This window comes from Vicia villosa, linkage group LG5, assembly GCF_029867415.1.
Source record: "Vicia villosa cultivar HV-30 ecotype Madison, WI linkage group LG5, Vvil1.0, whole genome shotgun sequence".
NCBI lineage: Eukaryota > Viridiplantae > Streptophyta > Magnoliopsida > Fabales > Fabaceae > Vicia > Vicia villosa.
In genome coordinates this window covers 165,157,967-165,230,055 of record NC_081184.1, presented here as the reverse complement: position 1 = coordinate 165,230,055, position 72,089 = coordinate 165,157,967, and the positions used below count along the sequence as shown (strand labels likewise).

At 32.2% G+C, this 72,089-nt stretch overlaps 4 protein-coding genes, 1 non-coding gene and 1 pseudogene across 5 annotated transcripts; 3 read left to right on the top strand and 3 right to left on the bottom strand.

Moving 5' to 3' along the window:
- Positions 1 to 6,895: 6,895 nt before the first annotated feature.
- LOC131603698 (COP1-interactive protein 1-like) lies at positions 6,896 to 13,479 on the bottom strand. The gene is made up of 5 exons (XM_058876114.1): positions 13,327 to 13,479; positions 13,167 to 13,233; positions 12,760 to 12,804; positions 11,549 to 11,723; positions 6,896 to 11,380 (listed from the first exon to the last, which is right to left on the bottom strand). The coding sequence occupies exons 4-5, from the start codon at positions 11,640 to 11,642 to the stop codon at positions 7,167 to 7,169; spliced, it is 4,308 nt and encodes a 1,435-aa protein (XP_058732097.1). The 5' UTR covers positions 11,643 to 11,723; positions 12,760 to 12,804; positions 13,167 to 13,233; positions 13,327 to 13,479; the 3' UTR covers positions 6,896 to 7,166.
- Positions 13,480 to 22,144: 8,665 nt separating this feature from the next.
- Positions 22,145 to 27,360, bottom strand: LOC131603697 (COP1-interactive protein 1-like). Its single transcript, XM_058876113.1, has 3 exons — positions 27,209 to 27,360; positions 25,516 to 25,695; positions 22,145 to 24,792 (listed from the first exon to the last, which is right to left on the bottom strand). Exons 2-3 carry the CDS (start codon positions 25,604 to 25,606, stop codon positions 22,184 to 22,186), a joined length of 2,700 nt encoding a protein of 899 aa, XP_058732096.1. The 5' UTR covers positions 25,607 to 25,695; positions 27,209 to 27,360; the 3' UTR covers positions 22,145 to 22,183.
- A 17,188-nt stretch (positions 27,361 to 44,548) lies between these two features.
- On the top strand, positions 44,549 to 45,478 carry LOC131603696 (arabinogalactan protein 41-like; annotated as a pseudogene).
- Positions 45,479 to 52,639: 7,161 nt separating this feature from the next.
- Positions 52,640 to 53,580, top strand: LOC131608089 (mavicyanin-like). The gene is made up of 2 exons (XM_058880025.1): positions 52,640 to 52,975; positions 53,112 to 53,580. Exons 1-2 carry the CDS (start codon positions 52,795 to 52,797, stop codon positions 53,342 to 53,344), a joined length of 414 nt encoding a protein of 137 aa, XP_058736008.1. The 5' UTR covers positions 52,640 to 52,794; the 3' UTR covers positions 53,345 to 53,580.
- Positions 53,581 to 58,095: 4,515 nt separating this feature from the next.
- On the bottom strand, positions 58,096 to 59,132 carry LOC131605943 (pathogenesis-related genes transcriptional activator PTI6-like). The gene has a single exon (XM_058878231.1). It carries the CDS (start codon positions 59,038 to 59,040, stop codon positions 58,096 to 58,098), a length of 945 nt encoding a protein of 314 aa, XP_058734214.1. The 5' UTR covers positions 59,041 to 59,132.
- A 1,518-nt stretch (positions 59,133 to 60,650) lies between these two features.
- TRNAV-UAC (transfer RNA valine (anticodon UAC)) lies at positions 60,651 to 60,723 on the top strand. Its single transcript has one exon. It is a non-coding gene; the product is annotated as a tRNA-Val (tRNA).
- Positions 60,724 to 72,089: the final 11,366 nt, after the last annotated feature.

Sequence of the window (72,089 nt, the reverse complement as noted above, 5' to 3'; positions counted from 1 at the left end):
ATGAATTTGTAATAGTATCTTGTAGTTTAGTGGATAACTCTTTTGTGTCTCGAGAATTCTATCATGCATGTGATGTAATAACGATATAACTTATTGGTCCACAACCGCGAAACTGGCCGCAACAAATCGGTTTTAGCAGATGTCGATACCATTATCACCGTTTCTCTGTTGAAAAACAAATTGTGATTAATTCACACCGAGACGGTCGCAATCAGTGTTGCAGTGCAGCACCTGTACCGACCGAAATCGCGAAAACCATTACGCGACTGAGATGAGACCGCGACCGTTTTTTAAAACCTTAGGTATAAGTGTCTTTGTCCTCCCTCTAGTCAGTGATACTTCTCATCAATTTGCTGTTGGAAATTATTAATACTTAATAATATTTAATCACAATGGGTGTGTTCCAAAATGACAAGAAATTTTTTAATGTGAAGTTTGTATTTTGAATATGAAAATAGGCAACACTTCGTGAAGTGTTGCAATAGTCTGTTTGTAGTTTGAATTAGAAATAGGTAACACTTCGTGAAGTGTTGCAGAATGAAAATATGCAACTCTTGATAAATGTTGCAAAAGGCCAAAGCATTATAACTTTTGGAAAAATGAATTGTTTCACCAAGGGTGACTACCTTATGAAATAATATTAAAGTGGCCTATAAAAACCTTATTGTGGATTCAGAAATTAATAATAAAATTGTATATCTAACAAGGCTATCATATTCACTAAATTCTAGACACTCTTTGCTACATCCGAGTTTTCGTTCGTCTTATGCAAACTCGATAAAAGTCTGAATTATCCTGGATATTCATGCGTTCCAACTCTAAGACATATTGATAGTGCTTGAAATACTTATAAAAAAATGATTTTGTTTACGATTCTAGCCTCGATCCATTTGACTTGAATTAATTTTTCTAACATTTGATGTTGCTTTTTATCTTATTTTTCTGTTTTATTGGTTGGTTTCTTTTATTTATTTTGGTTTTGTGCGAACAACAATGTACCTCTTGTACCTGGTTTGTCCACAAATGTATAGAAATTTGAGTTCACTTATTCTTTCACTCTATATTTTTCTGTATTTCTTTATTTTAATTGTTTTAGATATTTTATGTATTTCTTTTAGTTATATTTGATATTTTTTACTAATCAATTTAATATATAAAATATATAATAATAAATATTAATAATTAGATTATTTTCATGGTTCATAAATTCAAACATTCTCGATCAAATGCCTCTTTTAGGGTGTGTTTGGCATAGAAGAGAAGTTGTGAAGAGAGAAATAAATAAGAGAGAGGGTAAGAAGAGAGAAATATATGAGAAATAAAATAGATTTGAGGTATTGTTTGTTTTAAGAGAAAGAGAGAAGAAATGGAGAAGAGAGAAGTGTTGTATATTTTAAAAGTACTATATTGCCCTTATGATCAATAATATTTTAAAATATATATTTATAATTTAATGGACAAAATAGTCATTTCTTTCTATTAATTTGTCTTTTCTTACTTTCTCTTCATATTTGAAGAGAAATGCAAAAGTTGTGGGACCCACTCTTTTTTAATCTCTCTTTCCAATTTCTCTTCTTCCCAAACAAGAGAAGTTATCAATTTCTCTTCAACTTCTCTCTCACCTATTTCTCTCTTTCCTACTTCTACTCTACCAGTTTGGTTTGGTTTGTATTTTTTCGAGATTTTTGGTTTGTTACTTTCTTTTTGTTTTTCTGTTGCTTTTTTAAATCCTCCCTATAAGTTGTTAGCTCAACTTTTTTATTTATTTTTACAAATATTTATTTGTCATTCTTAAAAAAAATAGTTTAATAACAAACTTTTATTGGTTATAAATTTTTTTTCTTCATAAATTTACAATCATTTAAATTTGTGATGGATAGAGTAGCTCCACTAATATTATGAGCAGAGTTGATTATATTTTATTATGAATTTGAATTTACCGATGGTGTAATGTTAAGTTTATAAAAAAAATTGAATCCTAATCAAATATTTTATGATTGACTAGGTGAATGAACGCACACACTATTATGAAATACATATATCTTAGTATTGTTGAAAGTAATGTTTAAAATATCATAATGCAATGATTGATCGTATATTGGATCGAGTATGTTATGAATCGACCAAAACCAGTAAAATTGGATGAATCGACGGATTTGGAAACACCGATTTAAATGTTCTTTTAAAACAAAATGACGTCGTTTAGGTAATTTTAGAAAAAGTAAAATATATGTAGACTTTATTAAAAAATTACTTGGAACAAGTTCCTCTCATTTACAATACTTATTCAAAATTTATTTGAATTTGTAATTTATACTATTTTGTTGTGAGTGATGACTATGTTAAAATTTGAATTTAAAGGATGAACTTCTGAAATTATTATGTTTTGAAATTTTAAAATTTTATAAGTGTCGTGATATTTTTTAAAGACTAACTCATTTAGTTCGACCGATTCAATAAATATATAATTTTGTTATAATTTTTGAAATAAATAACTTTCGATGGTGACTCTGTTATATTTCGAGAGTTTCTTACACTGGGGTGTTTTTACCGCCGCAAAAGGAAGTACAACAAGATACTTCAATTGTAGTAGGGGTTTGAGGCACGGGACCCATTGTTCCTTTTCCTGTTCACGATAGTAGCGGAGGGGCTAGTAGGTCTAGTAAGGCAAGCTACAATATTTGGAGAATTTAGAGGTTTTAGAGTTAATGACGCCGTGTAACGTCATCTACTACAGTTTGCCGACAACCTTATTTTGTAGTGTAAAGCTCACGGTAAAATCTTTGGATCTTGAAGGCAATATTGAGAGGTTTTGGCATCAACACCAGTCAGCATTTTATGGAGGGTGCCTCTCATTTCCTAAGTTGTTGTATGGGCACAATACCATTTAACTTCTTAGGTATAGAAGCGGGCTCAAATCCTATAAGGATAGCATCTTGGAGTGGAATAGTAGACAAGATTAGAAGAAAATTATCCTCACGGGCACAATACCGGATCTGAGTTAAGTATCAGTCGGCTGCGCTCTCTGGCCTCCGAATCGAGTTACACTCTCCCTTTAGGAATTGAGTATTTTCCCGAATCTGAGTTAAGTCTCAGGCAACGGTGCTCTCCAATCCAACCCAAATCGAGTTACACTCTCCCTCCGCGGATCGAGTATTTTACTGGATCTGAGTTCAATCTCAGCCGACTACACTCTCCGGTCTCTGGATCAAGTTACACTCTCCCTCTGGGGATTGAATACATTCCCTCTTCGGAGACTAGGCAGTTTTCCTAGAATAAATACTTGATCCATTTCAACTTGATCAGGTCCGATCTAGCCGTGTTAGATAAACTTCTTGGAAGGAAGCTCCCAGCAGGGATAACTCTTGGTTAAATCATTTCACCCCGCTATGCATGCTTCTTGTTAGGGGGAATCATATATCATATAAGTCTGGTTGTATGCTTACAATAATTTTTTCCAAACCGCAAGGGGGGCTCGAAGCATATTATATAAAAATTTGTCGGGGGCACAAAACATGTTACATAAAAGCTCGTAAGGAGCTCAAAACATTGTACGTTGCCACAAGGTCTTAAAGGGGGTACAAAAATCATTACAAAATGCATCCACGTGGATGACTAACAAAAATCACAAAGGGTAATCACATGTCGGGCTAGCCCTCACAGGGCTGGATCTTTGCGGGGGCAATCTCTTATTGTTCCTTCTCGGCTCCGCCTTCAACTTTGGCCTCCGAGGTTTCGGCATCCATATCCACTAGTCAGTCATCCATCACGACCTTGAAGAAATCCATTTCAGTAACATTAAGGTCCGACTGGAGACACAAAGCTTGAGCTTTAGCCCTTTCAAAAGCTTTATCGCCAGCAGCTAGCAGGTCAACCTGGGCATCTTTTAAAGAACACTTCAGCTGTTTGTTGGACTCTCAAAGCTGCTTGACATCCTAGATCAACCCATTTATAGTGACCTCTACATCTTCTTTCTTTTTGGTCACCTTAGTCAACCTCTTTGTAGCCTCCTCCGTTATACGAGCTTGATCTTCAAGATCGCCTTTTAGCTTGGTTACCTCTTTGGATAGTTGAATCTCAGCTTTTTCGGACTCGTCTCCAACTTCAAAAAGAGTTTGGGTCATCACGGCGCATCTCATCAAGTAAGAACTCACATTGGTAGTCAACTATTGAGCCTCGATGGATATGCCCTTAGCAACATCTTCGTTGGAGTTCAGATGATCATAGAGGAATTTCAAGCCATCAAAGTTGTTGTCCCATAATTTGAATTCGGTGGAGGGTCTCGGCTGCTGACTACAGTCGTCGGCCTGAGTTTAGATTTCGAACAATTCCGACTTCAAGGCAGACTTGTCAGCTCACTTGGCTCTAGCCTCGGCCACCAACTTTCTTTGTTCTTTAATGTAGGTAGCCAACATCTTCATTGCAAATAGAAAAATAAATAAAAACATAAGAACGAGCACAAGATAAAGCTCATAAGATATGAGGCTCACAGAATCCTTACCTAGATATTCCAAGAGTATCTCTTGGTTCCCAGACATTTCCATTATGTCATTTACTTTCATCATGTGGAAGAAGTCTAGTAGGGAAAGCGCTTGAACTTTCTCCACTTTTAGCTTGTCATAATCAAAATCGAAAATAGGTGATGGATTCTCCGTCCAGTAAAAAAGGAAGTGTTAGCTCCCATATGCCACGTACAAAACTTTGAGGCATCTGTTTTTGCTTTTTACTCAAAGAAGCCGATCTTTGAAACCCTTGTAGTTGGAGGTGTAAGCGCGGAGGAAATTCCTTCCAGGAGACCCGTTAAGGGAGACCCAGCTGCCCCAATATAAAAGAAAAAAAATTCTTCACCCATGCCTTTAGGGCGAAAGAGACAAACCCTTTCACCATCCTCACAGGTCTCCAGGATAACATCCTCCTCATTCCTAGTGGATGAGAGGTTTCTGCTAGAGTGAAGTTTCCATATATCGTTGTAATCAATCGTGCTGCACTTGTAGCTCAGAACTTCTAAATCTACGAAGGAGTCGTCCGTCTCCGTTAGAACTTCTACAGAACATGATGATTTAGAATCCGAGTTAGAGTCGCTAAAGGATGCATAAAGGTCACCGTAAACTTCTTTAATGATCTGGTAAAGTTTGATTCGCCCCAAATGACCTTCACAAGATTTCACGCATTGCTCTCAAAGATATTTTCTCTCTTAGGTATTCCGGGGAATAAATGTATTCCTTGATTCATCGCACTCTCGAATGATCACCATTGTTGGAAAAATAAAAGCAAAGAAAAGTAAAGAAGAGAAATGTTACTTGAGCAGGAGAGAAGCAAGGGTGTAGGAGAGAAGAGTCTTTAAAACTTTAAAGCGTTACTTTTCGATAGTGTCAAGTGACAAGGAGTTTATAGTCTTTAAATAGCAAGCCTACGAACAGCTAGGATGAAAAGGCATGATGGAAACGTATTACCCATAAAAATCCATCATTACACGGTAAGGCGAAAAGATGCGAGGAAAGGCGCACCATAACTGCTCTTAAAAAGGCCACTGGCTCACGCTAAGGTCTTCCTGACCGTTAGATCACGTCGAAGTCGATCTCCCAAGTCGCCTCAAGAATTCCAAAGGTCTTCCTGGATGAACACTTCGTCCCTATGGGTCTCGAGATCGAGGGCTTATGTACATACCAAAAAGACTTAAACCGACTTATGAGCCCGGGACTAAGATTAGGGCTATATCATAGAGAGTCAACGTCATAGGTCGAGCTGGAATCTGAGATCAGAACTATAGCAAGGAGGCTGATATAGGTTGCGAAGTTGGATCAGCCTGGATGTCGCTCCTCCCCGGTGAATCCTGCAGTACGCCAGGTCGGATAAGCATGGAATCATAGCCGGCGTAGCGGTTACGAAAGCATGAAGAGTTGTTATAACATGAATTGTTTACAAGTCTTTGAATTATATCTAGTTTATTTCAAATCTTAACAAATGATAGGTGAACATTGTCAAATATTTCCACGTTTCATTTTTTGAAGAGTGGTTTTAGAGCCCTCAGCCCTTAGCTAAGCTAATACAAACATTGGATAACCAACCATTGCCTTTTTCCATTTCTCAGGAATTACAAATTTGTAAGTTTTACTGAGAGTTCATATCTTAAAAAATATTAAAGTGCCTAGGACAAATCATGGTATTATTATTACATGTCAATAGTAAGAAACAATAATTAGAGTGGTTTTTTGTTAAAATTGTGCATCTACGCTCTGCCAAGATTCCAAGCATAACTGGTTACAAACACTTCTATTACGTCTGTCTGTTACATAATCTCTACCTTTCTTTCCCATTATTCCAAGTATAAAAGCTACCATTAGTATATAGGTGAATCAGTTCATTATTATTAGTCTATTTTCTAAACTCATCAGAAGAAGTTTTGTTAAGAGTGCATATTCCATACTTTTCGTGTGTACCAAGTAATGCATTAAAATCATGAATGAAACTCCATGGGTCTGGATTAGTCTACTAAAGTGCGCTAAGCTCGTCCCATAATTGTTTCCTAATCTGCTAGCCACGTGTGACGTGCTTGCATAAATGGCTGCCATTTAGTGTTTCCTTTCTGCAACGGCTACAATTTACCATGTTTTCCGCAGGCCTCGGTTGAAGGAATTCCATGGTTCTATTTCTATTCCTTTTACTCCTCTTGCCTCATGAATTCAGTCTAAGTCCTCAATTACAAAATAATTCGCAATGGTTTAGTGGTTGTTCCACAAGTTCTCATCCATTGGAGTGGAATGGATCCGAACTATCCAAAATTTAAACCCACAAGAAGACATTAAAAAACAATGTGACTTAGAGCAGAATGCCAGCCAGCTTAAAGAGCTACATGTAACACAGGGAAAATGTAAAATTAAAAGCATCAAAGACGGCCAAGAACTGTGAAAATTTGATAGTGGGGCTTGTTAATCCAAATTTTTACACTGAACAGAACAAAAAGACCCCACTACTATTATTCAATTCAAATTCAGGAGAAGAACATAACTAACCCTGCCCCTGATACGAAAATCAAATTATACACACACTCATGTTTGTAAAACAAAAGAATCAATTCACAGGAAAAAAAATGAGCTAATTATATGTCAAATCAGGATAATACCTAACTGGACAAAGCTGCTTAAAAGAAAAATATATAGAAGAATCTACACTGCTGCTCTCTGGAACCTGCGAGTTTTTGATAGGATTTCCTTGAGATAGTCATTACGCTCCCTGTGATAATCAATCCACAAACAGAGCTGCCTAATGGCCTCCCTCTTTTCCTCTCCCAAACCTTCCTCTTTCTCTTTGATCAACTTCTCTAGATCTTCAACTGTCTTCTTAAGTTCAACAACAGTTGCGTTCACACTGATATTCTCTGATTCATCCTTTCTTGCCTTTGCCTCTAGCTTCCCAACCTTCTCCCTCAAAATTAATTCCTCTTCCTTTTTACCCTTCAACTCCTCCAACAGAGTTAATTCCTCTTCCTTTTTACCCTTCAACTCCTCCAACAAATGGTTTTTATCTTTCTCTAACTTCCCCTTAACCCTATTGATCTCGCAAACATATTCTTTTGCAACCTGAAGCTCGTGTGAGATGTTTGAGATGCTGTTCTCGTGATTTTTGCTTTCGTCCGAAAATTTTCTGCTCACAGTATCTATTCCAGATATCACACTGTTGACAGACTTTTTAATAGTTGTGATAGTTTCATGAAAAGCTTCATTGTTAGCTGTGATTGTTGCTGCCAATGTAGCAATCCTATCTTCAAGTGCACTCTGTTTTTGCTTAAACTTTTCTTCATTTTCATTTTGCAATTGTTCTGTGACCCGGAGCTTTTGGTTTGACATGCGAAGCTTTACCTCAAGATTCCTCACATTCTCAAGCAAATTGCTGATCTCATCTCCTTTTTCTTCCAAGTCTCTTTTCAGGTCTTCAACTTGGTGTTCCAAATCACCTACTATATGATCTTTTGACCCAATGCCCTCACGAAACTCTTCTGCCATTTCTTCCATCTTCCTCTCTGCAACTTCAAGTTTGGCCTTGCATTCATTAAACCAACTGTCAACCTTTTTATATTCTTCATTTAACTTCTGATATGCATCTTCACATTCTTCCAATGTTCTCTGAAGATCCATATTTTGGTTGGCTAATTTGGTCTTTTCATTCTCAACCACTGAGAGGGTTTCTGCATGTTCTTCTTTTATTTCTTTGCAGTAGAGCTCCAATTCTTCTTTTGTTTTCTGCGAGAAAAGCAAGTCTTTTTCCAGTTCGTTTTTCTGACCATGTAATGAGCTTATATCAGCCAGCAAATTGTTTATTTGAGATGTCAAATCTGATATTTTGGAAGATGATTCTTCCTCATTATCTTTGAGTTTCTTCATGAGAGCAGATAGCTCCTCTTCTCGTTCTTTGGACCTTATTTCTAGTTCAGAATATTGGTTTCGCAACCCTGCATGATGCTCTCCCAGCTCCCTTGCCTCTGTGGTTAAGTTTTCTCTGTGTTCCATAAGTTTCTCTTGTTCCAGGGTTTTTCTGTCAACCTCTTCTTTCAAACTTTGAACTTGAATCAAGCACTCGGAATTTTCTCGGCTTTTTTCCACAAGCTGAACTTCCAAGTCAGATTTCTGGTGTTGTAGAGACTCCACTTCCTTCTGCAATACATTTATCTCATCTGTTTTGCTCTCGATTCGAGTTGACGCTTCATTACTTCTAAAAACTATTTGTTCTTCCAGTTCATTTTTCTGAGCAAGTAATGAGCTTATATCAGCCTGCAAATTGTTTATCTGAGAAGTCAAATCTGATATTCTGGAAGATGATTCATCCTCATTATCTTTGAGTTTCTTCATTATAGCAGACAGTTCCTTTTCTCTTTCTTTGGACTTCGTCTCAAGTTCTGAAATTTGATTTTGCAACCCTAAATTGTGCTCTCCCAGTTCTTTTGCTTTTGTGGTTAAATTTTCTCTATCTTCCATAAGCCTCTCTTGCTCCAGAGATTTACTGCCAACCTCTTCTTTCAGACTTTGAACTTGAATCAAGCATTCTGAATTTTCTCGGCTTTTTTCCTCGAGCTGAACTTCCAAGTCAGATTTCTGGTGTTGTAGAGACTCCACTTCCTGCTGCAATACGTTCATCTCATTTGTTATGCTTTCGATTTGAGTTGATGCTTCATTACTTCTAAAAATTATTTGCTCTTCCTGTTCATTTTTCTGAGCATGTAGCGAGCTTATATCAGCCTGCAAATTGTTTATCTGAGATGTCAAATCTGATATTTTGGAAGATGATTCCTCCTCATTATCTTTGAGTTTCTTCATTATAGCAGATAGTTCCTCTTCTCTTTTTTTGGACTTCGTTTCAAGTTCCGAAATTTGGTTTTGCAACCGTAAAATCTGCTCTCCCAGTTCTTTTGCTTCTGTGGTTAAAGTTTCTCTGTCTTCCATAAGCCTCTCTTGTTCTAGAGTTTTTCTGTCAACCTCCTCTTTCAGACTTTGAACTTGAATCGCATACTCGGAATTTGCTCGGCTTTTTTCCTCGAGCTGAACTTCTATGTCAGATTTCTGGTGTTGTAGAGACTCCACTTCCTGCTGCAATACCTTCAACTCATTTGTAAGGCTTTCGATTCGAGTTGAAGCTTCATTACTTCTAAAAACTATTTGCTCGTCCTGTTCATTCTTCTGAGCGTGTAATGAGGTTATATCAGCCTGCAAATTGGTTATCTGAGATGTCAAATCTGATACTTTAGAAGATGATTCATTCTCATTATCTTTAAGTTTCTTCATTATAGCAGATAGTTCCTCTTCTCTTTCTTTGGACTTCGTTTCAAGTTCTGAAATTTGGTTTTGCAACCCTAAATTGTGATCTCCCAGTTCCCTTGCTTCTGTGGTAAAGCTCTCAAGTTTCTCCTCTATATCTCTTTTCTGGTTTCGCAGTGACTCTAGTTCCAGTCCCAGATTTGAGATTTGTGCTTCTAGTTCCTTGATTTGATTTGAGGACTCATTCTGATGCCCTTCATGCATTTGAGTGAGGGTTGAAACTTCTCTTTCTCTCTCATCAAGTTTCTCCTTTAACTGACTTGATTCAGTTAGAAATTTATCCTCTATATCTCTTTTCTGGTTTCGCAGTGACTCTAGCTCCAGCCCCAGATTTGAGATTTGTGCTTCTAGTTCCTTGATTTGATTTGAGGACTCATTCTGATGCCCTTCGTGCATTTGAGTGAGGGTTGAAACTTCTCTTTCTCTCTCATCAAGTTTCTCCTTTAACTGACTTGATTCAGCTAGAAATTGACCCTCTATATCTCTTTTCTGGTTTCGCAGTGACTCTAGTTCCAGCCCCAGATTTGAGATTTGTGCTTCTAGTTCATTGATTTGATTTGAGGACTCATTCTGATGCCCTTCATGCATTTGAGTAAGGGTTGAAACTTCTCTTTCTCTCTCATCAAGTTTCTCCTTTAACTGACTTGATTCAGCTAGAAATTCTTGTATTCTGCTTTGAGACAGCTGAACCTCATTTGAAGCCTGTGAAAGTTCGGCTTTTAGTGATTCATTTTCTTCTTTTGAGACCTCCAGATTTTTGCTTATAGCTGTTATTTGCTGTTCTGAGTGTTTCATTTCCTGCTTCAGAATAGAAAGTTCATCTGTTACTGTTTGTAATTCTTTCGCAACCACCAACTTATCATCTTTCAGCTCATCAATGAGGTTTCTCAGGTCAGCTGTAATCTTCTTTTCCTCGGCAATCTGTTGGAGAGCTGTCTCTTTCTCCTTGGCCAGGCTATTGTTTTCTGTCTTCATATCCTCCAATCTTTGACTCAGTTCAGCTTCTACTTTTCCAGCACTGTCCAATTGCTTATTCAGTTCAGTATTCTCCGCCAAGAGTTTTGATCTTTGAATCTCTAATGTATCAGCATCAGTTTTCAAACCCAAATTAATTTTGTCTGCTTCTTGTAATTTGTTCAGTGCTGCTTCGTGTTTTGAATTTATTTCCTCCTTCTCTTGATGTGTAATTGTCAACTTCTGATTTAACTCAGCTACTTCCTTGTGCACCACTTCAAGTTCTTGTTTTAATCCATCATTTATCTTTTGAAATTCATTTTGTAGTTGTCCATTTTTGCTGTCTCGGTTCTTTGAAGAATAATCTGAATCCGAGCCAGAGCTAGATGAAGAACTAGATGAAGAACTTCCCTTTTCTCGCTTGCCCTTGATTTTTTTCTTTAACTCGCCTGTCAGATGATCATACTTTGTATAAAGCGATTGGTATTGACCGTGGAAATCCTCAATCAGATCAGCAAGTTGTCCCCTCTTCAAATTATCAGCTGGGGTACCATCCTCTTCAAGGTTGTCGTCATCTTTAATAAGTTTCAATACCTTTCTCACTTTCTCGTCAAATTCTGTAAGAAAAGTAGAAAAAGTCCAAATCATTTGTTTGATCTCCATAATTATATACATGAGTCATAGCATAAATACATGAATCACAGCATATTTTGCATCATAATCTTTTCTTAATATCACATTTCAGCTGTCATGAAGAAGAGTCTAATTGTTGATAGAGATCATACCTGTTTTAGTTCCTCGGAGCTGCTCTTCTTTATCAGGATCAACGTGACTTCCAAGCAGCGATTTTATAGATTCTCTCCAGCGTTGTTTCACCATCTTCTCCACTAATATTCAATTTCTTAGCAATATCCAATCAAATATAATTTGTTCACCATGTAGATTCCAGGAAGTGAAGAGCTGAAATTGTAACAAAGTTATTTCTTAATGAAAAATGTAAAATGAATTATTATAGGAAATATGTATAGTTATATTTTTTTTTAGTTTTGACATAAAAAGATATTTAATTAATGCAGTTTCTATGTCACCACAAGAAGTACGGTGTAATACTATGATATCGCAGTCAAAACATATGGCAGGAAATCTATCGCAGACACCTGCCGAAGGGAAAGCAAAAAGTATTGAAATATAAGAACGATTGTATAATTATTTGTGGTCCTTTCGAACATGCCACTATAAAAACAAAGGGCCAAAGAAAAGGTGAATAACTGTAATTGTTTGGCTTAATTCAGTAGTAAAAAAGATAGTACTAGATGACATTGCCATCATTACTGTTACTAAACCAAAATGTGATTCACTAAGCTTCTCAGAGTCTGGTCCCGAATTCGTAAAAGCTTTTAATTAACCCCTACTGGTCCAACGAGATTCTATTTTTGAGAACAGATTAATAAAATGAAACTAGATCATCAGTTTTAAAATTTAAAACAAATGAAAACAAAAAGAAGAAAAAGAAAAGGAGACACTGATTAAAAACAACTCAGCTACACTCTGGCTCCACTACTACAACGTCAGGAATCTTCCAAGAATTGAGTTATTTTATTAAACAAAAAACAATACAACTACTACTAAGAAAAACTGGTCACTGTAATAAGCAAATATTATTTTTGAGGATTATTGAATAATCAATATATCTGTTTATTAACTAGACTTAGACTAGATATATAAGTTATTCAATAAATTTGAACACGGACACACCAAAAATACGACACCGACACCGACATGTCAACACCGATAATAATTTGAAAAATTAATAAATTAAACCAACACTGACACGTCAACACGGGTAATAATTTGAAAAAATGAATAAATTAAATGTAACCATAAGTGTCAGTGTCGGATTCGAACATAAACGCAACTTTTTTACATGCAAAATCCCTAAAACCGATGCTCAATATTCTTATAATTGTCACTATATTGGTAAAATTTGAATAAGTACCTTAAAAATATACTTTCAGTTTTCCTTCTATCTTCTCTTCTGAATCTGTTAAAGAGACGAAAAAAAATTATAAAAGAAAAGCAAAAACAAATAGAAATTCTAAAATATATACTACTGATTTTGAATAGCTGATATATACTTTTCTTTCCAATCAATTTTTTACTAGTTTTTTTTTTCTCGCTTAAATTTCAAAGTAAACTAAAAAAAGAAGATAATCATCGAAGATCATTTTCATCTTCAAGAAAATTAATAGCACAATAAATTATTCAGATTAAGGATCAAGAATTCAAGATACAAACTGAACTAACTTCAAATCAAAACCACATGCAAAAGCGGAGAATACAAAGAAACACTAATAACTAACCACAATCAAACTATAAACAAAAGAGAATGAAATTGAAGCTTACATGAATTCAGTTTCAGCAGATTACGCTGATCTGAACGAATCAAGAAGGTGAAATCAAAGAGCTTCAACTACAATAAAAGGATCGAGAATTGAGTTTGCAATTTGAAACGGAACTGAAAATTTCGAAGAAGAAAAAATCGGAGTTCAGAGTTGTTTGTTACCTGAGAGAGTTGAGAAGAAGATGGTGAAGGATTGAAAGAGCGTTAAGAAGAGTTAGAAGAAATAATTTGATTTTGTTTAAATGATAATATGAAATGAAAAGTGGTTTTGTTTGGATTAGAGCGCTCTAAAGATGTGCCAGCATTTTTCACCTTCAAATTTCGTGAATGGAATCTTTGGATTGATATTGGGATGTTTGACCCTTTTTTGTTTATTTATTACGATAGTGCCATTGCATGATTTTCGGGGTTTTTCTTGCGCGGGGACATGGGGATGACTTGTCATCATGGTTATTTTGAAATTTCTACTCACTTTCTTTTATGTCGAAGCGATTGGAAATGTAAACTTAATTTGGATTTAAATCTAATTAGTTCCATCTATTAAAGTAGTATTATTTTTTTTTAAATCAATTTTTCAATAAAATTTACATAATTTTATGAGAAAAAAAATATATATATTAACCCTAACTTAATTTTACAGTATCAATCAATAACCACTACGTATCTCGTCCATCATATACAACTTTTAAGCTAATGAATAATGAATTTCTATTGAATAACAGTGTCTGTCAGCTTATATTCATTAAAGTTTAATTTTATCTTGATCAAAAACATTTATATAATTTTATTGGAATATTTTATACTATTTTTATTAATGGAAATTTATATTATTTAGATTTAAATATTGTTTTCAATAAAAACAATTACAATTCAATTTTAAACTATTTATATTTGAAAATATAGAAAATACTAGTGACATGTCATAAGGTACAAGTAAATTAAAAGAAAAAAAATTATGTTGAAAATTGTGCATTAAAAAAATTAATTTAAAATTAATCAATTCAAATACAAAAATTATATTGTTATTTTAAAAGTTTGTTTGGGAGTCTGGAGGAGACGAGAAGGAATAATTTGAAAAGAATTTTTTTTAATTATATAAAAATTCAACATTTAAAATTTACATAAAATAATAAAAGAGTGTTTATAATTAATATTTTTTAAATTTTAAAATGTTGTAATAACATATATTATATTTAAACAATGTAGGTAATTCTTCCAAATTCCTCCAATAATATAATTTTTTTAATTTTCTAAATTAGGAGAATTTCGTTTTTTGAATAAAAATAAATCTCAAAAATCTTCTCACCTAAAATTTTTTATTCTTTTCGCTCAATTTTTCTCCCTTATTCTCCAGACATCCAAATAAAATCTTAGAGATATGAATTACACATAAATTAAAGTATGCGGACAACATGTGTCTCTACTCTTTTGAATGGTAAATTTAATTCTCTTAAAAATTATATTCATAATTCTCGAAGATGAAATATTATTAGTATGAATCTTGGACTCTATGTAAAAAATCCATTATTTTTTATATTCGAACGCGTTTTCTCATATTTGATTATTATATTTAAAATGGTTTAACAAAATTTAGTTTAGCGCAACTAACATCGATTAATATCAACAAAAATTCACTTTTTAAATTTATTAAATAATTAATGTACATGATCTTTATATGGATCAAATTCATTAATAATTAAATTAAGTGAATTAAAAATTATTTTTTTATAGTGAATATTATTATTATTATTATCAACTTTTAAATTTTCGTAATTCAATTGATAATATATATGTTCTTTTTACAAATTTAATATCTATAAAGATAATGATTTATTTCAATCAAACAAATTTGTAAATTCAAATTATGTTATGAGAATTGATTGTAAGACTAAATATATCAAATTTAAAAGTAAAAGTTCAAAAATATAAAATATAGTATTTACTTTTATTTTATAAAATGTTAATAAATCAATTTAACTAATAGTCTAAATAGAGTTTAGATTCTAAAATAGTACCATTAAAGTTGATCTCCTATTTTCCCTAATCTTCATATTACAAGTAACTTACCTACATTAGCTCTAGTCCTCTAACTATTTCAGTGTAACCCCGCAGTCATAAATTGCAACAATATTAATGACACTTATAAGAAAATGGCCTTCGCATTCACAATGTAAAAATTTTAAATTATTAATGAATGACGGTTATGAATTTCGTTAAATTAGATGGAAATTTTTAATTAATTGTATGACATGACATATTATTATATTTTTATTGAACGACAATGTAAAACTATGAGTTAAAAGGTAGTGCACTGACAGTGTAAAATAGTTTTACACAATCATCCAATAAAAATTCATCGATATATCTTCCATATCATTAAAATTGTTTTTAAATAAAAGAATTGTTTAATTGGATACGATTGGTTGACCGTGTAAAAATATTTAACAAAATATTTTACACTGGCAGTGCATCACCCCTTTTCTCTAAAACTATTTTACATTTCTGTATATCTCGATTAAACTCTATATTTATTTATCTTTTAACTCTTTCATATACATACACTATCACAAGAGAATGTAAAGTTGATTTGTTTATAAGTAGATTGAAACTTTTTTTGTTTGTGAAAAAGCTAAAGAAAAGGAGAAACTATAATTTTAAAAAGAAAACGTCTATAACATCAGCCCCAAGAATGTTTTTCTGCTTAGGAAGAGGATAATTCAACAACTTAATTGTCTAGCCGAAAGGTATAAGAGGTTTCTGCTTTGTGTAACACGACTTTGATGTGTTGGATCATTGTTGCATAATAGTAAGAGTGAGATTCGGTAATTCTTAAACTTTAGGATGACCCAGTAATACTAAATCATTTGAATTTCTTGATTTACAAATTAATGAACTTAAGAAAAAGAGTGATCAATGAACGGTATGCAAAAGTAAAATTGAAAAAAAAAATTAATGATCTAAACCATTATAAATGAGAAAAAATATGCACAGACAGTATAAAAATACAATTAATTTTAAAAATAAAGAAATATACAGTGTAAAATATTTTTACACTGTCAACTAATTACAACCATGTATTCAATTAAAATATAATTTTAATCTAAAAAAATTAATATAACATGGTAAGTGTAAGAATTTTAATTAGTTGTATGTGTAAACTTAGTTTACACTACTACCTTTAAACTCTTAATTTTAAAAAATATTAATAGGACATAATAAATATAATTTTTTTTATTAATTGTATGTAAAACATTAGTTTATAAATTTGTACACTATTTTTAAACTCTACAAATGATAGGTAAGAGTTTAAATGAATAAAGTCATCTAATTAACTACTCCTTTTGAAAACCGTTCCTTATGTTGCAAGTTACTCACCTACAACCTATTGAAACTCCACTTTAGCTAATACCGTGGCAAATTAAAGATACTCACAAGGGTTTAAAAAAACAAATCAATAGTATAATTACAAATAAAATAATATATGCGCATCTTTTTTCAAGTTTAAAAAATTCAATTAAAAATCTTTAAAAGGGCTAGATCCGTTTAAATTTTATATTGTGTTTGAATCAAGAGTTAATGAGTATTTGAAATTCTAAATAAAAAAATGTTTTTTAAATAAATTAATTATTTTACCTTTTAATACATTGAATATAATTATTTAATAAAACATATTTTGTATTTCTTAAAACAGTCGATTTGAATTGACTACAAATATTTTTTTTTTAAATATACTATTTTAAACTATCAACGAATACTTATGAGACACTAGTTAACATCTCCTTTAAATTAATAGCATGTAACAAAACAGAATGAAATAATCATAATTTATTAATTTAAATATACAAATAATGAATGAATGGAGTGGAACTAATCATAATAAAATTTATTAGATCTCATTCTATATTTCATATAATTTAGTGTCTATATATTGTAAAGTGGTTTTATAATTATTATAATTAAAATATTAAAATAAAATTAAAAGCTCTGTATCTTTATACTCCACTCTATTTTATTATATATCAATCAAAAAATTCTATTGATATAAATTTTATTTATTCAAATTTAAATTACCAGTCAATTAATAAATACAAATAATATTTCTTATTTTCTTCAATTTTTATATAATTTTCCATAAATTAATTGTTAAATATTTATAGTAATTTATAAGTAAAAATCAATACTTCATACTTATTAATAAAATTCAAAATTTTGAATCGTTTTTAGATATAAAAAACTACTTTTAATTGATTGTTGTATATAGATAAAATAGAGACAAAATAAATTAAACGCATTTTGTATTTAATTTTACCGTAAAATATATGTATTTTAATGTAATTCAAATCTTAAGTATCATGTACTCCCTCTGGTCCTATTTATAAGAAAATATTTACTTTTTAGATACATTAAATAAATAATGTATCTTGACAATATATTGTTCAGATACATTATTTATTCAATATATCTAAAAAGTGAATATTTTCTTATAATACATTAAATAAATAATGTATCTTGACAATATATTGTTCAGATACATTATTTATTCAATATATCTAAAAAGTGAATATTTTCTTATAAATGAGACCGGAGATAATAACTTTTATTTTATCTACATCTAAAATAATAGTACATGTGAGTGTTGTGTAAAAAAGAAATTAGCATAAAAATTATACACTTTAAATTATACCACTACGTTGTAATTAACGTTAGATGCAAAAATATTGTGAGACAGAGCAACTGGTATTGTTTAAACGTGGTGACATATGGAAAAAGTAGCAGAATTAGGAAGAAACAAAATTGGCAGAAAGGTGCATAATAGGATGCCACGAAGATCCCTTTTTAGCATCTTGTATTTGATGATCTGTCTCCAGCTGCGGCTTTTTCATGTGTCTGTAACCAAACTGCTTCCCCGTGCCGGCAATTATAGGTCACGTGGTCAATTATTGTCATCATTTAGAACCTTTTAGTGTTTTTGTATTTGTTATTGTTTAGAATACCGATTCTATAAAGTATTTTTACCCAGACTGTATATAGTAATGGTCAATATATAAATTCCTATGTATTTACATTCTATAAAGCAATTTTATTTAAAAAAATAGATTTAATTATATTTTTAAAGGAAATGCTAACAGTGTCTTTAGAACACTCTCAGACTTATTAAAGTGGTAAATTTTTTTAAAAATGCGTGTAATGTATGCATTGAAAATTGAAATATTAATTTTTATAAAAAATATTTTATTTATTTAGTATGTTTAAAGAATGTCTTGAGGACATACGTTAGCAAGATCTTATTTTTAATATGATATCAAATGTTTCGTTTAAGATTCAATAAGTCATATGTTATCAATTTTTTCTATTGAATTATCCTCTATTTATTTACACGCTTAAGTAGTGGTGAAAAATTGAAACTAAGTCATTGATTGACTTAACTCGTATTTTAGTGAAAGTCGTCACCACACTTTATTGTTTCAAAGGAAATGGGAAAAGAACGAAGTAAAATCCAAATTAATTTTTAAATCAAAATTAATAAAATAAACAAAGTTCTTAGGTTCGGAGGCTGGTCATACAAAAAAAAGCTATATATTAGCACCCTATGTATCTATAGTACTCTATAGAAACCTCTTTGAAATATGTATTAGATTTTATTATTGATATACTTGTTTGTGAAAATAGTTGGTGGGGGAGAAAAAAGTTTTATTAAGTTGGGCAAGACATCGCATTTTGTATCTATATACCCCTTAAGTGCAATAGGGAAGTCAGAGCATTTGTAGTCCCCCTTAAAAGAAAAAAAAGAGGCTAAAGTGGCAAAACATTTTTGGGTGCTAAATTTTAGAATTATAGAGTATGCTTTTGAATTGCTAAGTTTTAGAAATGCAGAGCAAGTTTTAAAAGGAGACTAAGCTTTAGAAATGAAAAGCAAGAGTTTGAAATGCTAGGTTTTAGAAATACAAAGCATATTTGAAAAAAGGTCAAGCTTTAGAAATACAAAGCAATGGGTTTGAAATGCTAGATTTTAGAAATACAAAACATATTTGAAAAAAGGTCAAGCTTTAGAAATGCAAAGCAATGAGTTTAAAATGCTAGGTTTTAGAAATACAAAATATGTTTAAAATAGGTTAAGCTTTAGAAATGCAAAGCAATGGTTTGGGTGCTAAGTTTTAAAAATACAAAGCAAAGGTAAATGAAGTAAAAGAGGTGTGTACCTTGATAATTTTAATCAATAATATCTCATTCCTTTGGATTGGAGACACAAGCAACATCAATGGGGAACCAAGCGAGCATGGGCATCTCAAGCAAACATCCAGATAAAGTATCTCAAGTAATATGTATGAGATATGATAACAAAGTCAAAATATGTTAATTATAAACCAAGTCAATTAATCACATGAATATGACAATATCAAAGGGAAATTCTAAAAGAATCATCAATGTGACTCAAATATAGATAAGTGTTAATCAAACAAAAAGGTCAATATATTCAAAAGTAAACTTGAGGTAAGTATAAATATTATGACCTAGTAAAAAGAAAAGATATACCTCAATAAAGTCAAGTATCAAGATCTTAATCACATTAAGTATATATGGACATACGAGTGTGTATGAACATGTGTATATGACCATAGTAATCTCATGGATAAGCATGAACATGTCAAATATAAAGTGATGATAATACATAATAAGACAAAGCAAAGTTAAACATGGTATTATGGTAGACAAGTACTCACCCAAATATATGGATGAATCATGGAGTCAAGTAAAGTATGGTCAAAGAATATGAACATGTGATCAATCAATCAACATGAATATTAAGTGACCAAGACAAATAAATCTCATACAAAGCATACATACATCATCGTGGAATATGTATATCAAACAAATATGTACACATGTGGTCTAAATAAATGTAAACATTAAATGAGTATAGACAATCATCAAATAAAGGGATCATATCAAGATATATCAAGTGTATAAACATGGCAAGATCAAAACAAACATTTGTTCATGGTAACACCTTAAGAAATTAACATGAGAAAAACCCTAAGAAATTAACATGCTATAAACAAGTGTAAACTCCAAGGCATGACATCAATTTCAAGTTAAGATCATATATGGCTTAGGGTTTTCAAATTGAAGTTTATATTTAATCAAATTTTAATCACTTCGTAAAGAATCAAACTTCTATAGTCAATTGAATCATATGAGTGGACTATAATGAATTACTTAAGGACCTTGAATCATGTTTCAAGTCAAGAGATAATGCTTTGACCAAAAAGTCAACACTCCAATGAATTAGGTCAAAAATCCTAATTTGTGCATCAGATGAATTTGAAAGTTGATCATTTTGAATTGAGCACATTTGGACTTGGATAATGGATGAGGGAAATCACTTGATCATATGAGAAGATTGAGTCACTTTGAGAGCCACAAAAATCCTGATTACTTGAGCTCCTTGATCCAACATACCTATCTTGTGAAAGAAGTAAACAAGCAAACACATATCTCTGATATTTTGAGGTTAGTAATGATGCACGAGGATCTTTAGATGAGATGAATAATGATGATGATGATCAAACTCTTTTGGAGTTAATGCAAATGAAGTGGGATCTTAGGATTAAAAATTGTATTATGACAGCTTCATATATCCAATTTTGAGCGTAAAACGGTGCGTTAAAAATTCTACATCAAAGTAATTTTTTTACTTTATAAAAAATAATTTTGAAATAATTTTTACTGTTTTTAAAAAGTTCTTATAAAAATCAATTTTAAAAATTATAAAAAAAAAACAAACATTTTTTAAAATCAATAACAAATGGACCTCATATACATAGGGAACATATCAAGTGAGAGCATTTTTTCATGAGAGATGAGAGGAATAAATATCAACCATTGAATTCATCAAGAGAGAGAAATTAATAATCACATTAATGTATTAACATTCTCTCTCTTGATGAATCAAATGGTTGATATTTATTTCTGTCATCTCTCATTAAAAAATGTTCTCACTTGATATGCTCCTCATATACATAAGTCTATTTTATAAGGCTTTTTTTTTTTAAGTTTAAACTGTAGAAGGAGATGATTGAGTAAACAATAAACTTCTTAACATACAAATTATGCATAACATGAAATAAAAGATACGACAAGTTGGGCATGTATGAAAACCCTCAAAGTTATGTCCATAGGTATTATCACAAGCAATCATATAATGATTGTTCTTATGAAATTATAAGCCTAACAAATGGTCATAATATGGGACCAAGTTTTGAATACCCTGGCATATTATTCCATAATTACAAACGTGGGTCTGGTAGGCCATAATAATTGAGAAAGGAACTTGGTGAGGGAAGCCAACAAAACTAGAAGAGATCAAGCACTACACATAGGTGCAAGAGGTGTTTGGTATACGAATATAATGGAAGAACCTACAAACTTCCTAATCCAAACAAAAAACCTACAAACTTCCTAATCCAAACAAAAATAATGTGCTAAATAAAGGGAATGGTCTTAAAGAGAATGTAACAACCGAAGTAAAAGAAACAAATGATAGTAAACATACAAGTTTGGTAACAAATTGTACTTCACAATTACCAACTAAGTCCCAAAAATTATAGGTCCTACTAAGTCCTATAATTACAACTACAAATGTATAAATTTCAAACATAGTACAAGTTTAGCATGTCTACAAGGAATTCTTACTAAGTCCCAAAAATTACATTTACAAGTTTGTTCATCTAATTCAGCAATAAACTTCTCAACAAACAAATTATGTGTGACTTGAAATTTTCTTTTTCCAGCTAAGATTTTACAAAAGAGAAGAACTTCTCTTGTACAACTAAGAGGTCTAAAATTAGAAAGAAAAAAAACTGACAAATAAAAGAGATAGTCTAACAACTGTTAACTACAGACAATTTTTAAAGTTAAAAGAATTAATAATAGGATGAAAAAATTTTCAATTTTACAAAATTGTGGACTATTGGCCTCCAATAGCTCCATGTACAATAAACAAAAAAGAAAAAAAGTTTCATGTCTTCTTATTATTTCTCATATTTGAGACCAAATTCACAAGATAGTTACAACGGTCGCGATGAAACTCAACAACCAAACATAGTTGTCTTATCGCTTCCCTCTTTTTCTCTCCGAGGCTGTCTAAATCCTCGTCTTTCTCTTTCAGATTCTTCTCCAATTTCACCACTTTCTTTTCAAGCTGGTGCACTGCATTTGTCAAGTTCAGTCTCTCTCCTCCTTCTTTGCTCACTGTGGCTTCTAAATTCCATACCTTGTCTCGCAAAAGCAATTCCTGCTCTTCTTTTTCACTCAGTAACTCCGTAAGACTATCCACATTGTCTTTCAATTGTTTCATTTCCGCGTTCATTTTCTTTATCCAACCCTTAGCTAACTGAACTTCACTCAGCATTTTAGACACACTGCTCATGATGCATTCTCTGTGTTCCTCGAGTTTTGCAGTTGCTACGTCTAATCCGTTTAGAGCAGCCTCAAATTCAAACTTAATTTGATCAACCACTGGTGAGGAGGGTGCTGCTTCCCTAGAATCTTCTTTAAGCCTTCTTAGTTCATCTTCATAAATAGCAACTTTCTCTCCAAGAGTCTTGTTCTCTTTCTCGTACCTCATATTTGTTAATTTGCAACTGTTTTTGTTTTCGTTGTTCAGTTGTTCTGCCACGTGGATCCTCTGGTGCAATAATCGGATATTGTCTTCCATTTTCTTCCTCAACTTTTCTGCCAATTCTTCCATTTTTTTCTCTGCCGTCTTCAGATTCAAATTGAACTTATTCGAAGTGATTACAGTTTGTTTTTGCTCCTCTTTTATTCGGTCAATGGTTGATGTGTGATCCTTTATGGTATTCTCTTGATCAGCTATCTGGGCTGCCAACTTTGCGTTCAAGTTTTCCATCTTTGCTAGGCTTTCTGCATATTCGTTCTGGTTTCGTTCATTTTGGAGCTCTAACTTGCTTTTCAGTTCATACATACTGTCCAACTCAAGCCTCATATCATTAATTTGAGCTCTTAAAGCCATGATCTCCATAGAAGCTCCATTTTCATCACTATCATTTTCCAACAAAAAATTCGTTATCTCTTCCCCTCTTTGTGTCATCGCTGCTTTCAGTTCATCGTTTCTGTCCTGCAAGGCCTTGTTTTCATTCATCGTATGTTTAAGCTCATAAGTTGTATCTCTTAACTGTTCTTCCACGTCAATTTTCTGGTTGCTTTGAGTTTCCAATTCGAGTTCCATCTCCTTTAACACCGCAAGAAAACCTACTTTCTCTTCCATCATAGTCCGTTCTAGTGATTTTGTTTCGGCCAATTTCTCCTTCAAATTTTCCATCTGAGTTAGGTACTGCAATATTTCTTCCCCTTTTACTTCCATCTGAGTTTCTAATTCTTTGTTCAGATTCTCTTGAGAATCTAATTTTTGCTGCATACTGTTAAGCTTCTCCATCAACTCCTCTCTTTGAGTTTCTAATTCTTTGGTCAGATTCTCTAGAGAATCTAATTTTTGATGCATACCGTTACGCTTCTTCATCAACTCCTCTCTTTGAGTTTCTAATTCTTTGTTCAAATTCTCTAGAGAATCTAATTTTTGCTGCATACTGTTACGCTTCTCCATCAACTCGTCTTTTTGAATTTCTAATTCTTTGTTCAGATTCTCTAGAGAATCTAATTTTTGCTGCATACGGTTAAGATTCTCCATCAACTCATCTCTTTCAACAGATATTTCATTTTTATCGCATTTTCCTTCCATCTGAGTTTCTAATTCTTTGTTCAGATTCTCTAGAGAATCTAACTTTTGCTGCATACCATTAACCTTCTCCATCAACTCCTCTCTTTCAACAGACGCTTCATTTTTATTGCATTTTATTTTTTCTTCCATCTCATATTTCAGAATCGTTAGAGACTTGGTCTCGAGTATAAGCTCATTGACTTGTGCCATCAATTTTACAATGTTGGACTTTGCTTGTTCCTCGCTGTTAATGAGTTTCGCCTCCAGGTCAGATACTGCGCCTTGTTTCTCTTTCAACAACGATTCAAGTTCCGTGACATGGTTCTGTAGCTCAGTATTCTTTATGCTTAGCTCTTTAACTTCATTTGCTTGGCTATCATTTTGAAGTTCTAGATTCGTTTTATCGTTACTCAGGCTCCTCATCTCTTCCATTAGTGAATTTAATTGTCTTTCACATTCTGTTGCCTCAACCGTTGTCTCAACCGATGCTTCAGTCTTAAGAACTTCATTTGTATTGTCAATATTTTCGTTAGGATCCTTCACCTCATTACTATCATCACCTCTATCAGGTTCCTGCGTAACCGTGTCAGATAAAATACTTTTTTCTTTCTCTGACCTTCTCTTATTAATACCATCTACTTCCTCGGAGGAAAAGTACTCAGATTCTGAGTCAGATGAATTAGACGTTGAAGCCTTGTTTTTCTTCGGAGAAACCACTTTCCCGATAACATTATCATACTGTGCATAAAGTGACTGGTACTGCTTGTACAAGTCCTCGGTTAGTCCCATAAGTTCTGTTTCTTTTTTAGAACGTCTCGAGTTTGTAGCTGTTTTGCTTTGGTTATCATTCTTGATGAGCTTCTGGATTTTTGTGATTTTGGTCTCAATATCTGCATAGAATGGGAAATCATGATACATTTTCATTAATAAAGCCCAAATATTTCAAAATAAAATGCGAAGTGCAAAAACTACAAATATAAGCGTTAAGATTTCTTAACTACAACAATATTAGTAAAAACATTACCAATTGGATTGCTTAACTTAAGTAGGTCTCATTATCTCTATAGCACAAACACCTCGGAAAAAAAGGCGTGTCTGTGTCTGACACGGACACGACACTTATGATTATGTTCAATTTATTCATTTTTTTCAAACAATTACCAGTGTTGACATATGTCAGAGTGTCAGTGTCGGTGTGGCGTCTGGTGTCCGTGCTTCATAGCTCATTATGCAACATTATCCCCTTTACACTTCAATAGTTCAATTCTTAAGAAGTCAATTGGATCTCAAAGTTACCCCATTTTCGATCTCTCCCTACATAGGTTTATTTATTTATTCATAAGGACAAGTTGCTTGTTCTACAAGTAACAATCCTTATATATGAAAGTTAAGTCGCTTCTTTCCCTTAATGAGCCCATAAAAGTTTTAAGTACTCTTATGAACACTCTAGCAGCCATTGACAAGTATGAAGCAAAGGTTTTAAGTAATCAATCATTCATTCCTATTCTGAAGCAAAAGGATTGGTCTGTTAGCAATCTTATAGGTCAATAGAGTGTTCCAGAATTCATGTGGCATACATGCGTATGAAAGCTTATATAAGCGAAAATCTACACCTGATTTGGTCCTTTTGAGTTCTTCAGCATTTTTGGGATCAATCAGACCGTCAACGATCTTGAATGATTCCATTGAATGGGAATTTATCATCTTTTACAACTGAAGTACAAGCAATGCTACATTTGGAAGGCAATCCTGATTAAGGAACTGTCCCTTGTCTCCACAAATGATTAGGAATCCTGAAATTGAGAAATGGATATAAATACCAAAGGCCATTTTGAAATAATGCATCTATGTACATGCCATTGTAAGTCTGCAGCTATGAAGCACGGACACCCTCAAACACGACCATGGTGACACCGATAATAATTTGAAAAAATGAACAAATTAAATGTAATCAGAAGTGTTGGTGCAAGTGTCTGATATCGACACAAACATAGACACACTTTTTTCAGAAGTGTCGGTGCTACATAGGTCATCAGACACATATTACAAATTTTTGAAAGAGTATCCAAAGCAACTGATTTTTAAAAGAGTATCCAAAGCAGTATCTTAAACCACAAGAATTCAAGGTTTTCAAAAGCAACTGATTTTTTTTAACAACTTTCTTTTATAAAGATGATGTTATAAGTGTTGGTGCATAGAATAATCTAATTATCTAATTTTAACTCTATGAATCATGTAAACTAATTATCTTTCCAATTTATTTTTAAAAAAAAAAGTACTGAGATGTTGACAAGGTTTGCATCATGCCCTGACCCACTGCATGCAAACAGCAGCCGTATAATTGTTTATCCACGATGGTGGGTTTGTCTGGCTTATGTTTAAGCACATGTCAACTTCTCACATTTATTCATTTACAAATTTGAAAAAACAGGATCTTAAATTCCCATGTTCAAATCCTTTACATAAAGATAAGCTTTTAATAACTCTTTATCATTTGTTCTTTTCTTTATTTATTAAACAAACTGTCATTTTTCAAACAGAAAGAGACCTGTGCATTCCATTCAAACTTCACTTAATGAGCATCCAAAAAATCTAATATCATACACAAAGCAGGTCAAGGGGACAGTAATTAAAAAGCCATAAAGTGGAACAATTAAGAACTAATAAGTGTTTTTGAAAAACTTAAAAATCATGGTAAAAAATCACGATGGGACAGAAGCTATACAAACCAGCTTCTCAAAATAAGGCTGAAAAAACCCTTAAACATGCGACAACAGTGATTCATCGTGTTATTAAAGATGGGCTTAATATCTGTTTTGTTTTACGGTTGGAGCACTTAAAATTTATTTTAAATATCTAAAATTGATTTTTACATATTTGGTTGCTCTCAAGTAGAATTGACTTTGCTTTCTTTAATTAATTCTATTTGAAATTATGATATGTAATTTTGAATCTAAACCTAACTTTTAGGTGTTCATCTCATTTCCGCCTAAATTTATCCAAACATAAATCATTTTTCTACAACTCACATTTAGAGAGAACTAATATTACAAAATCAATTTTTTTCACCGTATAATTAAATTCACGTCTAAAAAATCAAGAACATCGAAGGGAAATACAGAAAAAGCAGCACATTAATTAATTCATTTTATGTAGAACAAAATTTTGTTACATTGATGATTCCGATTTTAATAACAATTTTAATCCTCGGATGAAGATTAAGCATTACAGATCAATTTTCAATTTAATAGATCTGATAGAATTTCTGTATTTTTGACCTAATATGTGAAAAAATACAGTAAATACCTGAAAATGTAACTTCTTCACATTTACCGAACCGATTTGATTAAGAAAACCTAAAAAAATAAAAGTAAAAGAATAAAAAAACGAATCTGAATGATAATAATTAGGAAGAGAATATAATTATTGTCGTGCCTGTCCCCTTGTGATTTGAGTGTGATGAGGTAACAATTGGCATTTCTTTGGAACAAAATGCCCTTCAAGATTGGAATTCTTACGATTCGATGCCCTTCGGTAACATCTCGCGAATGAGACAACAGATTTGAAACGCAGCGATTTTTTGTTTTTCTGAAAGTGAATGTGGAAAGTACAAATCATCTCTAATTTCTTTCTATTTTCATTTTTAATCTCTTATTATATTTTTTTAATGAAATTCTTTTATTTATCGTATATTACGTTCACTTAATAGCTCAATAGTTTCACGTATAACAAAATTTTAAATGTTTTAAAAAATGTTGTAGCTCTATACATTTGTTTTTTTATAAGTTTAATGAAAGCAGCTAATAAGGCACAATCAAACAGTTATATCAATGATTAATTCTTATTAATAATAATAATAATAATAATAATAATAATAATAATAATAAGGGTTAATAAATGTTAGCGAATTTTGTTTTTTTTTCTCCTACCTTTTGGCAACAGTTTTTTCAATAAAACTGTTGTCAAAAGCTGCCTTTAGCAACGGTGGGATAAACCGAAACACACTCATATTACAGGGGTAAATTACTATTAACCCTAATAATAATAATAGTAAAATATAATTTATATTGATATTAGTTCTTAAAAATAATTTATATTGATAATAGTTTTAAAAAATTATAATTGTCAATTCTTTGTTAATTAATTGAAGGGTAAGATCAAATTACACTAATGTGTCAAACTTAATAACTCGACACCTTTGATAACTCTTTATAGCATATTTGTATAATAAAATTCATCATTAAATTGAAAGCTAGTATCGTATAGATCATTTCTATAAAATTTAATATCAATAAAAAATTATTTGATGTGTTAAAGAGAAATATTAAAATTAACGGTTTTGTTGAACTTTTGTAAGGCGTTAGTTTTTATGCATGTTGAAGTCTTGCTAGACGGCTCGATAGAAATTTTGCCTATAAAACTAACGTTCTATCTAAAAGACTCAACACCTCCTCGGTCGGATTACGTAATTACAGTCTCTGAAGGACTTGGTATCTCATTAGGTGAGATTGTGTCTACGATTCACGCCTAATGGACCTAACCTGTATCAAATGTTAGAGAGTTAGTTTTGCTAAGAAGAATATACATCTCTCAAGTAACACTTACTACTTGCACCCATTCGGACATCACTCAAGAGAGCACTCCACTCTGAGTAACTCTAGCAATGTCACTCCAACCACTCTCCTATGATCTAGCAGCGCTGGCCAACAGCAGGTTCTCCCACCTCACGTGAGATGGTCCCTAAAACAGCCTCAAAAACCACCGTACATAACTACTCATTGTCGTGGGCTACTCCTCATTCTTAAACGCGTAATGTATCTTCTAGGACCTCTGAGTCCTCCTGCCCTTGCATCGGGAACACACACATATACATGTTTTTTTTGGACAGTACAAGATTAGTTTGTGATTTTGTATATAAGATTTTTGTTTGTTCATAAATGATTTTGTATAGTTTAAAAATTTATGATTTGATTTATATATATTTTTGTTGAAGTATGTTAATGTTTTAGTTATGTATGTTGATAAAAGTTGTTATTATTGATAATGTTATGACATGGATATTGCATCTATATTATATTGTTGTTCATTCAACTTGTACTAAAAAATGAATTTATTATATTGTATGTGGTTTGAATGTTTTACCAACCCAACATTTAATATATAATCTTTCAAATTGAATAACAAAATAATAATATGAAAAATTAACATTTTTTTTAGGTTGTGTTTGTTTTAAATTATGAAATTACATTATAAGGAATCACATTTCTAAGATCATTATTCTTATGAATAATATTCTCATGCACGTGTTTGGCCAAAAAATAGATTTTCAAGGAATGTTTACTAACTTAATTTAATTAAAAAAATTATAAAAATAAAAATTAAATTAAATGTAAATATTAGTGAGAAGTTAGAGTTAGTTGAATTTTATTCCCGTGGAAATGTTGGGTTTCCATCCTTTAACATGAGAATAAATAAGAAAGACATCATGTATAAAATGAATTCCTGAAAATAAAAAAAATACTCGAGGATAATTTTCAAAAAATTAAAACAAACATGGAATTATTGTATTTTCAATATTTTATTCCCAAGAATGTTATTTTATAACTTGAAACAAACACATCCTTAATATTTGGAGAAATATTATTTGTTGTAACATGTTGTAATGTTATGAGGTAAGAAAATATGTATCATTTAATGTCTATTAATTAATTTAATTAATTGTGAGTTTCAACCAATAGAAAAACTATGAAATAAGGATCTACAAATGCATGTTAACATTTTAATGATTTATGATTGTGATCCTTAGACTCTAAACTTGTTTGAGACAATTCTATATTTCTTACTACCACTTATGATTTCTTGGAACTGGTATCAAATAAAATATAAAATAAAAAGTTTTGTCATTGTATATTATAAAGAAAATGGTTAATGAATTTTTTGCCCCACTAAATATTTAAAATTTCGTTTTTAATCCCTCCAAAATTTTCTTTCAAGAAATCATCCTTTCAACATTTTCTGTTTGAAGAATTGATCCCTAACGTCAAATGCCACTAATGGCTGCTTATGTGGTAGCACATGTGGAATAAATGTTTTATTCATTAACATTCCTTGAATGACAACTTGTACAATAGGTCCAGTTTAAAGACAAATCCCTTTTCACTTTCCCTAATTTCATTCCTCATGTTCATCTTCTTCTTCCCCTCCTCTCTATTGAAATCGTGAAATCATACATTTTCACTTGCTCATCTTACTCATCCTTCTACTCTCATTCTTCTTCTACTTTCCAACATCATGTCATCTGCTTTGGTAAAATTTCGATTTGGGAAGTTTTGTGGGTGTTAGGTTTATATGGTGTTGTATCACTACAAGAATGGACAAAACAAAGGTAGGTTATTTTGGAGATATCCTTATTGGAGGAGTGCAGATACGTGTAATTTGTTCATCTGGGGTGAATATTTTGCAAAAAAATCTGGAACTGAAGATGCACAAATGACGAACACGAATTCGGAAGCCATGACGTCTGTGGGAAATATTGGGCTGGTCCGGCCCAGCCCAATTGCTAAATGGGCCACATAAAATGAGTCCGACCCATTTAACAAAGGTCCGTGCAGCCCGATGGGCCGGGCCGGCCCTTATTTCAATATTATAATTTTAATTTTATAAAAAGGATGTAATGGATAAATGCAATACAACATAAGTAGAGAGTCATCATAAACGTATATAAGTGATGTTTAAAATATTTATTTATAAATATATATTAACACCACAAAATCGTCCATGTAAAAGTATAAAGTAACTTAATATTATCTTATCAAATTTTCTCTACATCTCACAACCATTTCCTTGATCACATCATTTTGAAAATATATCTTGATCCTCTTTAACTTTTCTTTATGACTTGAGAACACATTTATGAAATCATATCTTATCTCAATCTTGTTTTTCCAAAATATACCAAAATCTTTTTTTAATGGGCCATCCCAAAGCCCGCTTGGTCCGGCCCGACCCAGCCCATAAAAAACATAGGCCCGGTGGGCAGGCCCAAAAAGACAGGGTCGTGTTTTTTTAGGGTATTTTGTGGTCCGACCCGCGCTAAATTGTAGGACTTATGGACCGGCCCAATGGGCCAAGCTCATTTTGACAGCTCTAATTACTACCGGTACCCATATCTGTACCTGTGGGTTATAGTCTCATAGATGAGCATTTTGCTTCGTATTTAAAGCACTTTAATATTGTGAAATTGTAGCATGATTTTTGTTTATCATTTTTTAAGATTGGGTTTCTAATTGCGTTGTAGCCAGGAGATGTCAATTCAGCTCAACTAGAAACACCTGATAGAAATGTAACCAAACATTTGGAGAATTTCTTTCTTCACCTCCCTATGGTGTTGACCCCCAGTGAAAACCCCTAAATACCCCTACTTCAGAAATGTATTTTCGAAATAATTTTTTTTTTCAAATTTTTTCAGAATTCGGAAATGCATTTCCGAAATCCCATTTTTTGAGATTTCGGAAGTACACTTCCGAAAAAACGCAGAAATTTTGAAGTATAGAATTATTTTGAAATGGTGGTTTAAACTTAAGAACTTCAAAAATTTATACTATTTATTAGTTAATAAAGACAAATATATCGATTTTAATTATAGGAAACAACCATTTCAAATTTTGGACCGATCAAATAAAACATCTTATAAATGGAATAAGTACATTCCTTTTAGAATAAAAAAAGATATGTTAATAATTTTGGAAATTTGTTATATTGAATTAATAATGATACACAAAATTAGAATGAATTTATTATATTAGAATGACCTAAAAACTGCCATATTCAGTTCATTTTATTTCTATCAATTAATAAAAAATTTTCATTTTGATACTTTGTTTCTTTATTCTTTTGAATCTATCAACTATTATTTTTAGTATATTAAAAAAATTATAAATTTTGATTCCTCTAAATTATTTGCTACTATTTTAATTTAATTTTTTTTCAAAGTTTCACGTGGTGCACTTGTGTATTTCAAATGATTTTTTTATGACATTTCATCAATACAAATTTAAATTATTATTAGTTTAATAATTTTCTTATTTAATTTTTAAATTTTATTAATTTATATATTAATTTGAGTTAAGTTTTAATTGTTAAAATTAAAATTTTAATTGTATTTTTTTATAAATTTTATTACTTTTAGACATTTTATAATTAACGTGATAAATTTTAATTAAAGTTAAAATTATATTTTCTAATTAACTATTAAAATATTTATATTTATAATTTAGCTATTTTATAATTAATGTAATAAATTTTAGATAATCTCAATAATTTAGTTAAATAGTTACAATTTTATAAATAATTTATTTAATAATTCAACTATTTACTTTTTAAATAGTTAATAATGGTTAAAAAATAAATTAATAAAGATTACAGTTATAAATAATTAAATTAGTAAAATAATAATATTTTAAAGTTTTATCAATGGTATATAAAATACTCACGATACTTGTATATTCAGTATATTAAAATATATATATATTTTTTGATTAATTTATATGTTCTAATAATTATTTAATGACATATCATTGATAAAATATATATTAAAAAAATAAATAGATTAAAAATAAACAATTAAATTAAGAGAATAATAATATTTTAAAGTTTTATCATAATGAAAAGAATTAATATTTGAAAAGAAAAGATTGAATAATTATTTTTACTAATTTAAAGTTTTATGTATAGAATTAAAGTACCAAAATGAAAAGAATTAACATAAATATAATTGAATACAGCAGTTTATTTTTTAAAAGAACACTTAATCTAATCTTGGAAATTAATCAATTAATTTTATCAGGTAATTATATAATCAATTAATTTTAATCTAATCTTGGTAATTATATAATTTTAATTAATACAAATTAATTATATTATTAATACAATTGATTCACCTTGATTTTTGTTTTCTGTATCTGACAATATTTTGGAAGTGTACTTCCGAAATATTCGAGGGGGAATTCGGAAGTGCATCTCGGAATTCACCTTTTATTATTGGAAAAAAAAGGGTGTTTTCGAAAATGCATCTCCGAAAACACATTTTTTTTTCATAAAAATAAAGTGTTTTCGGAAGTGCACTTCCGAAATCAATCTTTTTTTCAAAAAAAAAAGTGACTTCGGAAATGCATTTCCGAAATATAGGGGCATTTTGGGATTTTCGCTCGAGATGACCAAGAAGGTTGGGAGGTGAAGAAAGAAATTCTCAACATTTGGGCTCCTATAGTAAATGAGTTTCTGCTAAGGACATAATTTGAAAAATATTGAGTTTGATTTTTAGGTGGGAACAATGTTTGACCAATGCCCATACATAAAAAATGTAAAAGTGTAAAGCTTACTCCTTCATGCCAATATCTAATGTAAAAATGTAAAGCTTACTCCTTCATGCCAATATCTATATTTCATTTCCATTCTCAAGCTTATATTATAGGTGAATATATTTTAACTAGTTTCTTTATAGGTAAAAGTGCTGAAGCATTCAAATAAAGAGAAAGAGAATATTCATTCACCCAGGACACTTATTTGGAGCTTCATTATGGTTCCTTCCTCATTCTTTTAATACTTGTCCTTAATTAAAATATTTTTTTCAAATTTTTTAATTTATCTACTAAAATCTAATATTTATTTTTCTCATCTTGCTTTCTCGGTCTAGTATATGGACGATTTCATCAGACAATAGAAGGTACGTTACTCGTCATGTATCGTTGGTGCTAGTGATGTACACGATTCTTTCATCAAAGGGTAAAAAACTGTATGTTGTTTGGTGCATTGATATACATGTAGTAGTTTAGTATCATTCAATACTATACAAGTCAATTTTATTGTATGTTGTTTGGTAAGAGGGGGTTAGTATACAAGTCCATTTTATAGTATGTTGTTTGGTAAGAGGGGGTTTGGTTTTGGGAGTCATAAAGACTAATGAATGACATATTATCATGGATGGGCCTTCATTTTAGGCCTCTCTCGGTTAGCATGGTGTTTTAGGAATTAACATGTCATCCCTCATTTTATATATGACACCTCCTAAATAGTGCGTTTTTATCAAATTATTTTTGTAAAATATCGAACTTTTCTGATACCGTACCAAAAATTTCATATAAATACCAGAAATTTTGTTGGATTTACCAATTTAATGTGCCTGAAGCTACATCAGGCATGGTAAATTGGTAAATCCAACAAAATTTCCAGTATATAACAGCAGTTAAAATAAATACCGGAAATTTGAAATATCTAGTATATGAAAATTTCAGGTTTTAAAGAAATTTCTAGTATTAGTTTTTTACCCTAAGTTCGTGAAATTTTCGGGACGGGGTAATGAATTTAGTAAATTTACCGGAATTTTAAAAATCTCCAACTAACACATTTTGAAATTTCCGGTAAATGAATACCGAAAATTTTAAAAAACAAAGAATTTCCGATATCGGCCAAAAATAAAGTACCAGAAATTTGCTATCAGGTACCGGAAATTTGCTTTTTGGTGATTTCGGCAACAATAATTTTTTTCAAAAAAGGTAAAAGTTTTGAGTAAATAGTGTCGGAGGTATTTTGGGAATAATATAAAATGCGGGTGGCATGTATAATTTGGGAGTGACATTAGAAAGTTCTAATTTTTTTAACCAATAAGGAATCCATTAAATAAAAAAAACATAAGGAAAATACAAAACAGAGGGGGACCAAAGCAAAACCCCTTAATATCAAACTCTTAGCCTAAGAGTATTTTCCTTGTCTAAAAGGTAATCCTTCAAAATATCCAAATGAACATAATAATCAATACTAGCTAGAATATCAGCACAAAAATTGACCTCCCGATAAATATGAGTAACCATAAATCAATAGATAAAATATATGTTTGACACGTAAGTCAATGAGGTATGATCTTCAAAAAAACTAAATTAGAGTTAGAAAAAATCTTCACAACAAGAGAGCAATTCATTTCTATCCAAAAGTTTTGTCCAATTAAACAATTGAGCCTTCTACGTAAAGATAATAGCCGCAACTAACTCCGCCGATTTAGGAGTTCCCTTTTCAAGGAAGGTGCTAAAACTTCCATCAAGACAAGCCTAATTTTTATAGAAAGCTCTAATTTTTGTGATTTTAAGAAGGTTTTTTTTTTACCATTCTACTGTGAAATAGTAGTAGTTAGCATAAGGGAATATTTTTATATTTTGTGAGTTAATTACTAAATTGAAGGAAGTGGAATCCCTCTCTATATTTAGTATAGTAGGAGTATTTTATTATTATTATTATTATTATTATTATTATTATTATTATTATTATTATTATTATTATTATTATTATTATGTGTTATTGACATTATAAATTTTAGAGAATTGATATACTTACACCAAAATCAACACCCACACCGTATTTTTATCCTATACCATCTACCTTTTTGATTTAATTAATATTTTTATGAAAATTGGAATTTGTGTTACATGCAAAATGAAACTGAGGAACTACGGTGTAAGCATACGGTGTAATAATTTTGATGTCATTATAGCACTCCTCTAAATTTTAAGGGTCAGTTTAAGAGTTGGTTGGATTTTAGGGAAACAAGTTTTAGAGGGTTGCATCTATATTTTAAAGTGTGTTAGTTATTTTTTAAAAATTTAAAAAACAATATAATTTTATATACTAATGTAGAATATTATTTTGTATACTTTTTAAAAAAATCACACACATTTTAAGATATAGACGCAACCCTCTAAAGACTTCCTTTCAAAAACCAACTCTTAAACGGACTCTAAATTTTTTTATTATTATGTTATTGCGATGAAAGTCATTAATGATGTTGTTATTTACTTAGTTAGATTCTTTAAAACACGCTCTTCCTATGCTTAGACCAAATTCAAAAGGTGTTGTCATGCTTACATCAGGATTAACAGCTAATATTATTAAGGTGCTGAAGCTAATTAATTTTTACATTAAGGAAATAGATAATTAGCGTCGATTAAATCCTAAGCTAATTATTGTGCACATCACATTAATAGTGTCTCTAAGAAAAGACGTTAGAAATTACTTTTAGTTAAATCCAACGTTAAAGAAAAAAAACACATAATAATTTAGTCTTGTATTAAACTGATGATGTATTGTTGACTTTTCAACCAGGTCTTAGATTCACAATAGTGTGTCACGGAGTCAACGCTAGTTAGCTTCTATTAAACGCTACTATTTGATACAATGTTGGAGAAGTCCGCCACGACACTGATGCTTGGTCGACGCTAATAACTCAACATCGTCCACTTTTGGCTTGTTAACATCCTCTTTTTACCGACAATTTTTAGCATTTTCCTTCTAGTGACAGAAATTTATCTTCCAATTCCTTCCATGTTTGGAATGCATTGCAACCAATCCTTTGCTCGACCTATCAAAGAAAAACCAAACAACCGTACTTTTACCTGATCTTCAGTCACATCATTCGGTTTGCACGTCGAACAAATCTCATAAAATTTAACCAAATGCTCTCAAGGATCTCTAATAGCTTATTCATCGAATGGGTTGTCTCTTAAACTTGGAATCAATTTTTTTTTATATCGAATGTTATCGGGTTAGCTAGTTGAATATCTAAGGATATTTTTCCAACATTAGTCCTCTTGTAATAATCTCCACCGCTTGTCGTGGTGGAACAGTCATGTCTCATATTTCTTCTTCTACTTCTTCTTTAGCTTGTAGTGCTTATCTTTTTGCTTTCTGAATTGCTCTCGTTCTTCTTTTGATTTCTTAATCTAACAGTATCAGTGTCGAATTTGAATTTCACATAAACAAACAAACATTACCTCGATAGCACTGCATCAAACAAAACTGAATAAGAATGGAAAATAATCAAAATAAAAAAAAACTAAATAAAAATAAAATTTTAATCAAAATCGCCATACAAAATTGCCTAGTTGAAATTATCAAGAATCTCCGACAATGGCGCCAAAAAATTGATTACTTTCTTAGCAAGTGTACTAATTGAGTCAAAGTAATAAAATAAAGATCTCCATGAGAATTGTGAACTTTAACAAGGTTATAATTGTGCTTTTGAAAGTAAATTGCGCAAATAAAATTGGTAAACAATACCATAATGAGAAAGCAACTAGATCTTATTTGAAACCCTTTATTTTCCCTGTTGATGATCGTGCATTATTGGAATCAAGTTGACTTATAATTCTACGACGAATTAACAATACCACTATACCTAATTCCTTGGTGTACAACTCACAAATTTGGAGTACAATTGCCTAATTCCTTAGGCGATTTTGATAGCAAAATTAGGCGATCTAAGTGTGTTAGTTCCCTAGCCACGAATTATAATTACATATTCCTAATTAATTACTAAGTTGAATAATTACTTTATTTTCGATCGGTAGTGTTATGGTCAATAATCCATACTCATCTAAATTCACTTTGTGCGGTTGCCAACACCCAAAAGTAGTAAACACAAAAATAATTAATTAGAAATTATAAAACCAAAACATGCCAATAACATCAATCTGTCATATGATCCAATGGAGTAAAATCAAGTTCATCTCCTAAGACCTAATCAAGAGAAATCCAACAACTCATAGTGATACAAATCATTACCATGAGTTTAGATGAAGAGAACATGAAAATCAATGAAGAATAGTATCTTCAATGGCTCAAAAACAATAAAAATCCTTGTTGTAGAACTCTTTGTCATCACTTTATAAGTAGAAATTTGAAATCCTTACAAAAGTACCCTTATTTTCGTTTTAAATAAGTAAAAAAAAAGTGTCTAGAAATCATTCCATCATGCACATGATGCCCGCTTAACTTATCATTGTGCACACAGTACCCATTTTCTCTTCATCATGTACACAATGCCATACATAGTGCACACGAATTTTCGAGTGTGTTTCTTTCCTTTTGGTTGCTGAATTTGTACTTTTTCATCTATGTTCCTATATTCTTCACTTGATCAAACACTTGTTATATCTTCAACAATTTCCTCTTTATTAACTCAAAAACACTTCAAAATGATGATAAATTCTTATAAGAATTATATAATGATTGAGTGTCATCACTTACCTTAGTGAACAATTATCTTTCTCCATCAATAAGAAAGATCAGGCAGGAGAAAGGTGCCCCGTGGTTTTGGTGATTTCGGATGGGAACATCATCCAAGAAATCTCTGTTAGACCCGTCGTAGAAAGATACGTGTCTGGCTTTGACAATTCACGTGGAGATAGTACGTCTGAGAAAGAATCAGACTCAACCCACACTTACTATAAAGGGAAGACGGGAAGAAGCTATCAAGAAATCTAATCCTTTATCCAATAGTTATTTTAGAGTAAACTAGATCGAGGCCAATTCGACCAAATACATGAGGCTAGCCTTCAACATTCCTTTTAAAAACACAATTTGTAGGCTCGATCGAGATCAACGCCAACCCCAAATTAAAAAGAGATGAAAGGGTAAAACAACTCAATAGTCCGTCTTTCAGAGACAACCAAAGGTAAGCATCAGAGGTAGTGTGACTTCCACGGGCATGTATAAGTTGGAAAGCCACAAAGGTGTCAGCCTCCCTACATTGCCATCAGACAAAGATACGCGGAAGATACCCCAATAGGCGTAATAGCTCGACCATCAAGACGAGGTTAACGCCCTGAGTAGAAGGAATAACGTAGAGCTTTTGTAAACCACAATTTTAGCTACAAAATACAAACACACATGACGAGAGAGAGACATAGGGGAAAGAAAGAGAGAACTTCGCCCTCACCAAAAATTTCTTTCTGCTTTAAATTTTTCCTCTGAAAGGAATATGACACTTCGTCGGGTACAAACTCGTCTTCATAACAGAGCCGATGTCATAGAGATTATAGATCCCTCTTCATCATGATTTCTTAAGTAGAGAGAGAATCCATTTTGACGTTGTAATAATGAGGCTCGTAGAAGAAATGGGGTCAGGAGAAGTATTTCTGAAACCTTCTCTTACGATAATGAGAGGATTCAGGGCTATATAAAAAGGTAAAGTGAGCCTCATATGTACGGGTCTTCACCAGCACGAAACACCTCATAAATAACCCAAATCCGTAGTGAAAGGGATGAGCAAGGGAAGTTGTTGATGAAGTTCAATAAGCCCATTATCCCGGATATTATTCTAGGAAGTATGTACAACATGGAACAAATTGAAAAACAGCCAAGGGGAAGGTTTTCAAGACCTATACTATATACTAAAATATTATAAGCCAATGAGCACGATTGAAGTCGATAGGGGGCAACCTTCAAGTACTTCAACAATGCCACCTCAAATTCAGATAGAGGCCTCCATAGAGTTATTCTGGTAAACAGATTAAAAAAAAAGGGACTGAACACCCTTAAAAGGGGTTGTATACCCTTTTTGCTAGGTCCACCTAAATGACCTACCAATTAGAAGGGTTGTCAACCACAATGTTTGTCGCATCTACGTCCACCTAAGTACTTAAAACACAAAGGTTCCCTATTATCTCAGCAGCCACCCACTTATATTTTCTCGTGTCAATTGACTCCACTAACGCAACCCCTTTCAGGGATAGTTCATCGACCTTATAATGCTTAGAGGGTTTAAATCGGCAAACTCCATCTGGTCGGGCTCCACGCTCCAAGTGATCCTTAATATCAATATCGTTTGGGTCTCGCTTATAGGCCAAAGTCTCGATATAATGAGAAGAAATGGGCATGGAAGCAACCCCATGAGCACCCTCAACGTTGTCATCTATCAAGAGAGCAATGAAAGAAGAATCCCTAGAGGAAGCTCCCTATCATCGATTATAGATATGACCTCATGACCCAGACAATCATAGACCAAGGGGGGGGGGGGGGGGGGGGGGGGGAGGATTTGAACTAGAAGATACTCCCGTTCTCACAACAGAAGATCTCTCTCGAAATTGATAAGCAAACTAACCAGAGTACCATTCATACTCACATGATACACAATGTACACTTATTGATCTCCTTCTCTTACTACATTTACATTGAATTTTGAATTGATTTGAGTGTTGAAGTGCTAACCTTGAATTTTAAAATATACTATAACAATTTTTTTAATTTATGTAAAATGTTAAATTAAATTTTAAACACAGGGATTACTATTTTCCGTTTCACTCTTAAATCGGATTCCTATAATAAAGTCTCGACGCTCAATCTGAAAGTAGGGAAATAGATTCATTATGGAAAAGTTTGACATCGCAGAATAGACATATCATGAGTTTCTACTAACTTCAAAGTTCATGAGAATATACTCAAGCATCCATGTAAAGTATGTTGGAACAATCATCATTGATTTATTTTTGCAATCTATTGAAAAATAGTTTTTTCTTTATAAAAGGAATAACAACTGCATTTACTTGGATACCTTGAAAAAAAAAAGCATCTTGAAAGTTTCCATTGAAATATTCCCCATACTTGTATGATTGGAGTATCATTACAGATTGGCATCCAATTACAATGATTGTGGTGCGCAAGCATTACTTGAAAATTTGAAGGTAATGACTTTAATTCATAATGTATGGGAAAAAAGTCCTAGATTGAAAATAAAGTCTTATTATAATTCATAAATAATGAAATTTTACACTTTGCAAATTAATTTTATAAAAATAAGTTATATTTAATATAAAATTCAATGTAATGAAACTAGTGTTTGGATTGGCTCTCAAATTTGTAATTTTGTAGGTTGGAAGAGAAATTATAAAACAGTATCTTTTGAAATTAAAGATATTATTATGTGTAAAATTATTTTTTCTGGTTGACTACAAAGAATAAATTTAAGATAAAATAAAATTAGAATATATTAATTATTATTTCATTTTTTATATAAGCATTATTATATTAATTAAGAACACCACACTTAACTAGAACAATTTTTTTTATCAGAGTAATTTATTACGTAACGTATATAATAATATTAGCTAACAATTTTTTTTTAAATCCAAGACTACAGTTTGTGCGGAGCTTGAGTTGTATTGATATTCTTAAGTTACTAATATTTAAATTTAAAATTGAAATTTCACTATTGTTTGTATGAGTTTTTCACCATTATTATTTTTTTGTTTATACAAAAATAATATAAACTTGTGATGTTTTAATAGAATGAACAAGGTATTAAAACATCAACTCATTTATTTTATAGTTAATACAAGATATATTACTCATACATATATTAGCTGGTGTAATATAAACTTGATAAATTTGTGAGTTAATTATCATTTCTCATACATATATAATATATTAACTGGTGTAATTTTTGAAAAAAAAACTCCAACTCATTTATTTTATATTTAATACAAGATATATTACTTTTTGGAATGAAAAAAACTTTGACAAGAACATTGTCTATGTGTAATTATTATGGGTTGGGTCAATGTTCCAATAAGATCGACCTAACTTGAACGACCAAATCTAGAATATTCTCAAAGTAGAATGTAAAAATGTAGATCTTTCGAAAAAGTTACGCATCAAATCTGGTCTTTTTACCCATCATCGATTGTCAGACCTAATATGTTGGTTTCCCACATCTCACGCCGAACCTAGCGGGGCGATTATAAGCTCTTTCACGCAGTGCAATAGGCATTGTTCTTTCATTCTTACTTCTTTACACCTCTTTAATCACATTGACTTGAGCGTTGAAGTGCTAGTATTGTAGATTTACTACCAGTCCACCGCATCGGAAACTCGTACCACCGCATTGGAATAACTTTTTTACCTCTACATCATTGATTTATTGTTCCTCGCAAGAATAATAGTGTCATATGTGAGAATCAACTTCCGTTTCTCGCACATTTCCACTTCAAATTCATCTGATATTTTTCTTTATGCTATTTCGTCAACGATTTTGTCAGTCGGCAGTGGAAACTCCCGATCCTACCATTGGAATCACCACTTCAATTTCGGTCGTCGTACTTTTACCTTACCTCGTCATCTCTTCGATCATCAAAGAATCATCCATGTCGAAAGAACGGGTCAAGAGATATATGAAGAGAAATGCCCCAGAATCACATGCGAACGAAGAGGAACCGAAAAATGAAAGATCATCCATTGGCTTCTAGACAACAACAAGGTAGATGGAATTCCCAACAAAATGCTTCTGTTGGTGATAACCACTACTATGGCAAACCTCGTGGTACTAAGGATTTTGATTGACAAGAGAAACTCATGGGACATCATGTACACTAGTTTCTTCAAGGAGATGAGACTACATAAATATATATTATTTCCTTACAAAGAGTTAAATTTTCAAGCGTTCAATGATTCCATAACTCAACTATGTGGTACTTTACAATTACTAATTTCCTTAGGAGAAGGAATGGACGTAGGCACGACCCTAGAGACAGAAAAACAAGGCCTTTGCCCAGGGCCTACAATTTTTGTTTACGTATGAAAATCTGAAAGTGAGATTTTTACCATTCATTTTTAAATGTGTATACACAGAGTCAGTACTTCTTTTTCTTTGTGGTGGAATTTTTCAACGCGCAATGCAACTATCAAGGTGGTACGATTATTTGGCTTCATCTCTTCGAAATACATAAGAATAACAAATTTAATGCTATTATTTGTGATTAAATTTTTTTAACTGATTATTAATGATCATCACACGTGAATTTGAACTTTTTATTATAAAATAGGTCTTTTATTTTGTTTTAAGCAAATAGTCAAATTTTAGAAATATATTATTTTTGGTTTAAAATTTTAATTATATTAGTTCATCAACAACTTTATATTGGTGAGAGTTGTTTATATACTTGGTATATTGTGAAATATTCTTTTATTGTAATTTAAAGTAATATCAAGTAGAATATTTAAACAAATTTATCTAAAATATACCAAGCTATTTAAATGTCAAACTTATGGATATCCCAAAAACATTATTGAATAAGGAACTTTTTGATCACCCCAATATTCCCCGGCCAACTCCATGTCTACTATGGGTAACTTGAGGAAAGTAAAACCTTGACCGACCTCTGTGATGCCGAGCCTAGTCGAGTTTAATCCCTTGTCTCCCTCTGCATTCACCTTGAGTCCTCCTCATCTTAGCGACCTTCAAATCCGGCAACATTACCTTTAAAACTCCCCATAGCGTCTGAACTCTCAATAATCTCTATAAAATCTACGACATGGTGTATCTCCTCTAAGGGAATCACATCCAATATCTCAGGGTCAACAACCCTCGTGTGCGAGGAAGCGTCATTTATACCATCTCTACTATATAAATCCACAAATGCAATATTCAGGTTTACTATATTGGCCATGACTAAGAAATAAGGGGGAACAACTGAAAGGGTAAAGGAAGGAAGTATTACCTCAAGAAACAGTGAAGTTGAAGTCAAATGGATTGAAGAAGAATCATTAGAAACCCATAAACATCGTGTAAGTGAGAGAAAGAAATTTCAAGGAAACATGCAACAAACCACTAGACTCGTTTTTAAAATGTAAGGGAGCATAGCCAAGAGAAAGAAAGTATATGACGTTTTGACAAAGAAGCAAAATAACAAATTATTGGTACTAAACTCATTTTTATAGGTAATCAAAATAGGCAAATCTACAACTAAGAATAGAAAGAATACAAGCCATGCATTTAATGTGCATGCTTTTTAGGACACCCACTTCCACTCCCTTATCACGACCCCAAGAAAGGGATCAGCCCTAGCACATCGATGTAGCCAAGAAGGCTGGTCTAGGGGTTGATCTCAAGATTTTCTTCATAATCCTAACTTCACAAATGATAGCAATGACTCGAGGTATAACTATTCTTGATCGGTCCAACAACCCAATAAAACCTACCTAACTCGAGCGACCTAATCCATAATGTCCTCAAAGTGGAACACAAATAGGTTGACTTTCGCCAAAAAGTCGCACATTAGATTTAATTTGTCTTCCCATCATCATTCGTCAAATCTAATCGAACACTCTCTTTCATCTCATACCGAGTCAAACAAGAGCACTTTTAACCGCCCCTCATATATAAGCTCTTCGACCTCACTAATTTGTGCACTAGAGTACTAACCTTGCGGCTTAGTGCTCTCACTCCACCGCATCAAAAACTCTTACCACTACATCGGAAGAACTCTTTACCTTTATATCATCAATTTTGTGTTTTGTGCACTGGAATAGTAACAAAATTATATCATATAATTGGACGAGAATGCTTTTTTTAACAAAATCTCATCGTTAATTTGGTTATTTGTTTCTTCGGCTTGACCTCGATTTATTTTCACCTTTTTTGACTCTTGAGACCAACTATGTGATTAACCCTTTTATTTCAAAAACCTAGTTACACTTAAAAGACACTTTTTTTTACAAACACTTAAAAGACAACTTCTCCTTTTCAAAATTTTAAAATTCGAACATCAATTCTAACACTTCCAAGCTCAAATTTGTATTACGAATTGAGTAACATCCATTAAATTTAATCACTACTCAAAATTTAACCAATTTAACCAACAATACATATGATAATGATATTATATCACGAGGCAAATGCACATGGCGCCAAAAGCTGCATGTCAGATACGATAGCGAAAGATAAGAGAATCCAATTTTGAAATATAAAAAAAAAAACCAACCCAAAGGGTAATCTAATCACATGGGTTACCGAAACACAAGGCTGTATACTCAACCCCACCACTTAATTCAAATATGGCATTTTCCTTCTTTACCGGTTTAACCGGTTGCCTCTCTCCTCTTTTCTCTCTCCCTCACACACCTCCAATAACCGCCTTTTAAACCGCTCATCACTCTCCGTCGTTCCTCCCTCTCTCTCTCTCTCCATCATCATTTCTCTCTCTGCAGCGTTTTCAACAGAGACGCCGCAGAGAAACACACAAAAATTTCACAAATCTAAAACCTATCTATCACATACATTACTATATTCGCATTTTCCGTTATGGCTTCTTCTAAACATTCATTCGGATTCGGATTGTGGCTATCATCGCCACCCTCATTTTCGCTCTTTCCTTCCCCGCCGCTGTTCACGCTCAATCTCCTTCCCCTGCACCTGCTCCCACCAGCGACGGTAACATTTTTCTCTATTTCTCTTCTTCTCAGATCTAATTTACCAGATCTATTTTTTCTAGATCTGGATCTTATATATACACATAAATTTCAATTTAATGTAAAAATCAAAATCAGTTGCGATATTATGCACTTACATTGTTTATATTTCGGATTAATTTTCAGGTTCATCGGTTGATCAAGGAATAGCTTATTTGTTGATGTTGTTGGCGTTGGTACTCACCTATATCATTCATTCGGCGGATATTTCATCTACCTTGTGAATTGCATGTTGATAATGTGAGAGAGATGTGTTTTGTTTTTTAAATTTTATTTATGATTAATAATGAACGTGTTTGTAGAACGCGGAGGAGAAATATGTAATGTAATAATGATGATATAGATTGAGAGGTGTTTGTTTTTCTAGTGAATTAAAGAATGTGATGCGTGAGTTTAGAGGGTTGGATTGTAGTTTAGTAGCAATGTCCCATTTGTGTAAGTGATGATGGATCTATGTAATATTATTATTGCAATCTCGTCAATGTGATTTTTGTCTTGGTGATTTAATATCATCGTCTTTTTGTTTTGTTAATTTTACTGCATGCATTACCAAATTTATGAACAAGTAGCATTTGTGAATGAATTATACCTAATTAGAGGACTTGCAAAAGTGAGAAGTGTGTCAAAGTTTCGCAATCCAAACATTATGAAAGTTGGATATGACCCATCTAAGTTTTTGATCCTACAATTTTTGACAACGTAGCAAGAATATTTTTGACAACCTAGCAAGAATATTTATGAGGAAATGGGGCTACAATGTTCACATGTCGCCTATCATTATTGTGACATTGAAACACTCTAGTAGTCTAGTTGAGCTGCTAATAGCTTACAATCAAGTACAGCTGAGACAATAGCAGCAAGACAATAACAATAATTACAAACACATCGTATAATCGACCAAAAGAAGAAAAAAATGTTCATATATATATATATGAGGTGTGCTATGTTTACACCTTTTGCATACACCATGTACCATTACACCGTACATAATACCAAGATACTATACTTTTGCACAGAAATCAAAAAATTAAATTATTAAAAAAACAAAATTACTAAATATTATGTATAATAGTACGGTGTGGGTGTAGAAACTGGTGTATGAATATCTTTTCCCTTATATATATATATATAAATATATATATATATATATATATATATATATATATATATATATATATATATATATATATATATATATATATATATATATATATTTGATTGTTCAAGTTTGTCTGAAATCTCGTATTGTTTAGGATTCTGAGCTGTTAAATGTATAATTATGAAGACAAGCTCATCCTCTTGCTAGCTTCTGCGATCGAGATTCAAACATATTTAACATAGTATTAGAGCCAGATTAAAGACGGCAATTTGACAAAGGTTCATGCTAGGTATGAGGTATATAATTATATGAGGTATATAATTATGTAAGGGCAACCTCCTTTGGCAAACTTTTGAGTTGAGAGACGAATGACATTTAACAAAAAGAATACATATTAATTATACTGGAACAATCATAATTCAACTTCAACTTGCAAAAGTTGGGTCTAAGCAAACTGAGGTAAACTGGAAATATTTTACATTAATCCTAGGCTACCAATTATGAATAAGGTGAGGAAGAAAGTAAACATAACATCAAGTGATGATAGGTGCATGTCATCAATTTCACCTTTCCATTCAACACTATACTAGGAACCGGAAAAATTATCAATATTTGAATTATTTGTGGATATGTGAAAGTATACAGTGAAAGGTGCATGTCATCAATTTCACCTTTTCCATTCAACACTACACTAGAAACCGAAAAAAATTATCAAATTCTGAATTATTTGTGTATATGTGAAAGTATACAACTTTTGCACATCAAAATAGTGATCAAATGGTAAAAGTGAAAGAGGTTCCTGGGAGTAGATGATACATGAAGCTACGATACCAATACACAATTAGGCCTTCTTGCTGCTTGGATTAGTTTCTTGTTGTTCCTGACCAGCTAAGGAAAATTTCTTCACTTTCTGTTGAATCAGAAAAAGAAAAAAAAACAAACTCAACCAAAAGAAAAGAAAACATTAAATGACACAACTCTGATCATATATCCACAATTCTGCATGCATGAACTGATTTACATCAAGCAATTGAGTGGAAAGGGAAGACAAAGGCAAAGCCATTAATAGTTAAGTCTTAAATGCATGACTGTATGCATCTAGCGAGGACAATGACAACAAATAATGCATTCTGATTAAAGTGTTTTCAATTTGTTTTACATACCAGAACAAGTGTGATTCACATGATGCCCATACCTGGTCTATTATTGTTGATCCCAGCTAACTATCTTAGAGGGGTAAGGTCAAATAAGGCAAATCCAGTACTTCATCAAACTTCCATAGCTAAAAACACCCCAAATTGACCATTGGCTTCTTAGATCCCCTATATTACCAATATTTAAAAGGGAAATGCTACCTAGTGTTCTTAAGGAAATTATTGAAGAATTCCTATTTATTGATTCTTTGATGAACATCGGTTAGCAAGATCCTATTCAAAAACCATGAAATGATGCTATAAGAATGTAAGGAATTCATGGATAGAAAATGGATTATGATAATTTTACAGTTGACCCGGGAATCGGGATGGAATAGCCCAAAAGGGCACAAACCGAGAAAGTCACATCAATAATGGGCGAGCACCCAACATCGGGCCACATAATGCCACAAGGCATGAAAAGTTGCCTTATTGGACCTGGGTGTGACCGCCCTAATCAAACCATGTTTCTTCCTGATTCAATTGGTGGGGTACGTGGCAGTGGCACATGTTGAATCAGTCAAGGGGAGGGGAAGAACCACCTCCTCTACGATTGAAGGAAGAACTCAATCCTCCCACTCCCGCATCTTTGACTGAAAAAAAGGGATACCGCTCCTCTTTTAAGCTTAGAGTTAGATGCAAGTATGCAACAATGGGGCTTCATAAGAATAAAATGCAGGAATTGAGAAAATATACAAAATACAACCAAACAACAACCAACACATTTCAAACTTTACCAAAAGCTCAAAAGACCTAAAATTGAACTTACCCTCACAAATGAAATTGGAAAAGAAAAAAATCCTAACTCTTTTCGAACAGAGATCATAAAAACAAAAATTTCCTTAACATACTTCCACAAGGTTCAAAACTAACTCGCATTAACTCAAAAACGATAGAGCAATTCGGCAATGGATATGAGAGGAAAAAGAGTACCTTGGCGAGAACGCACTCGCGCAATGAATTCAAAAGGGCGAGGCATTTATCATGATCATACGATGGAGATTCTGCTACGCAATTTAGCAGATCAAGAGCTTCTTGGCCGCATACTGGTTTAGCACCACCTTCATCCATGCTCGAATTTTAGGGTTTTAGGGTAAGATTTGAAGATTTTCGATTAAAAGCTAAAACCCTTGTGTTTAAAAATGTTAAACAAATGAGTGATGTATTCGAAATTAATTTCATACTATCAACTGATTCAATTTTTATTTAAAAATAAATTTTAATGCATAAAGGTTGTTGATTTTCTATTAGATAATAGTATAGAATTATTTTATATCGTCTACATATCTATTACACTCAGAATGGAGAATAATATTTTTAATAAAATTTATTCATTGAATTTATATAAAAAAAAGATTTAATGAAAATATACTGACAGTGTAAAACAGTTTTACACTGTCAGTGAAATCCAAATCGTTAATTTTTATAAATGTTTGATTTTTTATTTAAATAATATTTAAAGTATTTATTTTCAAGGGTCGTGATCTACTGACTGTGTAAAAAAAATTTACACTGATAGTGCACTACCTTTAAGCTCAAAAATAATTATACATTATCATAAATATCAAGTTTAGAAAAAATAATATAAATAATATAAAATAGTTTTTGTAATTAGAAAAAAACATAAATATTATTAATTAGTTTACTTTTTTGTTTAAATAATTAGTTTATGTAATTAGAAAAAATAATTCTTCTGGTTTATAATAAGTGTTAGTTTGAAGAAAATGACAATTATATAAGCAATTAACCCAAAACTAACTGGTATATATAAGCAAGACCTTGGAATCTGTCAAACATTAATAACTCTAGGTTAGCATGGATCCATTGTTTTGGCATTCAATGCCACACACATTCTCCTGATTTTTTTTGAAGTTATAGCAAGGGGTATCTTTGCGTCAATGATCACATATCTAAGATGGCAACCAATTTGATTAATTCATGGCTTGATCCAAATTGATTAGTTCTGTTTTAATTATCTTCATTACTTCTATGATGAAGTCACCATCTGCATCGATTGCCTGATCTAAAAATCTATCATATCCAGCTAGCCTTGTCGACTCAATTCTCGTTCTAGCTAACCTTCTAACATTATGTTGAAGTGATTCTTCATATTCGGAGGTCGTGGCTTCAGGTTGTTGGTCTTCTTCAAGCATAATTGTGATTATATCTTACTTATGTCGTACTGACCCTGAGTCCAATTCCACCCTTTGATTTTATCCACTAATACATCCTTAATGATCACTAGTTTATCATCAGTTGGAGTCTACAACTTGTACGCACCACTCGAATGATAACCTATGAGCATCATGGCCTGACTTCGATTATCTAGCTTATTCCTCAATTGTTCATGTACGTGCCTGAAGCACATTGATCCAAAAACTCTAAGATGAGTAACACGTGGCTTCACTCATGTCCAAGCCTGATAAGGTGTCTTCTTGACTATCTTCTTGGCTGGACATCTATTTAGAATGTATACTACTATCGAAGTTGCTTCACCTTAAAATCTCTTTGACATTTCTTTAGCTTTCAACATACTCTTGGTCATGTTCATAATACATATATTTCTTCTCTCAGCTATACCATTATGTTGAGGTGTATAGGGGGCAATGACCTCATTCTTTATACCTCCGTCATTCGTTCTCAGTTTCTTTAGCTTGCATCCACTTTGTTTCTCGACATAAAATTTAAAACTTCTTGAACGGTGTGAATACCTTACTCTTTTTTCCAATAAGATAAATCCATATATATATATATATATATATATATATATATATATATATATATATATATATATATCTGGTGAATTCATTTATGAATGTCAATAAATAGCAATTACCTCCATTTGACCTGACTTCAAAAATTCCACACACATCAAAGTGGACAAGCTCGAGTTTTTCCTTCAACCCCATGGGCAACTCATGTTTGAATGATTTCCTAGGCCGTTATACTTAGCAGCACTCCTCACACATTTGACTTGGTTCCTTTACCTGAGATAAGAAATACACCATCTTCTTCAAGTTAAGCATACCTAGACTTATGAAGTTTAGTTGTCCATACCTATGATGTCACATTCAGTCTTTGTCTTCATTGACAGCTGAATTTAGACATTCATGATCAACTGTGTTGATCTCTAATTTTGAGGTCTTGTTATCTGCCAATGGTACTTTCAGAATCATCCTTCCTTCGCCATTATACACCCTCATCAGATTCTTCTCTAACTTCATGTTGCACCCTTTTGCAAGTAATTGACATATACTTATCAAATTACTTGTCATCGAAGGTATATACAACAAACTAGTGATATTGGCTTTCCAACCATCTTTTCTAACCACAAATATGATTCTTTTTCTACCTCATGTGATGTGTCTGCCATTTGCAAACCTGATGACTTTCTTTATTGATTCATCTAATTTGGTGAACCATTTTTTATTACCAGTCATGTGATTACTGCATCCTGAATCCATATACCACATATTGGTTTGTTCATTACTAGACTGAGTATTTACCATAAATAGCTTATCATAAGAGTCACTTTCTCCAACATATGTGCATATTGCACTTCTTCATTATCTTTTGCTCTTGCTTCCTTTTTTCTCCAGCAATCTCACGCGTAATGACTAAATCCTTGACAGTCGTAACGCTGCACCTCCTTCATGTCAACTTTCTTCTCCGAATAATTGTTGCTCATGCCTTTCTTGATTGAATCAGAGTGATTGTTTGAATTCTTTCCCGACTTCCCATCATTAGCAAGATTCTTTCTTTGCTTCATCTTTTCTTTTCCAAACTTCTTAATGAATCTTGTTTGTCGTGTTATTCCGTCACCTTCTTCCTTTTTGAGTTCATATGCTTCTGCCTCATATCATGAGCGTCTAATTAAGCTTGAAGTTCTTCTAACTTCATCTCATCTAGGTTCTTTGACTTCTCAATAAACACTACAACATAATCAAAATTTGCAGTTAGAGATCTCAACACTTTCTCAATCTTTTGCAAGTCGTTGATACATTCACCACACACAATTGTTTGGTTGGTGAGTAACAATAATCTTGAGAAGAAATCACCAACTAATTTATCTTCTTTCATCTGTGTTATCTCAAACAACCTTCTCAACGTCTGCAACTTCACCATCTTCAGTTTTTCATCTTCACCCTACAATTCAACTTGTCCCACGCTCCTTTAGGCGTTTCTTCTTCAAAGATCTTTTTGAACACATTTGGATCTACACACTTGTGAATCAAGAAAAAAGCTTTTCCATTTTATTTCTTTGTTCCTTGTGCGCAGCTTTCTGAACATCATTTGCATTCGCATTTAACGCAGATACGTCATCACTCATGATTTAAGCCACTTCTTGAAATCTGAAGATGACCTTCATCTACACAATCCACCGTTCGTAATTCTCACTTTTGGAAGCTGGTGGATTCGCTAGAAATTACGTTGATGTTGTGTTTCAATTTGCCATTACAAAATTTGTATGATCGAAATTGGGATCGTTGATATCAATTTGTTGGAACAATTAGGGTTTCGAGAAATTTAAGAAGAAGAAGAAGAAGAAGGGAGAGAAACTATATTGAGAAGAGGGGAAAATATTATTGTGAAGTTGTTGCTTATTTACATCATAACTTGCCTATTTATAGGCAACCAAAACATATAAAGTACATATAGTAGTATTCAACTCTGTCGAATGCAACTTACTACTACATTACTTACTTCAACTAGGTCGAACATAACCTTATCGAACACATAAATTCCTACTGAAAAAATAAATTACTAGCTTCTAACAGCTAATACATGTGCAGATGCTCTTACAAAGCAAGAAACTAGCCATATAGAAAGGGTTTGTCATTATGATGAATATCTAGATTTTATACTTAATTTCTTTCTAAAAACACAATAGTCATAATAATTTTATTGATTGTGTGTAGTTTTTCTATTTGTTGGGTTTAGGCCCACTTAGAGCAAAATAAAATAAAATTTATTGTCTCTAGTATGATTATGTCCGAGGAAAGAAACCTATAAAAATATTGTACAAGCTTTTTCTAACATGTGATTTTACATTTCTCACTTTACTCCTTCATTTAAATACGTGTTTTATTTAAGCATCAAAATAAATATATATTGTGTTATACTTTTTAATATTTTTATCTAGTCATAGATATACCGTATTATAAAATATGGCTCCTATTGGTTAAACTTATGACTAAAATATAACAAAGCAGAGTTAAACATGCCAAATATCTAGTGTATATTGTTGATTGTGTTAGTGAGTGAATCATATATAAAGCGCTCCCATCCCTTCAATTCGACCAGAATTTAGGCAACATCCTCATTTAAGATTTGAAACTTAGCCATTCTCGTATCTAATCAACGGTTTGACTAGGTCAACAAAAGTAACTTTCCAAAATAAAAAACCATAAAAAGGTGAATGTCAATTTCTATGATTCAATATCACCTTTTGGTTTAATATTACAATATCAATATCATCATCACAAGCTAACGAATAAAACAAGCGATACAAACATAAACAAGGAAAGGAAATGGCTGAGAAAATGCACCTTAGTTTCATCATATTTGTCATGACTGGTTTTATTATATTTGTATATGTAAATTCAACAACACACATTGTTGGAGACAAACTGGGTTGGAATTTGCCTGGTTACAATACGTATTATGAGGATTGGGCAAAGAACCGAACCTTCGTTGTCGGTGATAAACTCCGTATGTCTCAACCATCTTAAATTTTTCTACATACACGATACACTGTTACATGTTGCATGTCAGACACCAGACACATTTTTATCGTAGTATTATACAATATATTACTATCTTAAAAATTTATGTTAAAATGTTGCAGTTTTCAAGTACCATCCAGGGCTTGGCACAGTTCTTCATGTAAACAAGGACGATTTTGGTAATTGCACAAACAGAAATACCATCCGCACATACTTCAGAGGAAACTCAACGGTTTCTTTAGACAAACCTGGTGATTATTATTTCTTTTGTTCTGTTGGCAAACGTTGTGAACTTGGTCAAAAACTTTTTGTTAAAGTTTCTCAAGGAAAAACATCAAGGAAAACCCTCATCTAATGATAAATATATATGTTATCATTTTAAGTTATTATAATTTCTTTAGGCTTGCACTCTATTAATAATATTATATGTATTTAATTAGTCCATCAATTGTATATATATGTATATGTATAGGTAGATTTTGGGCACAATTTTTTTTGTTGTTGTAACATAAATAATTTTTGTTGTGTGGCATTTTGAATATGCCCCTACTTTGCATTGTGAATGTGAATCCTTTAATGTATTTAGAATATATTGTTTTGTTGTCATCTAATTTTGTAGTCTATATCAATAAAAAAATTCTAGCATCACATTATTTTTATGTGTTGTTAATGTTTTAGTCAAATTTTTGCATACGTTCTTGTTCTCTATTACTACATTTCATATGAAAAGCATTAAAAAAATTGCAAAAGCAAAACTCGAAATTATTAGAATTGATCAAAATTTTAGTTTGAATATTTATATCAGAAGTTTGGTCTAAAAAACAATCAATTTGAATACTCAAATAAAAAATTAATCAATTCCAGTAATTTTAAGTGTCTGTATACTATAAGTTTTATTACTAAAACTTGTAGTTTGAAGTCAAACTAACTAGATCTGTAGGAGATTAGGAGATGATAAATTGTGGTTGAATATTCAAATAAAAAATTTCATTACATTGAATATTTGGGATTATTTAAATTTAGCTTCTTATGGAAAGTATAGGATCAAAGAAAGGATAAGTTTTGTATTAAAAAATTTGAAACAAGTGAAAAAGAAAAAACTTAAATATATTTTGAATTTATCATATGAGAGGGTATAGAACCAACAAGAGGATATGAAATCCAATTTTATTTGGTAGTCCATTTACTTTGGTTGGGATTAAAGTAGACATGACAACAAAAGCCGTACCCGCGGGTACCCACTCGAACCTACTTCGAAGTAGACAGGGAAAATCTGTTTTGATTGGATTTGAGTTCGAGTTTGGATTTTCCCAAATTACAAAATATGGGGATGGGTCAGGTAATGAGGACACTAATACCTACCCTGAACCCGTTCCCGAACCGGCCCGATTATTTCATTATCTATATTATTATATATTTTTGATAATTTAGAATATTAAATATGTCGCTAAAATTTTGATATTTTGATTTGTATTTGTTAATTAAAATATTTGAAATGTATGTATGAAATTTTTTTAAAATTGTTTCATTTTATTATTTATAAAGTAATAAATAATAAATGGATGGTGGCGGGGCGGGGACATCCGAACCTGTTTGGGTCGGGTTTGGTTTTAATTCTCCATCCCCGTTTGAGTTTGGAGCGGGGAACGGAAATTGTTTGGAAATTTGAGTTTGGGTTTGGGAGAGATAATAATCGTCCCCAACCCGCCTCGTTACCAGGGCCCATGCGCACCAAAAACACCACCCATTTTTTATTTTTAGTAATTAAAAGTGTAAAAATAACTAGAAAAAAATGTTTTTAAGTACACAATTATTACATAAAGAAATTAATTCGGGAAAACAATTTGAGTCATATCAAGTAGATATTTGTATAAAAAGTCCTACAATAGACAGAAAAAACCAAAAAAAAAAAATATGAGCATGAGTAAGAGTAATTAAATATTACCATCTTTTCACACGGAGACATGAAACCTTTATGTGAGGCCTAGAAAAAAAATACAAAATTACTTAAATATTTAAATTTAATTTTCGTTTCAATTTTATAATATTACCTCTTCTATTATTTATTTATTCTAATATCATTTTATTTCTTTGCAGGTTCTTTCACTTTACTTTTTGTATGTGAATTTTTTTTGTTTTCTTAATTCACTTATTCTTTTGATGTAGTATGATTTGTAAATTTATCGATTAATATTCAATTCTCCAAATATTTTTATTATTTATTTTTATTCATATTATTCAAATAATTTTACACTAAATTTTGTATATCCGTTCGGACACACGGGTATGTGATGATTTTGTAATTTTAGAAAATAAATTAGTTAAGAAAACATTATTAGTTAATAATAATAATAATAATAAAACATATATTAAAACAAAAGGACCTAAATAAATATTTAGTAAACATATTTTCAGAAATTATTATAATATATACACGCAAGAAATTAGACAATAAAAATAAATAGTCTAGTGGTTGATGGTAGGTTGCCATGTGAGGAGCCGAATCCAAAATTTTTTTTTTGAGGTTTTTCAAACCTTGTCCATATAATAGGGGACAAAATAACTATTTTTTTTTTTTTACTAAATTCACTACATATAATATTAGTTGAAGTGCATTCTTGAAACAGTTATGTACCGTACGTATTGTAATATTAATTTAACTTGTACATGAAACTGATGATAAAAGCAGTGATGATGTTAAATGCATTGAACAAATGCAGAGAGTTAGGGACATATACCTAACTGCTATTAGTATTATTTATGTATCAGAGTGGGGGTCAATCTGCTTGAAAAGATGCCAAAGCAGTGCCTCAGCACTCTCTAACTAAGAAGCTCTAACTAAGAAGCACGAACACGCCGAATACACTTCGACAATGACACGGTGACGTCTATAATAAATTGAAAAAATAAATAATTTTTATGTAATTATAAGTGTTGGTACATGTGTCCAACACCGATACTGACATTAACACGTCTGTTTTTAGAGGTGTCGGTGCTACATAATTCTGTAATTGATGAAGATCCAAAGTGCATGTGGTTCAAAAAATCATATAGTCTTGATAATGACACTTGATAATCCTTTTTTCCCTGAATTAACGAAACCAAAACCAGCTGCATTAATTAATGCTTTGATGCATTCATTCCTTATATCTAATGGTTATCACATATTGTACCAAAGAAAGCTTTTGAATGAAACTAGATCATTTCATATGATACATCAAACAAGGAAAGAGATGCATGTATGTTTGAATTTCATGTTTTCTCCATCGGTTGATTGATATGAGAACGAATTGTTCATATAATATTAATAAATTAAAGTTAATTAATATATCCTAGCACATGCAATAATTTCCAGCTATATAATTTCCAGCTTAATATATAAATTCCTCTTCACTACTGTCCTCGATCAAGTGTTGACCTTTGAAAAGTGAAAAATAAGAAAATTTTCAATACAAGATATTTTAGGAAGAGTTTGGATAATCACAAAAAAAAAAAATGTAAATGATGTGTAGAAAAAGATAATCAAAGAGATCAGAAAAGTAAGTAAAGGGGATGATGATTGATTCAAGAGGTTTTGAAGGTAGGGTTAAAAAATCGTGGTTGTGAAATGAAAGAGTTTAGAGTAACATTATTGTAAAAAAAATATTGTTTTAAAGAATGAGCTAGGTGTAAAAATGCTGAAACTTGAAAGATAATTTAGTATTTATCAATTTACGTATTTTCAGCGTTACTTTTTTTCTTTGTTAATATTTTTTTTATTAGTATTAACATCGGTTACATGGTCCAATTGAGAGATGATATATTTTGCATCAATATTTTTAAATTACTATTTTCAAAAGCCCTTTTTACTTTTTAATTTTATATATTCAAATTCCTCAGTTTTTATCAAAAATCGACGTGATAGATCTTTTAAGTGAATTCCTAGAATATGGCGTTATGGTACTTTTTATATTTTTCTATACGTCGATTTTTTATGTAAAACAACGTGATTTATCTTTTGCATGAAATACTTCAGAGACCTAGTTAGACTCTAACTTTTCATTTACCTTTATCTTTTGCATGAAATACTTCAGAGAACTAGTTAGACTCTAACTTTTCATTTACCTATCTACGCTCTAACTTCTTTTTGTCATTGTTTTCGCGAAAGCCTAGGAAATTTTCAATGTCAGTCTCATCAAGACTCTTCCATGATATTCATCAAAAACTGAAACATCATCTCTATTTCAACCAAAATTTGTTTGAGGTACGTTTTTTCTTCTTTTATCACATTGAGATTTATATAATTGAAATGGTTTATATCACTAGTACATTTGTTATTTTTTATCACATTTGAGATTTATATCACCGAAATGGTTTATATCACTAAAATAGTTTCTCTTAATCATTTTGTTTTCACGTTTAAGGTTTCTATCAGTGACACGTTAGTTAGTATGTTTCTACGTGTCATTATTATTGATGAGGATGTATGGGAGAAATTTGTAGAGTCTTCCACCATTGTCATCTTTACCTCTATAAAGAAAAAGGTAAAATTGTCCCGATTATGATTATGATGAAGGTGCCTACTCCCCGCATTAATTTGTTCTCTACCTACATTTTATGGACGACCTCTGGTGGAGGCATACATTCTATTTCATTATTGTTAGTGAGATGAGTCAATTTTAAGTAAAAAAAAAAACTCATTTTTATTGATTAATTGTTTTATAATAGGTTGAATGGATGAGGAACTCTATTTTGTGCTTGCTTTTTTTTAGAGAAAGAATGTCCCAATTTTTTGGGGACTTCCAAGGTTGTTTGTCTCCCATTGTATTGTAATGTTGTACTACTTTTTTATTTTATGTATATCATATAAAACATTAATCGATACATTGTAGTAAGTACTCTTATAAAACAGTATCTGTTACTTACTCATTGATGCAACATTTATCAGATGCAATGCAACAACGTCGATCTATGATGGCTCTTGATAGTAACAATTAATAAACGGAAATTATAACATTAATCCTCTCATTACTAATGCAGTAGTACCACCATAATGAAAACTAAAACAAAATTAAAAAACAATAAAAACTAATTGCAATTGCAACCCCTATTTCTACCGTTTCAAAACTAGGCTTTATTTCTACCAAAATCCAAACTAAACAAATCCCCTATATCCTGAAAAATACCATAATCTCTCTTCCAATTCAAATCCAAACTCTCACTCATAGTATCAACAAATTTGCCACTAAAATCGTCATCAGCATAAAACAACATGTTTTTTTCCATCTCTATCTCATTACCAAAATTTCTTTCAAATTCATCAAATAAATCATCACAAGGAATAGGAAAAACCGACTCGAAATCAGATTTCAACTTATTATCATTTTCTACAACTGAACATTCATTGTCACATTCACCTCTAATTGGAACCGGAACAACAACATCGTCTTTCACTGTTTCGGGTTCACTTTCGGAAGTGCTACACTGACCAAGTAATGGAGTGGCGGATACACCGTTGTTACTTACACATTCTTCACCGGAAACGTTCTGAACCGGATGAATAAAATTTGTTATCGCATTTGCACCACGGATTTTAATGGCGGCTTTATCATACTCCTTAGCAGCTTCTTCAGCAGTGTTGTAAGTTCCTAACCACAGTCTCACGCGCATTCTATGATCTCTTATCTCCGCCGACCATTTCCCCCAAGGTCTCTGTCTCACTCCCCGGTATTTCTTCCCGGAGTTAACCACCGGATGCCGTTGAATCACCGGAGCCCTAGTTTTGGTTTTGATTTTACGTGTAGATGTAGACTTGATGACTCTGTTGTTTTTCCTCGGAATGTTTCTGTCCTGGTTGGCGATGGTGGCGATCTCGTTGATGAAAGTCTTGACTCTGCGGCGCGGCGGTTGGTTATCGTCGGAGGAGGAGTCGGTGGCGTCTTCGTCGGTGTAACGTATGCGTACAGTTTTGGGATAGGGATAGTGACTGTTCATGTTATAGATATTGTTGATGAGTTTGGTTTGTTTGAGGTAATGACGAGTGTGTTTGATGATGTTGGAAGGTGTAAACATGTTTATGTTAACGTTGTTGGAGACAGTAATGTTGGTGAAAGAGAGAGAGAAGAAAAGTGAAAAGGGAATTGGGAGAGAAAGAAAAATTGTTGGAGAAATGGGCACTGGTGGTGGGGAAGGAGAATGGAAGGAAAGAGAATAAAGGGAAAGAAAATGTCAGAGATGATAATAAGAATAAGAAGAAGATGAAGATGAGATTAAATAGTGTTTATTATAAAGTTTAATAAGAATGAATATTTGAAGGAACGGTAGAAAAAAAATTACGGTTTAAAATAGCTAGCTTCTTCTCCTATAAACTAGTTCCTTACTAGAAATGTGGAAAAATGGTGAGTAATATCTTCTAGAACATTAAGATGTGGCAAAAAAAAAAAAAATTCAACTTCAGAAAAATATTACACCTAACCTATATTATAGGATCGGAAATAAGAGATTAAAATAAAAATAACGGATGTTTATTGACCATTTACTTGCCACGCTTAGCTTATAAATATTCAACATAATAATCATTCTCTTTCCTTGTTTTCTTTGGTTACAAGTTACAACCTAAGCCATTCATTTATTTGGTCGTTTCTTGTAATTTTTTTTAGAATTTGCTTGCATGTGAGGAAATAAAGTAGAATTTAATTGAAATATATAAACTGTCTAAAAAATTTAGATTTAATGGAAATACATTGACAGTGTAAAGCAATTTTCACTATCAGTGAATTGTATTCGTTAAATATTTATTGAATTTTGACTTTTATTTTAATTATTTATAAAATAATATATTTGAATGGTTGTGATGCACTGACTGTGTAAAAATATTTACACTGACAGTGCATACCCATTAAATCCAAAAAGTTTTACATCTTCAATGAATAGTAGTCGTTAAAATTTTATAAATATTTAAATACTTTAAATGGAATACACTGATGGTGTAAAAAAATTTACAACATTAGTAAATTACAACCGTTAATTTGTTAGAAGTGTTTGAATTTTATTTTTATTTTTTTAAAATAATTTAATTGAATGTCTGTGCCTATGATGCATTGATATTGTAAAAAGTTTTACATTAACAATGCATAACTATTAAACTCATATTAAAAATTTTTTTAATCAAATATAAAATATTAATTGTGAATGGTTGTGATGCACGATATGTAAAATTTTTTATGAGAGGGGCGTGGCATGACAATTAATCTCAATAAAATAATAATAATAGTAAAATATAATGTGGTTTGTAAAAAAATATAACATAAGAAATAAAGCTCATTATAATAAGAATAATCTCCAATGGTGCAACCCATTTTTGGGTTCTTTATGGGTCCCACTAGCCACATCATCTTAAAATAATTTTTATAATTTTTATTTTAATTGTATAATTCTAAAAAGTTATTATTGGGCCCACAACTTTACCTCATAAACTAATTTGATTGGGTACCACAATTTTTTCATAGTTGCATTGCAATGCAATGGTACTATGACGTGGCATGTCTAGGTGGAGAACTTATTAGAAGGAACTACCATTGGAGATGGTCTAAGTTGCTTGTTAGCATTATACTTATTTTATAATTTTGAAATGTGGATTATATTAAATATTCTTATTTGAGTATTTGTTATAGAACATCAAAGTTGCTGTGGTGTAGTGGTTATCACGTTTGCTTTACACGCAAAAGGTCTCCGGTTCGATCCCGGGCAGCAACAATTCCCTTTCTTTTTTACACCATAATTTACTGAAGAGCTTTGTGAAGAGGAACTAATTTGTTAAGGATATATTAGTTAACTTTAATGTGTTAATATTATATGAACAATTCATTCTCATATTCTAGTGATTATTTTTCTTTCTTTTTTTTTCTTCCAATGATATAATGGGATTTTTTTTTCTGTGTTGTGTTTTTCATTAAATAAGTCAAATAAGTTAATAATGGCCATTTAAGCATAAATGTATGTCGTGAGAAAAAAAACCAAATGTTCAAATATAAAAAATGAGAAACAAAAGTATCAATAATAAGAAATTACATTAAAAAAATATTAAAATCTAAGTACAACGTTGAATTAAACCACAACAAATTCAGATTAAAGTCAAAATATATTTTTCTTTTTTAGATTTTAACCACCTTAAAACAAGAATTTTAAATTTATTGGACAACAATACATTTGTTTCAACTAAGCTATTGTTTCTGTTTTTCCAAAAAAAACCATAAGCACCCTAACCAATTCACCTGAACGCACATAAGATAAGTTCAACCATTTAATTATAGTAGACCACACATCTCTAAAAAAAACCAAATTCAAAGAATAGATGATTAATATATTATTCTAATTAGTGATCCCTTAAAGAAGACCAATGAATTATGGTCTAAATACCATGTCGAGCTATATAACCCTTAGTTGGAAGCTTGTTATTAAAAAGCCTCAAAGAAAATTGGAACATTTTCATATAAAAATTATTTTAAACAATTTCATTAGGTATAAATGATTGCACTAGGACAAAATTTGATAATAATATTAATTGATATGTTTCTTTGACTACATAATCGTTGTCATGATCAATTCTCCACACTCATTTACCAAAACAAAACAAAAAAAGTCTCCACACTCATTTATAGGGGTGGCAAAACGGACCCGGCCCGCGGGGAAAGCCCGTTTTACCCGCACTTTTTCGCGGGGCGGGACAAGGTTTTAGGCCCGCTCTCTTTAATGTGCCCGCCCCGTCCCGTCCCGTTTTTTTGTGGGCTTTTGCGGACATTTGTTTTTCATAGAATTTTACTATTTATAGGCCTAAAAAGTCGAATGCCCGCGTGCTTTCCCCGCCCCGCCCTCACTTTTTTGCGGGGCGAGGCAAGGTTTTAGACCCGCACTCTTAAAAAAGCCCGCCCCGCCCCGCCCCGTTTTTTCGCGGGCTTTTGCGAGGCGGGCCTAAATGGGGCGGGCATGCCCGTTTGCCACCCCTACTCATTTATCAACAATACTAGCCCACAAAACAAAATTAACTAGCAAAGCATAACACTCTATAATCTTCTTGTGTTTCACGAAAAAAAGCGTTGACACCACTTTCAATCACCTCCCTTAAAATCTCACCTCAATAACCAATTGTATCTTTAATTGCTTGTGCATATAAGGCTGAAATTTTCTTAAGGTTGTAAGAACAACATTTCGTATTTGTGGTGATTTAATATTTAGCATTTTCATTTTTGAAATGTCAATATTAATTTACAAAATTTCAGTTTGGGTGGCTAATCGGATCGGACTCGTCGGACTAGCCCATTTGATCAAGCATTTTTCACGGGTTGGACCGAGATTTTCGACTCAATGTCTTAAATTGCCTCACCTCACTTAACTCGCTTAAAAAATGAGGTGTGGCAGATTTTGCCAGCGGACTTTTTCATTTAAAAAAAAATTACATAGAATTAAAACAACATTAACAACAACAAAAATCCACACTCTTCTCTTAAACGTCTGACCCTCATTTCTTCAATCCCTAATATTTATTTTTAACATAACCACACACACCTCCTTTTGAAGAATTCCTTTCTGCCAAAATGTGCATAGCTTGAGTCATCACTTCCAAGGCAGCAGCAATCGCATCACCGTTCCTTCCAGCCATCTTCTGTTCCACACCAAGAACAAACAACGATTAGGAAACTAAGTTGACAATACTCGATTGTCAAACGACACTACCGACTCGACAACTTAGCTGGACGGACCGACCTGCTCTGAAACCACTAATGTAACACTCTAATTTACCCTGGTGAATAATAATGAAATCAGAGTGTAAAATTTCATTTAAAGTATTCATCACAAAACTAGGATGTCACATTCTTCAAAATCATACATATTTGCTCGCAATTATTAACGGATACATAACACATTAAAGTCGGACGAATCGACCAAAATAACATAATCTTCAAAGCATCTCTTATTACTCAGCGGAAAATATTCATAATTCAATTAAAAACCAACATGACAATCTAATTCAACAATTGTCAACATCAATATTTGAAAAGGCCTCAATAGTTATTCAAAATCCAACAAATAAGTGTTCATCCCCCTTATGTTACGTATCAAAGCAACGACGTCGACTTGAACTAATTGAAGGTAAACATCCTTCTCTCCTGATCACCTGCACATTATCAACATAAAGGTAACATTAAAACAGAAGAGGTGAGATATCATAACAATATAAGGAAATGTATGATAATAAGTATATGAAGAATAAAGTCATACACATTTCACCAACTTCACAAAATCATTGTCATCATCCATCAACAAGTAATATACAAGTATTCAACAACAACAAACAACTCATCAACACATCATTGGTTATAAAATACAATGAGACCAACACCGACTACATTGCATGTGGTACCAACAAGACATAAGGCCTTCAACAATTCGCCAATCCAGGCCAACAACAGAGCATAAGCCCTCAACAATGCAATGTATGCGACATCTACATGCAACAATACAATTATGCAACCACAAGGCATAAGCCTTCTACAAACGTCAATATAGTCCATCACCTCCTTGTCATCATACAACCATATCATACAATTACAAACAATAATCAGCAAACAAGGTTAAAATGTATTTCTCAAACAATCATCCATTATAATGCATAAATTAGAAAATTCAAGTATTTAGTTTTCAACAAAACCCGACTCAATGATCAATCAAACGAATCAAGTCATTTATAGAAAATTCACTAAAACTCATGATAAATCACTATTGTCCAAGACCTAATTCAGTTTTCAAAAATATAAAACTTTTTCTTCCAGTGCTCGCTAAGCGGACTATCGATTATGCAAAAAAAAACTACTACGGTCAGCTACTGCCCAAGCCATTTTCCACCAAAAATCCATCTTAAACAGTCTGATTTTATGGGGAAAAAATCATATATTCATGTTCCTTTATTTATATAACATCTATTGGGATCATAAAAACACAATTCTACGACGTCACTTTCGACACTGAATTTACAGTTAAAACATGAAACTTTGCAAAAACCAACAAGACCAAATTTCATGAATTAGAAGCAATACAAACACATAGCAACAAAAAATTATCATCAAACATACATCAATCATCAATTCTATGAAATTATCATTTAAAAACTTAGAATATCAACATAGAACCTATTCCTGCATAACACTTTAGATTACTCCCGAGAAGAAGATTCTGGCGAAGTCACACAGGAGTTTGTTAGTACTTGTTTTAGGGATTTGAGTAGTGCAAGTGGTGCAATTTTAATATATAATGTATCTTGCTTATCCCTCGGTCGGGAATCCTATTTATAGTTGATGGAGCAATAATCGCCATCATAAATGAAGGAACCTTGGATTCCCTCCATAATGAGCGAACTATAGTAACTTATGTCGCCTGGTCATTAAGGGATTGTAATTCCTGTAACGGCGGAGTCCTTTCGTGCGTGGACGACCGCTACGGCCGACTAGAGTGAACGATTCCGACCCTACTCATGATAACGTCCGCCAACTTGGAGAATCTATTTTAACCGGACTAAGGACCCTAACCGGATAGAAGGTCCATACCGAGTTGAAGGTCCAATGTCAGGTTGAAGGTCCATCTCTTATCTATCTCATCTTGTATTTACCTCCTCCTTCTAGTGCTGGCTTGCCTGATCGGCCTAACTATTCTAAATATCTACAGAACCAAAACCCCATTCCTATCTATTAATCATCATACCCAACCTTATAGAGTTCGAACCCCATTCTTACCATGGATTGGTGATTATATACTCTTACAATGGATTCCTTGCTCTAGCCTATTTGTGCCTCTTCTCCTCTTCTACGATAACTCCTCCTTTTCACGTTCTCTAACTTTTCTTCCAAATTCTCTTTTTTCTCTCTTATTTAGCTAACTCCTTACTAACTTTTGTCTTACTAATGAGCTTAACAACAACACCCCCATTATATCTTATGCTAACACAACATAGGCCCCAACTAATTATATAATCATTTATTTTATTATTATTATTATTATTTAACTTCTAATAAAATATCATAACCTCTAAAGTCTAGCCCCACCCCTATGTTTCTACAATTTTAGACATACACCCCTCCAATTAACACTATTTCACAAATAAACCACAATTCTACTAAATCATTCACAAACAATTGATTAAATAATTGAATAAAATTAAACGGGCGTTACACACTGGGGCTCTCGGACTTCTGCGGGTCTAGGACCAACCAAGTTCTATAATGACCAAAGGGTCCCAAACCTACTTGAAGTCTCTGAATTTTGCTTATATAACTTGCCTGGTTCCGATTACTTCAAGTGATACGAGAACCCACTAGGGCTTCTCCAAGGTCTCTACAACAACTGCAGGTCGAGAAGTCATAAAGGCTCTTCGACCTATCTATCACTAAAAGTATACCAATTTGTATGAATGCAACTGGTCAAGATCCTACTACAACTTCTCCAAATAAAGTTTGACACCTTTTTCCAACTATGACAAAGATAGAGAGGAAGAGACCCATAACCATCACTAACTTGTTGTCACACGCCACCACGTCGTGAGGAGATACTTGGATAAAACTCAACCTAGTATGAGGGTAGAGAATTTTGGGATTCTTTGTCCGAATACTTCAACCTGATGGGACTCGATATCGTTGGGCTTATGTACATACCATAATTCTCTTAGTTGGGTATTCAAGTCGGATGAGTCAAGCAGTGCTAAAAAGTAGTAGCAACCGAGCTGCTGCTAAGGCAACTGAAGATCGAAAGTCGGGATAGTAACTCAGAGCTATCATGATCGGCTCAATTACAGAAAGGTCAATGGTCATGAACAATTACAAGCCATTGATGGAGTCAATTACACATGATTAATGAGGACGTTACAATACTTATGGACGATTACAAGCGTTACGAAGTCGCTTAATGATCATTAGAATAAGGATTTCACTATAAATATGGGCTCTTGAGGGATAAGCAAGACATTCATCTTGATTGCACGCATTCCATAATCGTGCCATCTGAATCCTCCAAATTATCCAAAATCTCTCTCCGGGACCTGAACAATGAATAACATAAAATGGAGTGAAAACCTTAGAGATCACCATCGATGATGGCCCTCCATCCTTCTTCCCAAGATCCCTTCAAACACTCTATAAAATTACAGCCTCGCCGAATTAGAAGCCAATGTTTAATTTTGCGGAGAAAAAAATTTAAAATAAAATAATTAATTCTCAGATAAAATATGAAATCAAAATTGTAATTTAATTTCTTTTATCTCATTAGGTATATATTTTATATTTCTTAATTATCTTTAGATATTTATTTTTAAAATAACTTTTATAAGTTTTCATTTTAATACTACTACTTTAAAACAAAAACTTGACTATTAATTCATGAATGTACCAATTTGGAGTCATAAAACAAAATGAGATGAAGTTTTTAGTAATGCCACCACCTGTTTTTCTTATTTGAACGGATTAATAGTTCCTGAACCAAACAATTGCGGTTCCGCCTGTTTAGCGGTTACTATTTCTAACACACAATTTTTTGTACTTGTCTCCTTAATTACTGCATAACGTCACTCATGAGTCTTTTCTTCAAAATATTTTTCATTAACAACAGCTACGAATTCGGCTCCTAGCTGTAGAGATGAGATGGAAAAGACATGCAGCAGTAACTAAGCAAATTATCAAACGACACGTGATTGGGCAAAACGTATATCTATCACGTGAGGTGAAACACTTCGGAACAGAGAGTTTACTCAAACGCAACATTGCCTCCAAGGCTCCAACTTCATCAACTATAGTAAAATTCAACAACTCTTCCATTTTTATTAGCGTGTGATTAAATGATTCTTAAATAATGAATTTCTTTGTTAATAGTAATATTTTCAAATTTTGTTTTAAGAAATTTTAGTATATGATTCAAAAAATACTTTATGTTTCTCTCAACATCTAATATATACTCCGGAAGAGAGACCCCTGAAAATACTATTTAGATCTCGTTTTAATTTTAAAAATAATTTTAAATTTAAAAAGTAAATATAACTATAATAATTAAAAAATTACATGATAAACTAAAATTATATATTAATGAATAATATATTTTATTATAATTAGTTTGAGTTTTGATATATGTTAATTTTTTTATGTATAGAGTTTTTCTCATAGTATTTTTTTTATTTATTATAATATTTTATGAAAAAAATTAAGCTTTTTAAAATTTAGGACCTCCTAAAATTTGAAATCCTATGCTGTAGCACTTCTTACCTTTTCACAAGACCGACCCTGCTTAGTTTTAAGTTAAATTCACACTTTTTTTAATGCTTTCTAGTCTCTTAAATTTAACTTAAAAGTTTAACTTAATTTTAAATTTAACAGCTTAGTTACAATTTAATATTTTTTCTTTAAAAAATTTCTTTGAAATTTGAATAAACAAATCTTCTAATTATAAGAAATATTACATATAAGAATACTACTATAACTCTTGGAAATATGGCATAAACAATATTTATGAAACAAGCCTCCACGAGACGGAACGCGCTTGAAGCATAGTTGTCACTCTCTCTATTTAGGAACTATCGACTCTAAGAGCGTGGGCGATGGAGCTCCCACATTTGGTCGGGAACAATTTCTAGCGATGATGAAGAATAATATCAACTCTTCTCGACCATAACTAATAACAATTAAACATGGTTACTACTCCGACTCGCACCTGTCAGGAGTACAGAATTCAGCAAATACGCTTAATCTCATTAATAAGACAAGCGACATTTGACTTTGAAGATCCGTAGAGGATATCACCAATGGGACAAACCCCACTTACATAAATAATCAGGATTGATCACGACAAAAGCAAGAACCTCTTGTTGTTTCAAAGCTCATAAACTTAGCCGAAAACGACCGAAATAATAAAGCAGAAATACCACGAAGTAAATTAAATAAATCATGAAGAAAACATCAAATAAAAAGGTAAAGACACAAATATCATTGTTCATGCAGGTAACAAAGAAACATAAGGCACAACACACTATCGACATTATAGTACAATAAAATAAAGGGTTAAATATGTTTGACGTCCCTATAAATATAGCGATTTTTGGTTTTCGTCCCTACAAAATTTTTCTTCAAATAGTGGTCCTCGCAATATTTTCCGTCCCTATTTTTGGTCTCTCCCGTTAGATTCCACTAACGGGGACTTACGTGGCACGCCATGTGTCACGCCACGTCAGTTAAAGTAAATACTAATAAAAAAGAGACATATTGCGGGGGTTTTAAACCCCCTTTAAATAACTTAAATAATAATAATTTTTCACAAGTAATTAATCAAACAATTGGTAGAGAAATATTTGTTACCCTCATTCTTGAATATTAAATAACCAATTTTCTAACCAAGATGATATTGTATCTATACTTAATTTTGTTGATTTCTTTTATACTATTTATGAACATGACTATTGAAGGCTAAGAGTTATCTGCTAAAATTCTTACATATTATTCTGTTTCCTTTTTTAGGTATATCCTATGTATATAAAGCTTTTATAGAGCCAGATCTCCAAACAACACATAAAAATCAATAACAAGTTTAATTTATTCAGTGGTATATGCACTGTTATTAAAGAAAAATACTAATAGTATCTATTCAAGCTTCTTTAAAAAATGAAATAATTATTGAAATTCATAACAGTAGATTTGCATTCTTTTATTATGTTTAACATCGTTCTTTTTGTGCAACACCCATATACCAAATGTTTTAACTTGATATGTGATTCAACTGCGCACTTGATATGTCGTTCATTAGTAGGTTGTATACTGAGACTGAAAAATGTTCGCCTTCACGAAGCACAAAACCATAACAGGCAAGAATGCCATTTTCACGACGCAAGTCTCTTGCACTATAGCATTGCAAGTAAAACATCACCAGTTAACGTGAATTTTTAATAAATTTTTAATAAATTTCAATTACTTTATACATTTTTGCATGTAAAATCATGCAATGCAAATGCAAAAAAAGATCGCGACAAAATCAAAAGAAAGGTATATGTTGCAAGGCCAGAGAACTCAGAAAAGAAGACCTTCTAATATCTTAAAACATTAAAAACAACTCCAGTAACACTCAACTGGGGAAAGTACCAGTGATAATGAAATGTCCGACTCACCTGCTTCTGTTAACGCATTTAGCAAATCAAAGACCAATGGTGCTGACAACTTTGGACTTCCCACAGCAGTACCATTTTCGACAGATTCAAGCAATTGAAAAGCTTCATCAAATCTCCGTGCCTTGCCTAAACCCTTAATAAAATTTAAGTAGAAATGCAATCAAGCTGAAATATAAGACATGCAAATTTGATTAATTGCTCTTGAAATTTTTGGGTATTTTAAGTTATTTAAAGGGGGTTTAAAACTCCCGCAATCTATCTATTTTTAATTAGTATTGACTTTAATTGACGCGGCGTTACACATGGCGTGCCACGTAAGCCTCCGTTAGTGAAATTTAACGGGAGGGACTAAAAATAGGGACGGAAAATATTGCGAGGACCATTGTTTGAAGAAATTTTTTGCAGGGACTAAAATTGAAAATTTTCATATTTATAGGGACTAAAAACTTATTTAACCCTAAAATAAAAAATGTGAAGTTTCGTGTCTCCACCATAAGATTGCTTGATCAAAGGCTCCATACACCTTCTTAGTCCGTTCACCCGATCACCGCAGGCGTCACTGTCCTTAGCTCGAGATTCCTTCTCTTGTTGATGGGCTCCCAAAGTTTCGTCAACGCGGGACTTCATCATCACCGCAGTGAAAATTGTATCCAGTCGTTACTTTTTCCCCGTCTCTAGGGAGGACTCAAGCTCAATAAACCTAACAGCTAAAGAAGAAGGGTACCCATGAATTTTGGCCTCCACCCGAAGATACTAAACACTACTAGCTTTCTCTTAGAGGGTTGACATTTCATGTAGAAGCTTAATCACTTCTGCTCCATAAATTCACACTCTCCCTTATAGTAATCTCTCTTTTTGATAGGATTTACCATGGTCAAAACTTCCTTCCAACCAACAGCTTCTACGGAGAATAGAGAAGTGGTATAGGAAGTGTAAAAAGTGGCTTCTAAGAAAAGCTTTGTCTTCTTCATTTTTGGGAGATTTTAGAGGTATGCCAAATCCTCTTCGGACATTGCAACAACAACCTCTTAAGGAGTACGGAGAATCCGGGTAGTCAGAATAGCCAGAAACTTCAGAAGAGAAGTGGACAACCTAGAAACGACACCCCAGACATCTGTGTCGCTTTAGCTGAATCTTCACAACAAATTACCATGCACAACAAGAATCACTCACAACATTAATCATTCACACATGTAAGAATGAATTCAATGCACTGCTCTACTCTACTTCAATATGCATGTGATACCAAATTTGAACATCAAGTTATTTGCTGATTTCATCCACTCACCGTTGGTTCCCCTTCGAACATGTTTCCTTTCTGAACCCAAACTCATCACTGGTCCCCTCTTCTTAACTAAGACTTATCACTTGAGAAATTTTCTTACACTTATCTCCAACATACATGATGCATGAAATGTAATAACAAAATATAGATGTAATAATCATTACCGGTTCACCTTCGAACCATAGTAGTTCCTTTATATATTTGGCCACCATCGTAGTTCATTTCTTAACTACACCTCTCAACATAACTCGACATAATAATTAGAATTACGCAATTTCTCGACAATACTCAACCATATAAATAATCACAACAATTTAGATTCCATCATCGTCATCACATAACAGTCAACAATTCATGATTAGAACATTATTTAATAATCATCTCATAATAATCATCACAAGTAAAACATACTCTTCAAAAATTAATCTACATTTTTAAGCTCTAAAAAATTATTATAAGGTAGTATAATGTGTTAGCTTTCCAACACTTCAAACTGAGTCTCAAATGGAGTCACGAAACTCGAGTTATACATGAAACGACGCACTTGGTTCAAAAAAACCAGGGGGCTACTATGGCCGCTCGTGTTGACTAACATGGCTCGTATCACTCCCCAAGCAAGGACCCCCTTTGACAGGCCTCTAGTACAAATACTAGAGGGCTGCTATGGTATTCTGTAGCAGCTCTTACGACCCATAGCAGCTCCCATAACCCAGAATTTTATTTCGCGATTTTGTGTGATTTCTCTTGTTTTCCAACCTTGCATCAGACCCCAAACCTTAGTTTTGACTTTTAACAGCCCCAAAACATATCATAACTTAATGTACATGAATCACCTAGTAATAAACACTCAAGAACATAAAAAACAACATCATCACATTAATTCATCATGCTTTTCATCAATACTTAATTATCATCATATGAACATAATTATCTCTAATGTTCTCTTGGCATCCAATCACATAATTCACAAAAAATAACATTTTGCATGATTAAAACAATTAAAAACAACCATACATCAATCCAATTGAGGAGGTTTCATACAACCCTCTCACAATTCACAAACCCCCGTCAATGGAGGACAAATGGAGAAAAAGAAGAAGAAATAGAGTAAGGATTCATCTCTATCCTACAAGGTTAAGCACCCTTATCATGAATAGTTATCCCTTACCTCGAATTCACGAAAAAGCTCCAAACTTGACAGTGACGAATCTCTCTTCTTACTGTTGCTCTCCTAGGGCTTCTTATTTTCTATCTTACCTTTTCTTCCAACTTTCACATACTGATTGATTTTACCTCATTCCTTCTAATGAAATAAGGGCCCGTTTGGTGCGCAGGATATGATAGATATGTGATAGGATATCAAGCAGGATAAGGATAAGATATGATATAGACATGATAAGACTTATCATATCATGTGTTTGGTTCACACATGATACCGAATAATATATATATATATATATATATATATATATATATATATATATATATATATGGCAAGCAGACCCAAACCCGCAGGGCCCACCTGCACCCGAACCCGAGTCGACGGGTGAAAACCCGAGTTGACTGGGTTTGGGTTCGGGTTCGGGTGCCACCCGAAATCCCACCTGTTTATATATATATATATATATATATATATATATATATATATAT

Excerpts from the sequence above, each read along its gene's own strand:
- LOC131603697 (XM_058876113.1), bottom strand. The coding sequence starts at position 25,606 with ATGATAAATTCCCATTCAATGGAATCATTCAAGATCGTTGACGGTCTG. Across the intron at positions 24,793-25,515 it reads ACTCAAAAGGACCAAATCAG|ATATTGAGACCAAAATCACA; the intron begins GTGTAGATTTTC and ends CATTCTATGCAG.
- LOC131603698 (XM_058876114.1), bottom strand. The coding sequence starts at position 11,642 with ATGGTGAAACAACGCTGGAGAGAATCTATAAAATCGCTGCTTGGAAGT. Across the intron at positions 11,381-11,548 it reads GCTCCGAGGAACTAAAACAG|AATTTGACGAGAAAGTGAGA; the intron begins GTATGATCTCTA and ends CTTTTCTTACAG.
- LOC131608089 (XM_058880025.1), top strand. The coding sequence starts at position 52,795 with ATGGCTGAGAAAATGCACCTTAGTTTCATCATATTTGTCATGACTGGT. Across the intron at positions 52,976-53,111 it reads CGTTGTCGGTGATAAACTCC|TTTTCAAGTACCATCCAGGG; the intron begins GTATGTCTCAAC and ends AAAATGTTGCAG.
- LOC131605943 (XM_058878231.1), bottom strand. The coding sequence starts at position 59,040 with ATGTTTACACCTTCCAACATCATCAAACACACTCGTCATTACCTCAAA.